The sequence below is a fragment of the Scomber scombrus genome, chromosome 6 (genome assembly GCF_963691925.1).
Source record: "Scomber scombrus chromosome 6, fScoSco1.1, whole genome shotgun sequence".
Classification (NCBI taxonomy): domain Eukaryota; kingdom Metazoa; phylum Chordata; class Actinopteri; order Scombriformes; family Scombridae; genus Scomber; species Scomber scombrus.
Window position 1 is genome coordinate 5,158,165 of NC_084975.1, and position 72,089 is coordinate 5,230,253.

The 72,089-nt window shown below is 39.2% G+C and overlaps 1 protein-coding gene across 1 annotated transcript; it reads left to right on the forward strand.

Moving 5' to 3' along the window:
* Positions 1-17,675: 17,675 nt before the first annotated feature.
* On the forward strand, positions 17,676-59,115 carry si:dkey-106n21.1 (solute carrier family 23 member 1). The gene is made up of 16 exons (XM_062420800.1): positions 17,676-17,759; positions 17,857-17,977; positions 18,771-18,813; positions 19,007-19,124; positions 32,104-32,121; positions 32,291-32,443; positions 38,163-38,320; positions 39,782-39,965; positions 42,211-42,392; positions 45,768-45,885; positions 48,063-48,219; positions 51,127-51,380; positions 52,216-52,380; positions 54,250-54,358; positions 58,762-58,857; positions 58,946-59,115. Exons 1-16 carry the CDS (start codon positions 17,676-17,678, stop codon positions 59,113-59,115), a joined length of 2,130 nt encoding a protein of 709 aa, XP_062276784.1.
* The last annotated feature ends 12,974 nt before the right edge of the window (positions 59,116-72,089 follow it).

Genomic DNA, 72,089 nt, shown 5'->3' on the forward strand with positions numbered 1-72,089 from the left:
CAAAATATATCTAGTTTGTTTTACAGTTTATAGAGGTTATGTGCCAGACTATTTCCTGGTCAGGCGCAGGGACTGTGAAGACAATGATGTGAACCACAATCTGTTCCTGTCACACTTGTTTTTGTATGGATAAAGGTATAAAGTGCTAATTAATGAGCTTTGGAGCTGCTGGTTGGAAAATGTTGTAACCTTTAGACAGAGCACTAGGTTTTCCCCTATTTCCAGTTTCCATGTTAAGCTAAGCTTACATCGTCAAAGCATGCAGCAAAGCATTAGCATGCAGTAAACTAAAGCATGCATTTACATTTGAGTGTCATAGATCTTCTCCTCTAATTCTCAGCAAAGAAGCACACAAGGATAAAATGTCAAAATATGTATTGAAGATACGTTACATGCAAGCTGATTGCAATTTTTTTCAATGCCCTTTAAAAAAACTATTTTTATAATGCCTTTCACAAAGACTCAGTGCAAGGTGCAGACCTCTTCCACCTACATTCATCTGACTCCAGCACCCTGTGCCAGTTTGGCTTTAGACTTGCCAGTGTTTACCTATGAGGTAACAAATGTGTTAGTGTGTCTGCAGGACTGTTTTTTGTGTAAGGCGAAGTGGGAGGCTTACAAAACATTGTTTTGTGGGCGCTCGCTGACAAGCAATAGGAAAGATTCTCAGACAGGGTTATGCAAGATGTTAATCATCATGGCATGATTCATCCCTTGGTTCATTCTCTCTGTCTATTCTCTCTCTCTCTCTCTCTCTCTCTTATTTTGTCTTTCTCCTCACACTTACAAACTCCTCTTCTGTTTCACTTCTCTTTTCGGGGGAGGGGGGCAAGAATGAGACATACAATGAGACACACACTCTTCTTTTTATTTCTTACTGTAGGAAGAAAAAATACATTTTGGGTCACGCAAGAAAGCAAAGGAAGCAAGTGTTCTCTGAAGCTGTAGTTGCAAGGTTGCTACTGCAAGTATATGGAGAGCCTAAGTCACAGGGCAAGGTAATATGACCACACATCTTGATAATGGTAAATCTAAAAAAGAAAAGAAATAAAACATTGATTATTTTTCCTCTTATGCAATATTCCATTCTCTCTATTACATCTCCCAGTCGCCTGGTTCCAGACCTCTGAATTACCGCCCACGCCTCCAATTTTTTTTCAGCGTTTCAAAAATGTCTTGTATTTCTCTCATGAAACGCTGCCCTGGTTGGAGAAACACCAGAACCAGTCAGAGCCTTTGTGGGTGAGAGTACTTTAAATCTGTGACATTATCAGGCATCATCGCCCACTCGCATCAATTGGGCCACCAATACAAAATTGCACTTTATCACAAGTGAGTCAATCATGCAGTGTTAGCAGACACAGGCTAATGATTAAGCTAAGAAGATGACTAACTTCACTCGCAAACATTAGCTAGATATTTGGCAAACATTAGCTCTTCCACTCCGTCTGCTAGCAGAAACACAAGCTACACTGAGTCTCCATTAATCTTCATGATTGAATGTCAAATGAATGCTATAATGTTACATATAACATAGGACACCTTGCTCTCATATGGACAGAAATGTCTATTGGTCTTGAAAAGTATCAGTGCACCTCGTGACAGTTCATTGCTTTTTATAACCAGGAAACTGAACTGTATCAAAATTTCCTCTGTCTATAAACTGCCCAAGCTGTCAAGAGTGGTTGAATCATGTGTCATATCCACTATTAGTATCATGTTGTTTGTATTGTTGCTTTTTTCTCAGCTCCAGTTCTTTGCATGATGCTTAAAAGGTTATTTAATACATCTAATAGTTTCCATACTTCTATCACAACCTTTTCCAGCTTCTGTCTCTCGCAGCACACCATCCTTATTAAGACTGCACATTGTGTCCTTGCTTGTTTGTCTGTACAGGTGCTCGCTCCTGTTACACATTAACTCTCCTCACACCTCCCACACATGCAATCATACTGTATGCAACCTGATGTGAATGCACATGCAGTTTCCTGTACCCCTGGCAGTATTTACCTACACCAAAATATGTAAATATATAAATATACACTGGGGCGTCATTCATTTTAGCTGCCAAAACAGTCATTGATGGGTGCTTTTTGTTCCAGGGAAAACCAGACAGTCAGACTAATGAAATAAATATAATAATATGAACAGAGTGTACCCTGTGACTCTTTGTTGCAGTCAAAATGGATGCAGTTGGGGTTTTATTTATTTATTTATTTATTTGATGAAATACAGTGCACCGCCGTTACTGCTGTATGCACCACTTCCCCCCCTGCAGCTCTGTAATAATTATGACATCACCAATGTACCATTATCATCATCAAACTACATAAATCAAATAAAATAGCGATGCTCAGGTGATCGGTTTAGCAGTAAAAGGAAAGGTTCGTTGCAGTCGACTTTGTTGCTCAGTTGCCTCCTTTTCTTTCTCTATAATTCCTTCACCTGACCTCACCTTCTGTTACCCCTCCCTCCCTTTTTTTCATCTCCTCTCTCCCTCACTTACGTAACAGGGTGATCACGGCTGTCCACTGGGCCGACAGGCGATCTGAATGAAAAGGAAATTATGAATGAATAAGCAGCCATTCTTAATCTTGTCTCTCCCTCCCTTGCTGCCTTTGCATCCTCTGTCTCTGGTTCTCTCTCTAGCTTTCTTTGTGTCTCCTTGCATCATTTTCGCCTTTGTGTCTAGCGTTTTCTCTCGTGGTATTTCTTCTCTTTCTTCTTGTGATCCTCCTTCCTTTTCCTATTGTTTTTTTTCTCTCTCTCTGTTTCATTCTTTCACCCATGAGCTCAGCATTACAGCAGCATGGGGGCTGTTGCCGTGCAGATTAAGGGCTGTAATCCTGAAGCGCAGGGACGCAGCACGCGTGCATGTGAGTGTTTGTGTGTGTGCACGTTTGTCTGCAGAGGACCGGATGTTTCTGGCTGCCTTATGTCATTGTTATAGCAGTGGTTTATGGTCGCTGCTCCATCCCACACCGCCTTTCCATCATCATCAGCAACGCCATCATCATAATCATCACTCCATCTTTCGAATTTTGGAGGGGGAGGGGGGGGGGGGGGCACAGCTGAGCTATTGGTGCGGTCATGGGACAGTTTCAGTGCTCATTCAGGAAAACAGAAGCTGTATGAAAGAGGGGGGAGGGAGAGAGAAGGCGATAGAGCCTGAGCGGGAGGGGTAAGCATGCCGTCATCAGAGGAAGTATCCTCGTGTGCTCATTCAGAAAAATTGACTTAGACAGAGAGAAAAAGGAAATAGCGAAAGAGTGGAGAAGGGAAGGCTATAAAAATGGCATGCTAGCAACAGCTGGCTTTACATCAGTGTAACTGCATAGTGGACTCACAGCTTCAAGAATGCAATGCATGGAAATGGAGGGAGGGTAAAAGAGATTGCGACAGAATGCGATATTAAGAGCATGGGAGGATTTTTTGCTGAAATGAGACAAGCTGGTGGGGAATAAAATGAGACGGTAAAAAGGGGAGACAATGGGTAATGCACAGAAATTTCACCACTGTGCAGAATTAATTAATTGCTAGAGATTTTCAATTGAATCTTGGAGCAGTAATATTTTTGTCATCATCATCCGGCATAGTTGTGCATCTTGTGACACCAATGAAAATGTTATAAGGCATAGTCAGCAACGAACTGAAGAGGAATGATTGAGAAAGCATGACAGATATAGTGATAGAGCTCTACATATGCTGTGATGAAAGTGACAGGGTGTGATGACAGGCTTTTGTTCTGAAAAAACTGATACAGTATGAGAAGCCGTAGGAAATATTGAAGATGATTTGGATGTTAACATTGCCTATTTTGAAATACAATAGAAATCAGAGAAAGCAACAAATACACAAATATAAGTAAAGTTGTCCAGACCAAAACTGTAGGCTGGAGCAAAGTAGATATTGCTCATATTTAAAAAAAAAAATCTTTTTTTAAGCCTCAGTGCTCTCAAAACCTGCACCACTCGTACGGTTTATTAATTGGGTGCCATGTGCTAAGATGAATAATATGATGTAAAGCACATAAAAGATGTTGTACAGTGGTAAAAATATTAAAACTACAAGGTTTCATTTTTTGTTTTAAGTTTTAAAGGTAGAAACAGTCATTCTGGAGAAAGGTTGTCGTAATTTGAACTAAACACCCAAACAAATACACCACTCTGTTCATGTTCCTTCAGAAGCTACGTCCCCCAAAAATTCATGGACTTGCATCACCAAGGTGTGACGTCCCTCTCTTCCTTTTGTTTCAGGGGTTGATTTGCCTTCCTAACCCAGGAGCCAGTAGGCAGGATTGGATAAGACGCCAGGAAATTGCCTGTACCTGGTTAATTTAAGCCTCATCTTATCTATGTGGCTTCTTTTTTAACCTTTGTGTCGTCCTCCCGGGTCAAATTGTCCCCGTCTGTTTTGACTGTTGCTTCTTTCCTCCCTTCCTTCCTTCCTTCCGCCTGTCCTTCCTCCCTCCTTTTGTCTTTCTTTCCTTCCTCTCTCTTTCCTCCCTTCCTGCTTTCCTTCCTCCATCCCCCTTCTTTCCTTCCCTCCTTCCTTCCTCCCTTCCACTTTTCCTTTCTCCCACCCTCCCTCCTTCCTTGTTTCCTTCCTTCCTTTCTCTTTTCCTTTCTCCCTCCCTCCTACCTTCCTTCCTCCCTCCTTTCCTTCCTACCTTCCTTCCCTCCTTCCTTCCTTCTTCCTTCCTCCCTCCCTCCTTTCCTTCCTTCTTCCTTCTTCCTTCCTTCCTGCCTCCCTTCCATCCTTCCCTCCTTCCTTCCTTCTTCCTTCCTCCCTCCCTCCTTTCCTTCCTTCTTCCTTCTTCCTTCCTGCCTCCCTTCCATCCTTCCTTCTTCCTCCCTTCTTCTATGATTCACATTTTCATCGCTGACTATGAGCCAGTGTGTGACAAAGTTAAACAACCAAAAGCGAAATATGGTGCAATCCAGAGTGATGTGTCAGCTGTAGAGTCATTTCTTCTCTTCTCACACATTATTACGAATGGAGAAAGTTGGAAAAATAAGTTGAAAAAACACATATACAGCAGGATATTTGCGTGATTTAAACAGCTGCCTGCTCAGATTACGCTTCACTGAACACAACAGAAACAGACTTGGAGTATTAAAAAAAAAAAAAAAAAAAAGTGCATATCTGTTCTGTGAGAAAATACTTTCCGTGTGAATTGGCCCCTGCCTCCCTCTCTCTCCAGTTTGCCAACCCTCCCCCATCATTGTTGGAGACAGGAGACTGTCATGTCATCACAGACAGCTGCTCTGATGACTTCGCCTGTACTCTGCATGAGCACAAACACCCTTTGCTGATTGGTTGGAATAGTGTTTTGTGGCTCGGTTCAAACCGCTTTGTTTCCTATTGACAGAGCCACGGCTGTTTATGAACACCTGAAACCATAAACAATGTGTGTTGACCTTATTTGCCTTATAGACCATATTTGCCTTATTGTCTTCTTTGTTTTCCTTTTAACACCCCACCTCAACCACATTTATGGCTTTACCCACTTTATTTTATAATGACTTTATTTCATTATTTGTTTATTATATTATATTAATCTTTTATTGTTTTTGGGTATTCTGAATTAAAACATGTTTAGCCTACCTCTGGTGTATCCTCATTGCAGAGAGTTATGATAGCATTTCCTCAGTTCCTGTTCTTTGTCTTGTTTTTGTTGTTTTTTTCATTATGTAAAGCACATTGTGTTACATTACTATGTATGAAAAGTGCTATACAAATAAAGTCTGATTGATTAAATTGATTAATCACAACAAAAGTAATCTGTAGACACTTTACACATAGAGGAGTTCTAGACCATACTCTATAGTCATATATACTCATTATCGGGCTCAATGGTATGTAAAGTCAAGTAAAAAATGTATTTGCATTGTTCAATACCACAAATCACAAAATTGCCTCAAGGGGCTTTGCAATTATATGCAAAATAACACCTCAAAGATGTTGTATGGTTCTGTAAAATGTTCCAAAATGACCCAAGTATCATTGTTTAATTACCGTTTATATTGTTATTTTAAAATGAAATGCAATGAATATTGTACAGCTGACAAGTACTCACAGATTAAACAAATCAATTTCCTTGTTTTTTTGTGTTTTATATTGTTTCTTTCTAACTCTGCGTGTTAAAATGAAAACGTGTTTGGGGAAGTGAAATTTCCTCTAAACTGCTGCATTCACTGAGTGCAGAGTAACCTAATGTTTGCTAAATGCCTGATAGTCAATCTGAAGTGGGTCAGTCAAACTCACTGACACCTGAGGCCATTTGTGTGGACCAATGCTCAGTCACACACACACGCACACACACACACACACACACACACACACACACACACACACACACACACACACACACACACACACACACACACACACACACACACACACACACAGTTATAGTGTGTGCACTGATGGGAGTCAGGAAGGGCATGTGTGTGTGTGTGTGCATGTCAGTGTTAGGGTTTAATTGATTGTTCCCCATGGTCCATGTGTTTGTTTGCGTCAGGATAGAGTTTGTATGTCAGAGCGAGATGGGGGGTGGAGGGGGGGGGACAATGTGTGGTCATGAGAAAAAAACAAACAAACAAAAACTGAGAGACAACAGGAAGCAGAGTGACCCGATTTACGTAGATGAGGTAACATGTCAAGCGCATTAACCGCTTTGCATGTGTTTCTAAGAGCTTGTATCTCTCTCTGCTGGTTTTCTGTCTTTCCATTAGCTGTGCGAATACCACGACAGATAATGGTGGGCTAGAGTGATTGTGTGTGTGTGTGTGTGTGTGTGTGTGTGTGTGTGTGTGTGTGTGTGTGTGTGTGTGTGTGTGTGTGTGTGTGTGTGTGTGTGTGTGTGAGATTTGCGGGCTAATGGAAAGTCAACGACATAACGGAACATACACATACGTGCCCATACTCAACGTTAAGTCACAAACAAACACACACATTGCAAACACTCGCACATATACACCACGCAGGGCTGCTATCACCTGATGTACTTCCTGTGACAGTGGCAAATAATAACACTGTTTCCTGTGAAACACACACACACACACACAGTCATTCTCAAACAAACGTGCCCTCATTTTCACACACATGTGACGCACAAACATTGACACAGCTACTCTGAGATATGGGCTCACACACACAACAGAACAAACTTAAACTTAGATTCACATGGCTAGCTGTTAGAGGCGAGGCGAGGCTCTTTTCTGTGAAGTTACAGAAATGCTGTGCCATTAGAGGGCAAGTCTTGCCTTGAAAAGTTCATTTGCAGCATGTCATCACAGCGTCCCTCCATTTGTTTGACTGAGAATGAAATTAAAGTTAATACACTGCCCTTTTTCTGTTCACATTTGATTAAAGGAACTGATCTGTTTTCTGCCCATTGGTTAGTCAGTGTCCATGGAAGACTGTTCACCGTTATGTTGTCAGTATTTGACCCTGAGAGAGATAACTGAGCCTTTAGAAATAAAGCAGTCACTGATAACAACCACATTCTCATTTGCTGTGTGATCATTTTTAGCTGTGCACAATCTCTAAATGCATAGGTGTTTTCGTCCTGATGTTATTCCGATCTATTGGTTGAATTTCATGGTTTGCCAGTAAGTTACAGCGACACTGGACGTAAAGAATGATGGAGTGGATAAAAATTGTGTAAGGTGAAGTTGGGTATGTGTCTGGAAAACATGCTTACATGATGTTAACAGCTTTAGCCCTACTATATATTTTGTGCTATAAAGTTATCGTGTGCTTTTGTGCTTTCCAGTTAGTACATTGCACCTGTCCTGTATAAATGAGCAAGAGTCAAAACCTGCAATTATTCACACATTATCAGACTGTCACTCAACGTAGGGCCAGTGCGTTAATTAAAATGAAAAAACAAATTTAAAAAAACAACAACAAAATCATGTTATTTGGAATTAGGGTTAATCCACGTCTGAACGTTTCACCCTAAAAAACAAACAAAACATCAGTGTAGTAAAAGGAGAGTGAACAGACAAAAATGATGCACTTTGTACAGAAAAGGATGCTGCTATTGTTGGCTTGCTGGTTAAAACGTCCTTCCTGTGAAATAAACAAGTTATTTTCTGCCCTCTCTATCGACCTCTGTAGCCATTTGGGTCATTATAACAGTTGCTAAAGTAGCCAAGTGATAGCCCACTTTTATGAATAGCTCAATTCTCCCATGATCTACATGGTGTAAATCCGAGGGTCTCAGTGTAGTATTACCTCAGATAATCTTGCACTGCAGTGAGATGTAATGACCTCAAAGGGTTATAGCTACTGATTAGGATTTACTGTGATCTTCCAGTGAATGTACCTTTGTATATCTTGACCTATGCATGAATGTGTTGTATACACTCAATGAAAGGGATTACGAGGGGGCTCTAGACAAACAGGGACTTTATTTACACACTGATACTCAATCTTTCTAAGAACTGTTAAAGAAGTAGGTAAATGATTTTGACGCTGACGTGAGTTTGAATTTCATCGGGAGAGTGTGTAGGTGATAAAGGCCTCATACACACACACAGGTGTTTTCCATTATTCTGGCTGATTAGACCTCTGCTCAGGTGGAAGATGGGGGGACATGGAATTATGTCACCAAATTTTATTCACCAAAATATAAAAATCACTGTTCTCTAAACAATCAGTGACTTCTGTTTCACAAAGGAACTCCACAGTTGAAATAGGGATTGGATTACTTATTGCAAAGTACAGTCATACTAATTTTGCATTCAGACCCTATCAGAGTTACCATAATTCTGCAACATGGTGGTTGCATTTAGTGTCCATTTTACACATGTTTACACCAAGCGGAAACTACCATGGCTTGAAGCTGAAGCCAATAGCAAGTGCAATGCCACCAAAAGCCACTGGATGCTGCCTCCAATCGATTGACCACCATTCAAAAAAAATATCTCTTGAAATACTTTTTTTCAACATGTCATTATGGTCTCAGTCTCTAAAAAAAAGGGGTGGTGGTCATTTGGTGGAGATTATTGCTCCGCTAATAAGATTTTAAGACTTCATGTTTCTTTGATGTTTACCATGTCGGTGTTCATTGACAGCTTTGATTGACACACTTCACTACATCCATCGTTATATGCAGTCGAAGGTTTACACACAGCTTTTAGAATATAGTTTAGAAACTCAAAATGATTATAAACATTTACTACTACAGCCAATCTCCAGAATGGCATCACTTTTCCATCACTCTCCATTCCTCAGCACCATAGAGGTTATTTACCTCATGGAGGTTGAAAGTTTATGACCATGGTCCGCATGATCAGATGTCTTTCCTTTATGCAATGAATGCTGGATGCCTGACATACTGTGTCTACAGACGGTATGAAAAAAAAAAAAAGGTTTCATGTTGGTGATAAATAGCATTAATTAATAGTTGAAAAGGATTTGTGAAGCTTTAGCGCCCCCACTCCTTAGTATTCAGCAGACGACTGCTACATCCTGGCTTAGGCCACACTGCCATCTAGTGGACACAAAGGAGTTTGCAGGCTTGATAAGATTATATGATTGATTTGTATGATTTAGTTTTTATTGCAAACACACAATATATGATGTACTGTTCTTAATTTGTCTTGTTTATATTGTCATATAGTGCCTTTATTGTAAATTATAACCTACTGATTAAGCTGCGTCTTGTTTGATGCACTCATGAAAAGTTTTGTGAGAAAGTGGCATCATTATGATTCCTGTGAGGAAAAAAATGTTTCACTACATGCTCTTTAAAAAAAAAAAGTTCTTTGAAGTGTCAGAAATTTACTAGGGGAAACAAATCATCATTTGTCATTTGTTTGTTCATGTGCAGTGTGTCTCTTTGTCTCACAGCATGTGTTTGGTCAGAACAAATGTCCTTTTCAGAACGACGTGTTCCTCACAGCACATGCTACTGTTTGTCCTTTTATTGCAGATTTAATTTTCTGCTCTGTCATGTTCTTTACAAGCGAGGAAGTCCCATTAGTCTGATGTGACACAGGGTCAGAAGGTGACAACAATGTTTGAAGAGGGTTATACTCATGTCTTGATTAATGATACATTAGATTAGTATTGATCCAGTTTACTTTTTTAATCTTAGCCTACATTTTATTTTCTTTGCACATTTTCTTTGGAATTGTTTTTGAAAATTAATTTATTAATTTAACCGTGTCCCCTACAGCTGAATGGTATTGGTTGGACATTTTTCCTTCAATGATTTCAAGTCTATTTCAGGTAGGTTATTATTACCTCCAACAAGGATCATATTAGAATATTTTTTGTTGCATATTTGGCTATGGATTAAAGTATATGACGGGCGACTGTTTTCATTTTTCTGAACAAATATCATGTGCAGAGCCAAATTAACAATGAACTCAACCTACTTATTTTTGTTTTGTGTGTGTATCATACTGACATTTAACAAGAAAACGTTTAGGGGCATTTCTCAATATGTTCAACTATTCCTTTAATCAAAGCATTTTTTTTAAGCCTAAACCTAACCGCACACAGGTCACAGGAAATGAATAAGCACTTTTTAGGAGACAGGCCTGGGTTGAGTTAATAGTCTTTGTCTCATGTACTCTTTTAGCATGTGACAAATGTTTTAGCCTGTGTGAGTTGAATTCGAAAGAAAAGAAATAATAGAGGCTAAGTTCTCTGTGTGCATGTGTGCGTGCGTGCATGTGTGTGTGTGTGTGTGTGTGTGTGTGTGTGTGTGTGCTGAGATGCAAAAGGAAGCCTGAAGACCCCCTCCAGACATGTTTTAAGTTGGAGTCTACTTTAGATAATAACTTGTGTCTGAGTCTGATATGGCTTTTCCACAAAAATAGTTCAATTATCTTGCTAAAATCCTTATCATTAAATGTATTCATGCATTAAAAATTCCAGAATATATAAAAATGCAAATATATTTAATTTGTGGGACATATTCATACTGTTGGAATTATTATATTCTGGTCTATTCAACACATTTTGGATGGGCTTTAATTGTCCTGGGTCTGTTTTACACTTCTTTTGAAAATCCAACCCTGAACTGCCTTCCTACAGTTTTTCATCAGAACATAGGTAATAATAATAATAATGATGATAATAATAATAATAATCTTTATAATGCACTAGAGCACTTTTCAAAATCCAAATGCTTCCCAAAGGCAGCAAAATAAAACAGACAAAGTCATAAAATCATCAGGTTTTAGACAGAGAACAGATAAAGGAAACAATTTGGTATATAAAAACTAATTCAGTTTGGAAAAAAGAAAAGACTAGAAAAAAAAAATTTAAAAGCGATCACTGAGTCAGCAGACCTGATTTCCTCAGGCAGATCATTCCAGAGCCTCGTGGCCCTGACAGCAAATGCTCGGTCCCCTTAGTTTTCAGCAGTGACTCTGGAACAGACAAAAGACCTTTGTCCAAAGATCTCAAAGTACAAACTGGCATGTAGCGTAGTAAGACTTCAGAGATGTAACGGGCATGGAGTCCATAAAGAGCCCTTGAAGTAAAAATATCAGTAAGATCTTAAAATCAATTCTAAAACATACCAGAAGTCAGTGTAAAGAGGATAAAACAGGAGTGATCTGATCACGCCTCCTGGTTCTGGTTTACCTGGCAGCTCAGTTCTGGACGGTCTGGAGTTAATCAACAAATTGTTGGTTCAAGCAAGTTAAAAAAGCTGTTGCAATAATCCAGGAGTGATGGGTTAAGAAGATGATAAGGACATGATTGCACATGCTTTATGGTGTGCTGCTCAAAGCTTAAATTACTATCAAACCAGACTCCAAGATTGATTGCGACAGGCTTGATATGTTTAACTGGGTAACCAGCAGATGGCAGAATTTGTTTTATTGTAAGTTAAGATGAAAACTATTCTGACACTGTCTGTACCAGATATCCTCATTCATTGCAGGATTTTGTGTTCAATCGGGTAAAAGATTGCAAAGGTCCAGGAGTAAAAGGACTGAGCACATGTCATCATCATCAGCCATTAAAAGGTTGTTGGTAACGTTGAGTAGTGCAGTCTCAGTGCTGGGATACTTCCGGAAACCAGACTGAAACTTTAAAAAAAATATTGTTACAGTATTTTCCAGTGCAGAGAGAAATTGCTTGGACAATATTTTTTCTAGGGCTAACCCATCAATCGTATTTTCATTCAGCGTTTTTGAACTGATTGCTGAAGTTTTTTCTTCACCTTTGAGTTTTAGTTGTTTAATGCTGCGGTTCGTGTTGGTCAGACAGTCTTGTTTATTAATGCTAGAGTTCACTCCTCCGCTACCGTTAATCTCTGAGCGATGGCGTCTATCTGTAATCTTGCAGACTTACACAATACCAAACACCCTTAAATACAAGGCACAATTCATGGCTATTTTCAGTCCACCATTGAGCTCCTTTAATACATCCATTATATAGGCCTACTTGGCCTTTTTTGAAGATGAACTCTAGTGTGTGTGCATTGTAGATTGACTGGATGCTGCATTGCCCTAACAGTTTGGCTCCGCCTTTATTGTCCCGTCAACATCAAATTATTAACCAATATTTAGAGAATGGATTTTTTGGACATTTTTGGAACGAAACCTGCCCAAAGAGGTAGGTGTTTTTGTCCCTTATTTTATCTAATTTTCTCTTGATTTAGAGGCCCTGCTCTATTTCAGTTTTCACCCCTCATACTGTAGACCTCTGCAGCTCGTTGGGCAGAGTGGTAATGATTGCAATGGGAATCATTGGACATTACAAAAAGTTATTTTCAATTGTCATATTTCATTTATATTTGTTTGATTATTTAAGTTGTTTTCCCCCCCAAAGTATTTTTATTTGGTTGAGTTAGCGGGAGCAGGGGACAGTGAAGTAATCAACATGGATATTAAAATTTCCACAAAGAACAACTCTGCTACAAAGCTGCCAGCTGGTTTGAGGGGCGGTAAATTATAAATATGATCAGATGGAGACAGCCAAGTTCAAAAGTGAGAACTTGATGGGATGGTTGAAACAATCATAATATAGAGGACACAGGTCAAGAAGCAGGCTATGACCATTAGTTTTTGAGTTAAGATTTAGTTAAAAACATGAAACCTAAGTTTGCAGATGAAATAAAATAATTTAAAATGTAATCTCACCTGAATGGTAAGCTAAAAGGGCGCACAGCTCTCCCTATGCTGCAGACAGTGGCCTATGAAACATGGTGTTGAGCAGGCCTGTGATCTTGGTTTAGTGCTTAGCTTTACCCATGGGTCTTTGGGAGTCACCAAAACTGAGTGGATAAGACCTTTTCTCCAGTGGTTTTTCACAGCCATGGTAAAGTCTTTTCCACGGCTTCTCCATTCTCTTTTTGATCAATATGAGAAACCTGGTTTAGAAGGTTCTTGATTTGCTGAGTTAGGGTTAGGGTTAGGGTTAGGGTTAGGGTTAGGGTTAGGGTTAGGGTTTGGGTTAGGGTTTGATGCAATTGAGACCATCCAGAAGACAAGTGAGTTGCCATGGTGTAGCTAGATGTAAAAGGAAGTCTATGAACCCGATGTAGCTAAAGGTACTTCCCACTACTAAGATGTCTACCATGATTTGTGGTGAGGACTGTAACAGTAGTGCTGATCACTTGCTTGAACATCATTCAGCAGTTACTGAGTGAATTATTTTTGTCTGAAGTATCACAAGGTGTCATGGTTAATCACAACCTGGAAATAATGCTCTAATCAATTCTTTACAATGGACACTTGCTCACATGTCCGATTAGTCACTTCCTGTGTGGTCTGTGTGATTGTTAAAAATGGTTGGTAAGGTATCACACTGTTACATTGCTTTTATTTTTGTTACCACCAGTTCAGTTTTGGAGTTTTTAACCCTTACATTAAAGATTAAAAAATTAAAGATTTCTTTATTGTCATTGTACAGAACATACAACGAAATTCAGGTGCGCTCAAGACCGGACTCGTATATCAAAAAATAAATAAATAAAAATAGTTAAGAATAAATAAAATGCATCCATCCATCACTCATATACTCTCATCTTCACAGCAAATAGACCAGACACTATTATTGCACATAGATATTATTGCACACTGTTTGCACTCTGATGTGTTCCGGGGGTTTACTTTCAGTTCAGAGTTCATTATGGTGATGGCTTTGTGATAAAAACTGTTCATAAAGCATGTGTTTCATGTTCTGATGGACCTGTAGGGCAGCAGTTCAAACAGCTTATGGGTTATGGTGGAATGAATCTTTTAAGTTGTTTTGTGACATCTTCAGGCAACGGGAGGTGAAGATGTAATCTAGGGCAGGAAGCTGTAGTCTTATGATGTTCTGTGCAGTTTTTATGATTCTCTGCAGGGACTTTTTGTCTGCTGCAGAGCTGCTACCGTACCACACCAGGATGCCGTGAGTGAGGACTCTCTCAATGGAGCAGCAGTAGAATGACTTCAGGAGCTGCTGTGACAGGTTTATCTTCCTGAGCGTTCTCAGGAAGTTCAGTCGCCTCTGTGCCTTTTTTGCAAGTGCTGTGGTGTTTAATGTCCATGAGAGGTCCTCTGAGATGTGTGTGCCCAAGAATTTAAAGCTGGACACCCTCTCCACCCTCTCCCCATTGATGTGCAGTGGTAAATGGACATCCTGTTTCTTCCTGAAATCAATTATGAGTTCTTTTGTTTTTTTGATGTTCAGAGTCATATTATTTTCTGTGCACCACACTGTCAGCCCCTGCACCTCCTCTCTGTACACAGACTCATCGCCTTTGGTGATCAGCCCCACCACGGTCGTGTCGTCTGCAAATTTAACTATGGTGGTGGAACACAGTCGTGTGTGTACAGAGAGTAGAGGAAAGGGCTCCGCATGCAGCCTTGAGGGCCTGTGCTGAGTGTCAGAGTGGAGGAGGAGTGGGGGCCCATCCTGACTGAATGTGGCCGGTTTGTTAGGCTGTCCTTAGGGTAACCATACTGTTTAGGGTGAAATTTGACCCATTTAAAAAATTGAAGTAGCTGTAAAAACACCTTAGACACATTTCTTTTAGCGAGACTTTCCCTAATGTGATCCCAAATATACAAAATGGAAAAAAAATACATCCTTTTAAATTTTTTTGCATTTTGACACACATTTTTTTTATATAGCTATGCAAATGTACACATTTGATCTGTGTTTATTAAAAATGTTTAAAAAAAATTAAAAAATCAGCATTCAAACATGTTGTCGTTTTCTTTATATTCTATAAAATGTTCTCCTGGACCGTAAAAAAAGTGATTGTCCCCCATAAGATAAATCAATCATTTATTAATGACTGACAGGGAATGTATGAATGTGAATTGGTGTAGAGACTAATTTGGAGTCAGAGTATGAACAGTAAGTAAGGGTTAAAGATTTCAATTGAGTTCAATGGAATGGATATAGTTTGAAGTTATTTCTTTGCCATGGTATGTTGTGGGGGGATCTATGCTAGATCCATAGTTAGAACTAAAGTGGACAATCTGGAGGTAGTTGCAGAGAGGAGGATGGGGAGGAAAGCTGGACGCTATCCCTGAAACCCCTCCCATTCCCATCTATGATAATGATAAGGTAGCAAATATTTAGGATTGCATTCATCCCGATACTCATCTTTCTTTGGTACACCACAAAGAGCCTTGGACAGTCCGTCATGCCAGTAACCATCAGGCTCCACCACCAAGGCTTGACTCCCTTTTACTGACTATTGACTTTTAACTAATGAATACTGAATAGACTTTGACAAATTTGCACATGGACTCACTCATTGACTCATTGATTTACATATATGTACATTTATAGTTACTGATAGAGTGAAATTGACAGAATGACTGTACAAATATACATTTATATTTATTAACTTCACATTCAGAGATCTCATTCAGGGATCCAGTGCAGATATCTTGGGCCAGCAGCTCAGTGCTTTATTTTATCTTCATTTTTAACCTTCTATTTTTCTTCCTACTAACTTGGTTTTGGTTATGGACTCTTACCTGTCGCCTACCTCTCATGTGTTTCAATCTCACTGCTGTTTCTGCTATCACACCTGATTTTCTTATCTTAGGTTGACTTTCTCAGGATGGAGGTATTCCCACAGCTTTAGTTTTATCACGTGAAAGGCTCACTACAACATTGTGACTGGCTGAAAGTACAAAGAATCTTTTCAGTGCAAGTAGCACCGTGTCGAATCCCTTCAGACACCTGCTGTAGACTACTAAATCTCAACAGCAACCTTGTGAAGAAAATCTGTAAGCTGCACTTAAAAGACAAGCGGTAACAAGTAACTAAGGAGTTACTTTTGCATATGGAGATTTTTAAAGCTCATCAAAGATTAAGCTATTTGAATCCCTACAGCATCTGACTGCTGACTTTTGTATGGTTTAGTGGCATTTACTTAACAGGATAATTCTTCAGCTTTGGAAAATGGGCATGAATAGCACATAGACTTTGCACGTGAAAAGAAGACATGGTGTAAAACATTATTTACAGTTTGAAAGAGCTTGGGAAATGCAGTCATTATCAACGCTCTTTGTGGTGATGATGTACTGTAGGTAGGTGAAGAGAGTGATAAATAAGGCGAAGAAAGGATGGCTGTTCAGCGCAGCCAACACCAAATGCTCTTGATGTCCACCGAGTTGGCTCAGAGATTAATTCTCACATCAGGAAACATTTCTAAAGCAAACAATACCAAACAGTTCTTCTTTGAGTCCATCTCTACATGGTGTACTGACCTTCACAGAATGCTTTAGTTTCTTCGTTCAGTTTATCCAAAACAACTGCACTGTTTCTTAAAGGGAGCCTTGGCGTTGTGTGAAATTGTTAGACACCATCTCAAGACCACTACTGTAGCATGTGAGCTTCTGTACAACAGAAACTACCAAGCTTTGAAAAGAACCAGCCCTCAGCTACTCCAAGCCCAGCAGAACCTTTTCTCAATGACCGCCACTCTCACGACAAGTCTCCCAAATATGGCATGACACAGGAGTGGATCGATTTCCACAGGAAAATGGGTTCACATTGGTATGCGGGACAGTGAAGTCCAACATATTTTTCGTGTTTGTTTTTCACACACTCAGAGTGTATCCAATTCCTGAGCATGCATGGTAATTATTACTAGGTGGATAAGTGCTTTTGGGTCAGATGAGGTTTCAACTGTGGAAAAAATGTCAAAGATAGTAAAGACTGAATGGTCAATATCCAGAACCTTTTTTCGTCCCCTTCAAGTCAAAATGATTACATGATCAAAGTGAGATCATGTAATCATATTTTTCAAATGACTATGAAATTGAAAATTAGATAAAGCAATATCTACTGAAAATATGCTCTTTTATTTTTCATATGTTACCACCTGGCTCAAGGTTGGCAACAAGAAAGGCGGCCACACACAAACATATCAGTCAAAACGTTTGTTTTTAGTTCAAACAATTAAATGTATTTACTACCTAGTGGGGTGTAAGTAGATGATACATCAGTCGTGTTAGCAGTGTGTGTATGAGTGAAAATATGTTGGAACAACCGAGTATCATGACAGTTTGTGAAATTGTCACAAAATGTATTCTATAGATTTGTGTACACGGAAATGAATTTTCCATTTTTTTCAATACACTGAGCATGACTTTCATACTAATGTATTTTAGTTGGAAGTATCTTTCGTGCCTGCACCATGTTTGAATAACAGATGCCATCTATGACATCTATATCAGGCCCAAATGTCCATGTCTGGAGGTGGCAGGTTGGGTGGACGGCTAAATAGAGATGCCTGGCAAAACGTGGACTTGCTGCAGGAGACTGCTGTTTGCCTCCTGGTTTCCAATCACAATTCAGAACAAAAAATATAACAATCATTGTTGTGGTGTTTATAACTGTGTTGGGTGTAAAGTGTGTTGGCAGGTGCAACAAACCAAACAAAGGAAGAAGTCTGAGGGCCCGGTAGTAGGCCCGGTTTTGGAAGACAGACACCCTGAAGGGCGGTCCTTTTATGTCTTCTTGGAAGCCCAGCCCAGATTGGCAGGTACAAGCAGATGACTCTCCCAGTGTCACCTGCCCGTAAATCACAGTGTTTGCAAAACAGGCAACAGAGCATGACAAACAACCCAGCCATGGGAAGGGCTGTTACACCTGGTGTGTAAATTGTTAATAATTCGTATCACTGCTTCATCAAGTCAATCATTTGAGTACATCTTGTTCCTGTTTTAGAAAGGTTCAATATGAGTACATTTTACTTCAGCAGTATTTAAGAGACAAAAATTCTTTGACAAACTAACTTTTTTTTGTACACAAACTGGGGGTGAAGTATGGTTGAAGAACTTACTTTACCTGATGTTCAGTGTTGCATTTGATGATCTTTATAATGATCGTGTGATAATGTGTACGTATGTGTTAAAGTCTGTTAAAGTTTTACATTACGTTTTAATAGAGGTGCACATTCTCATATGTACACACAGCTGTTCCAGAGTCTCGTGAATGAACTGAATGCAGTGTTACTGCTGCCTTTAGCCCCCTCGCAAAGAAACCATGATGTCATAGTCAGTTAAAAAAAATGATCTGGCATAAACTGATTAATGGCCGTGTCTCTAAATGTCAAGTATGATAATGTGACAACTGATAATGTGACAACTACTGTGTTTTAAAAATTGGTGAAACAGTCAAGATCAATCAAATTGACACCAGTGGCGGATTCCCTGAAACTCCACACAAAAGGCACCCCCATTATTCAACTTCAAATATTCGATTGGATAAGAAAGTCTTAATGAGTATGACAAATTAAAGATTCATGTGACAAACGTGCTTGTCTTCTCTCATAGGGTCCATCGTCACACAACAGCAGGCACATGACCGTAAGTCAGGGTAAATAAAGCCTACATTCGCTTGTGGCAGACCAGAGACATTTCAGCTGAAGGGGAGATTACAAAATAACTTGGCCACTCTCCTTTTCACTGTAATATTCAGTTTCCCTGGTGATGTGAAGCGGTAGTTGACGTTGCCCCCTTTAAGTCTGCAGTCAGAGTTTTACTCCCACAGTGTGTGTTTCTGTCTGAAGTCCACTTCGCCCCTCAGAAGCAACTACACTTGTCGTGTTCACAAGAATGCATCTAACTACGGAGGAGAAAATAGAGCTGGGACTCAAGGAGCAGGGGACCGACAATCCCGCATTTGGGGTAAGTGAAGTGTCATCTTAATTTTTTCTTAATTTTTCATTTTTTGTTTGTGTCACCAGCAAAATGAAATTGTCAAACTCTGGGTGCGATGAGGGAATAAACACAGCTACATGTGAATCTTCTAAATGTGAAAAGTTTTGATATAGTTGTTTTTATTATTATTTTTGAATGCATTAATTACCGCTGCCCACAGCAGAGCACGGTGCTATTTTCTTTCAGCATTACAGCAGTAAGAGCTAAAAGTAAGCCACTGAGGAATGTGAAATGACTAAAGTGTGGTCTACTGATATTCCAGTGGAATCAATTGCATGGTTTCAAAGTATGTGGTTAATATCAGTCTTGAATGTAGTTGAGACAGATCAAAGAGCTCCAGGCTAAAACAAGAAAATACTCTTTGATAAAACTTTAACCAAGAAACATGAACTGAATAGAAGATACTGAAGTGGCAACCTGTGGTTTATGTATGTGTGTGTGTGGTGAAAGGTCTTACTGCATGTGGAGTGCAAGTGTACACAGCTGATTCCAGGGTTGATGTTTCCCCTTTTTTTCTCCCCATCGCAATGAAGTGAAGAATTTAGAAAAACAGGAACACAAAACAAACAGCCTCAACAGCAGATGTGTGAACACGTCATTGCCAAAATGCAAAATATGTTCCATGTATTGTGTACTACTTGACACTATCCGGTACAAAGGCCCAACATTGAACTTCCATCATAGAATAAATTCAAAATATTTGTTTGTTTATTTGTTTAATGAATCAATTGAGCTTGTTGAGTTTGGCATCCAAATTAAGTTTTCATTTAGCCTTTTCCTACTCAATAGCAGCTGCCTATATCTGAAAGATGTTTATGAGTTTCAAAAACAAAACAAAAAAAGTAAGGTTATGGTTCCACTCAACAAATCCAAGATACATCATCACACTAGCAGATATTCTCATCCTATGGAAGATTGGATTTTAACAGCTGAATATGATATTTAGTGCCTTTTTAAGATTTTCAACAGTGTTTAGAGCAAGAAACATCAAATGCATTTAACATGTGACCAATCCCAGCAGTCCCTACTTTTGGCTAATAGATAACTGATTCAAGCCATAATAAAATGGAAGCAAATGAGGATACGTATCTTTGACAGTGAGACCAAACAATTTGTGCAAGTGAAGCAATCACGTTTTTTCTTAGATGCTTGTATTGAATAATTTGATAAATCAACAGCGTATTAAAGTGTACTTTTTCTATTCTGTCTGTTAGATGATGAGACCCATATCCTATACCTCACATGTATGTAGAAGCGTGTAAATGGAAGCAAGACTTTTATATCTAGCATACCTGATACAGATTGTGTTTTTGCTCCCATGGTCACATTTATAAATGGGTGAACACATGTAGTTTGGGGTTTTTTCTTGCTGTTTAAACAAGTAAGCTTTTGTTTGTCAGTGTAGCTTGCAGTCCAGGGGCAATCAGGAGGAGCCAGGCCATTTAGGGTTTCAGGTATCAACAGAGGATAGAGATGCAAAACTCCAAACAAAGGCTGGCTTCATGTGAAACAAAAACTACTTATCTGCTTGGCTTACATCTCTTTTTACCTTTCTCTAGATTTTGGCATCTTCAGGTCAGAGGAATCTTGTCACAGTACACTACATCTGAACCTTAACACATTGGTGGCTGTTTTGATATTGATAATAAGGTTTGAGGATCATTCTAGTATTTTAGTCATTGCAAATCTGTAAAACTGAGCAAGTGGTCATAGCAGTAATACTACTATACAGTAATTCTGCTTACAAAGGCAGGGAAGTAAACTCAACAGCAAAGGTACAGAAACACAATTAAACAATTCATTTAGAACAGTTATAATGCTTAATATACTTATATCTCACCTAAAAATAGAAAAGTAGAAAATAAGCAGCAGTATTAATAATGAGGATAGAAAATATGTCTTGCAGTAGAAAATAGCCAGCACTGTTAAATATGGCAAATGCAGTATGTATATTTGTGCATGCATGTTCATGTGAGAGTGTGGAAATCAGTGAGCACAAACTCAGTCAAGTGTCTGCTAGTATGCTGCACTAACAGTATGAACAGTTCAGTTAATTTATGACACTTTTCCACTACACAGTTCCAGCACGACTCGGGTCGCCTCGCCTCGGTACGGTTCCAGAACAGACCTTTTCCATTACAAAAAAGTATCTACTCAACGTGGGCGGGGTCGTCATAGCACGGCTCTGCGAAACTGCCGTGACTTCGTTTTATACGCGACAAAAAACACATAAACAATGGAGGACATTGAGTCAGTGGTGTACTTGCTGCTGTATGTGTCTCACACAAAGCAAGAAAATTGAGCCGTATAGCTGTAACTATGGTTGTAACGCTGCTGCCGGTATTTAAAAATGCCAGACGGCTCATGACTCTTCCAGCGACAACTCTTCTGACCAATCAGCGGCCAGCAGTGTGTCGACGTCACATTTTAATACCGGCTTGGCTCGCTTTGAACCTCATCCGGGGCAGGTACAAAAAAAGTACCAGGTACCAGGTACTTTCTTTAGTGGAAACGCAAAAAGAACCGAGGCAAGCTGGAACTGTGCAGTGGAAAAGCGCCATTAGTTCCCTTAGAGTTGAGGTTATCAATGAAATTCAATTCAAGATTGTCAGTAAAAACTGTGTAACATTTTTGAGGATAAAAATGATTATCATGCCTTATATTGTAGCTATGTACATCACAATTTAGAAGAGACGCAAAGCAGGAAAAGCAGGTTACTGGGAGTCCAGTAGACACAGAAGAAGCCATACTGTAAAAAAAACCCAACAAATGTAGAAAATGGTACACATTGGCAATTTTGAATGGTTCAATTCAATACTGATATATGTGCTGTTGGCTTTATTGGTGCCTTGGTAAGCTTGACCTCAGTGTCAGGTTAGCTGCTGGGCTGACAAGTTTTGTGAGTGTTTTTGTGTGAATCTGGTTGTTGGAGGGGAAACTCTGGACAAACAGTACATTTCTCAGAGCTGCTGCTGGCCATCTGCCCATCTGCCTAATGCATAATAAATTTGTAGTGGTGCCCGCCCACCGTATGTAAGAAAATGAGTGTTGAGATGGTTTAGACATTAAAATATCTCAGCATCAGACTGAACATTTACCTCAGAAAAAAAAGAACAGATCAGTCATCCGGGAGCACACAGTGAGCTTCGGTTACTGTCTCAAGGAGCCACTTGAAGAACATCCATGTAGCCAGCAGAGCAATCGGTCTTTCCACGCCCAACTCATCAATCCGTATCATCACAGCTGTGACGTGGAAGACACACATCTCAGCACATGATGCTGAGCACAAAATAATCACGCTGTCCAGCTTCAGTGATGATTAACCACACTTACTGGACCACACTCTATCGTATTAATATTTTACTGTGCTCGTTCTTCACTTCATGCCGCACTTTATCTTACAGGAAGGTACTTTTACTTGCTCCAGTTTCCAGTATGTACACAGTTACGGTTTAGATATTTTAATTCAGCCTCTGCCAGTATTTTTAGTACAGCTTTTGACACTGTCTCTTGTGAGTCAGAGCCCTTATTATCAGTGGATGATCACTTAACCATACCATCTACAATTCTGTTACTCAAAAAATTGTACCCATTTCTAAAGTCTGTGAAGATGATCAATTATCCAGGTCATTGTTATTCAAGGATGAAGTTGGCATCTCAGGTTAAACTGTAGGTGGTATTTATAGTCTGCCATTTCCCTGGCATTCCTTTCCCTCCTTGTATAGTAAGAAGAAGCAGTAGAAGGAGGAGGAGAAAAAGAAACTGCATACATGAAATGGAGCTCAAAATGGTTCACAACACATAAATTACAAGCACCAAGTGTTTTACATGAAAAAGTTATTTTAAAAAACAACAAAAAACATTAATGTAACATAAGATGTAGAATAATCCTCTCTTGATAATAATAATAATAATAATAATAGTGAAAATATAATACATAGAATGCATAACATAAGATGGAAGGTATAACCCACTGAATAATACCAATAATGAATAAAAATAGAGTTAAAAAATAGAATACATAGAATGCATAAAATCAAGTAATAAACAACATTTTGAAAGAAGCAGCAATGCATTGAAGGTTTATGGCTGTATGAGGAAAGTTATAGCTAGTTAAAGGCTGAAAGTGCTAAAAGTTAATAGATACGTTTTTAGCCTTCTATTAAAAATATTTAGTAAGCTGACTTCCATAGCTGTTCCATAGTTGTAAAGCATAGTTGACAAATGCTGTGTTCCTTATTTTCTTTCGGCTCTTGCTGAGAACCTCCAATACACCAGCTAAACATGATTGCAGTGTTCTTGAGGGCAAAGAGTTAACAAGGGAGTTAGCAATGTAGCTTGGTCCGAGCCCATTAGGGCTTTGTACATGAGGAGGCCGACCTAAAAGTCAATTCTAAATGTTACAGAATGCAAGTGCAGAGCAGCTAAAACTGGACTAATGTGCTCCGTCTTTGTTCTAGCTGCAGGGTTTTGAATGAACACATTAACCAGTTGTTTTTTTTTAGCATCTTTTATATTTATGGTTGCACTTTACCTTTGTTTCTTTGGAAAAATTAGTTTTCATCACCTTGTTAATGCGGGACCGGAAGCTTAGACCTGAATCTAGGATACCACCAAGACTTGTAACCTTAGATTTAATTTTCCCAGATTATGAAATAGCATTTCTCAGTCAGACAGACCAAGCTATTTTTCAAGATGATTGATTAGAATATCGTGGTCAACCGTATCAAACGCTGCACATAGTAGACCTATGACCTACAAGATAAGAATTGAGATTTTATTTTCATCAGAGTTTAATCTGAAGACACTGTTTATTTTAGTAAAAGCAGTTTCAGTCATGTGATATGTTCTTAAACTTCACTGAAATAAATTAGTTTATTTACACTTTCAAGTTTCTTACTAAGTTTGTTACGAAAGGAAAATTGGATTATCAGCTTATCAGTGTATTACAGTCTAAGTTGGGTTTCTTTAGAAAGGGTATTACAACACTTCTGTTGAAGGCATCTGGGAGGATGCCTGTTTGAAGAGATGCATTTATAGTTTTTAGGACATGATTTGAAACACTGTTGAAAGCCTGCTTAAAATGCTATAAGCACAGAGACAACGATGCAATGGTCACATTTGGTGACAGTCTGGTAAAGCTCAGTTAATGTAATACAAGTTAATTTTCTGATGAGTGCTTTCATTTAAATGTTGGGTGAGTTCAAATCTATTCAGTAACTTATTTTTTTATTAATATGAATGTTTATATCTCCATTCGGGATTAATCTATCTTAATGATCGTTTTGAGGACAAGCCTCTATCAGTGTGCCAGATGTTCTGTGATTTCTATGCTGTGTTTGACTATGCCAATGAAGTGCCATGGGGTCCGTCTCATCTCCGGTGGATACCTGAGTGGTGATGAATATGGTTCTTGCTGTTTTAATAGTTCATCAATTTGACAGAACTTCAGCCTGACAGTGTTAACTAATTCCTTGATTGGTGAGCATGGTGAGGAAGCACTTATCCACACATTCTTGTTTAGGTTTAGCATCCAAAGACCATGATGTAGATTGCTGCTAAGGAGTCTGGATCTAATTAATGATGTTTGGATGAACTCCATCAGGTTTAAATTGGTCCTTAACCCTAACCCTAATCCTAACCCTAACCCTAACCCATATCCAGAAGATACTTCAATTGTAGATAAACTTCAGGCCAAGGCGTCTGCTAAAAGATTCAATACCTTTCCCAAAAGTTTGTATTGGTCCAGAAATGTGTACCTGTTGAGAACATAGACTGTATATAAGAAATGGACGTAACATCCGTGACGCCACCTATTGGTTTGTGGACTGCTGCTTGGAAGCCAACAGTTTCGGATCTGGGCAGCGCCATCTTGAAAATTTCCGGTGCCTGCCAGGAAAAATAAAAACACGGATTCTACTTATATGGGCATCAGGAGGGGCAAGAGGCGCCCTCCTGAACCTTTGAACCAATCAACCTGTCAATCACGACATAGCCACGCCCTAATGCATACCCTGCTTTATCGTCAAATATAAAATCAGGGAGGCCAAAATGTCCCAAATGAACATCATACTGCATTGAAGAAGGCTTTAAACCAGCGATTGAGACCATAAACACATTTTGAAAATGTTTACTGAAGTTAGAAATCAAGTGAGAAGTTGGTGAATTCTCCATTGACTTGTATAGAGACGGAAGTCCTTTTGACATCAAAACGGTCGCCCCCTGGTGGCCTTTTGATAGAATGCAGTTTTAAGTTACTTCCGCGTTGGCATCATTTCAGAGGACCAGTCGTTCAGTTTTTCCAGTAGCAAGAAAAAACCTTTTTTCAGAGTCTCAGAGCAAGTTTACTGTTGTTGAACCGAAGATGTGTTCAGTGTGGATAATGTGTTCATACCACTTGGGTGTGTGAGAGGATAGTTGGCAACATCTCTTTTAGTGTGTTATCCACAGATTTTTGGTCTTTGCCATTCTTACATGCTTGGTTATAGAGTCCCCCCAGAAGAAGTTGTGCTGGCCTCAGGTGCAAAGTTAGCAGTGTTTCTTTTGGCCCTCAGCCTACCAGTAGTTTCTGGACTATTTATTGGGTTTTGATTAGCCTTAACAGTAATTAGTATTAGTCAGACAAGAGGCTTTTGGTCTAACACTGGTGCTGTGCCAGTAAAAAGCATCAGGGAAGGCTGGTTTGGGGGCGTTTATAGCTAATCTAGGGCAGCGGAGGACATCAGACCAAGCTGATGCTTTCGGTCTAATGCTTGTGTGCTAGTAGGGCTGGGTACCGAACCTTGAAACTTTTATGGCATCAACTGAATTGCTTCGAGGCTAGTAAGCATCAATAAATAAATAAAGTACCAAATTTCGATACCTAGCAGGAGTCATCCGTCTATAGCTTCTCAACATAAACAGCAACGTCAGAGGCAGCAACAGGGTCTACAATGATTTCATCAGCAACAAGAAGTTGGACCAAAACATGTTACCTGCAGGTAAGACAAGATGAAGCTGTATTAAAATATTAAAGACTGGTGGTTCAGGGGCTGGCAAACAGCTGACAACAGTGTCTTCTGAGGCTCAGGTAATGCTGGCTAATGTTAGCTGTGTTGTTATGTGTGGTGATATGGCCACACTAAGTCTCCTTTGATATGTTATACCCATTCACCAGCCACCGAACCACCACTGTTTTGATGTCAAACGATAGGCACTACCATTGTCTTTGATATTTTAATACAGTTTTGCCTTATCTTAGCTGTGAAGGATACCAGAAAACAAGAGCACATCACACTGATTCATCTTTGCACTGGCTGAGTTGATTGGAAAACATAACTTATCACTTGTAAAGCCCAGTATGGTTTGGCGCCAAGCTATTTTTCTGACCTTTACTCCCCCTGTGGCATCACCGTCCCTGAGGTCCTTAAATGCTGCTCTTCTGGTGGTTCCTAAACCATGGCTACAAAAACAAAGGTGAGTGTTTCCCATCAGGTCCCCCAGAGTTTGGAACAATCTTCCAGAAAATATTATGAGGGTGAAGTCTATAGCTTAAGTCTTTTAAAACAAACTTTTTTACTCTAGCCTTCCTTTGAACCCCCTGATTCCTTTTGCTTGTTTTTACCCTTGTTAACCTTGTTTTAAAATGTTATATTATTATTATTTTGTTTATTTGACAGCTGTAGTGATTACTGTATTTCCTTTGCAGTAGATAAACAATTACCTTATTAAATAAGATCTATTGTACTTCTGGAGTGTGTGTATTTATCGGTGGATGTATGTATTGTAGTCAAGCAACTTCATTAATAAATATCATGTGGGGACAACTGAGAAGACCAGTTGAAAGTGTGTATGCAGAACTTTCACACAATATGTCTTTTATCCCTGCAGACCATGGGATGTGTTATGAAAGAACATTTTAAAATCAATAATTTCAGTGAACACCCTCTAGTCTTTAGGGACTATGTTTGTTAGAATGTTGCTCCACTGAAAACAGTGAACCTTGAAATCTGGGCAAATAAAACCAAAACAACATGGCTAGATTTTGTATCTGGATGAGCAAACCCATGAAACAGTACTTCCACTACTTCCACTGCCTCCTGTCCTCTGGTTACAGGAGTACTGGAGTGCAGGTAGATAACCACTAGATGGAAGCAAGCGGCTGTGTAATCACTGAAGCGAGCACTACCTGCTGAGAGCTTTGCAATGTGAGAATAAATCAAAGACACAGAGGAAATGTGGTGCAGATGGGACCGTATTTGCACGGTCACCCTTTGTCACGTGACTCTTGTGTAGGACAGATGCTATAATGAGATGTGCACAACAAGGTATTTTCTTTTGTTTGAAGTCCTGACTGAATGCCAGACTCACCCTCTGAGTCACAGCAGGTTTCACATTGATTACTGCAACATGTGGCACGTCCTTAGATGTAGCTCTTTGGTGTGAAATATCCCAAAATTAGAGTCTGACTCAAGCTGGAGTCTTGATGTTATCTTGCGTATTGGCTTTAGTATGTATGTTTGACATCCATAGAGTAAGGTGGTGCAATAGTCATAATACACTATGTGAAGAGCCAGATAAAGAGAGGCATCAACCACCAATGTCAGTTTTGAAGGAGGCTTGGAAGGCTTATTCTGTTTCTTATGCTCTTTAACCATAATGTTCTGCAAATTTGCTCAGCAAATCCAGCTGCATTGTAACCCTAAGGTCAGGGGCTACAAAAAGCTGAGAAATAAAAAAAGTACAGTGCACACAGTGAAGTGAAACATAACCATCCAGGTTCTTTACGCAGTTATAAAACCAGGGTTCAGATTGAGGGTGTAACGGGGGTGTTGTCAGGGGTCCCTGACCGGCAAAAAGGGAAGAAGTTCAAATTTTAGGAATCTCATGCTATTTTACAGTATTACATTACAGGTTTTCTGTAAAAAAAATCAAAGCCCTGACATGACATGTCTTTGTCCTTTTCATCCAGTTCCAAAATATATACATCCCATATTTGTTTAACCTTACTGCAGGCTTTGTAACACAGAGGCTTCTTGTTTAATATGGGCTTTTTTATGAGCACTGTTATCCATGTAAAGACACCTTTTTAAAAAAAATATTTTTTTAATTCTTTCACTTTGTAAAGCCCCTTAGTTTTTTTCTCATTGTGATTTTGAAGAAAACAATATGAACTACTGCATGTTTTATAGTTTCTAGAACAATTTCTTTGTTAATCTATTCTTCTCTTTCTTTTTACAATTTTCCAGCTGTATTTGCCACACCCTTTCCTTCTAATGTCAGCTCACATGTCACTACTAAACCCTCCATCTCTTCCACCCTCAAAACACCTCCCTGAATACCTCTTTTACAATTAAAACGTGGGTGTCCTATACTTACTCGCTTACACTTCAAACACACGGATACTTCCTCAAGAGAGTTGTTCAAACCCTTTTGAAAATGATCTATCCCATGTGGACTGTGTTAAGAGGGAACTGACCTCTTTGCATCTGAAGATAACTCATGGGTCACATGAGACATCCCATATTACAGAGCATCCACATATATAATAAAGAAAATATAATCCTGTATAATCCTTTAAACAGATTTTAAAAAGTTTGCGCTACAAAATATTTTGTTGCATGTGTTACACTTTGATTTTACAGTGTATAAACACATGTAACTACCACATCAGTCACACTTCAAACAGACATATCCTCAGAAGTGTTTGGACAAACCCACAGGAAAGTGATCTGTCCCATGTGGCCTGTTTTAAGAAAGATTTGACCTCTTTGCATTTGAAGACAGCCCCTGGTCTAACATATCAAGTGGCCCTTAAGGAACACTCTGTCTTAATAGTCTTTAGTACAGTCATACTTACAGTATATCCGTCATCATGAGCGATCGCTTTTTCCCAAAGGATGCCAAAAAAAATCGTCTGAAACCCTGGATAGGACAGCTACCTGTTCATCACAGGGATACAACTTTCACCTACAACCAAATATGGTCTTTAGTCTATGGGGAGAATTAACTTTCAATATTAGTGACACAGTGGTCTTTGTTTATACATAAACAAAATGTTTTATAATTTGTATTTTGGAGGTTTAGATTTGTGGACTTGGTTACATTTTTTCGTGTGGAGTTTTGAGAGTCTATGTTGTGTTTAGGTGCTATTGGAAAACTTGGACATCTTTCTTTTTGGCAGTTAAATTTTAGCATCTTCACTGACTGCATATTTTTCTTGTCACATCAAAGAGTGACTGTATCCTCATCCTGACCACTTCATGATAGATGGACATGCTTATCAACCACATTTTATTTATAAATCTGCATGAGTTTTTAAATGTTGCTTTTATGTTTGTATCATGAAAAACTAATTTGACACTAGCATCAAGATTTATTACTGTCCATACTAAACCACCTGACTGGCCCTTTCTATTTTTGGAAGCTTGGAGAAAAAAAAAAGCCAGTGTAACTTAACAACTCATACATTCCAACAAACCTCTTCACAACAGAAAACCACACTTAATGTCCATTTCTCTTCTATGATGTGCCTTGTGCTTGATCTCATCAAAAATATTTACATAGCAAAGACAAATGCATCTTTCCAGGAATTAAACCCATTTAAGGATGTAGAAGAAATACAAATAAGATCTCCAGTCTCACCATTCTTTTGGCATTTTTGTAAGTTTAAATTGAGGTGAGTCTAGCAAAGGTTAATGACTTTGCCTTTGACAACATGAATGTTGAGGGAGCAAACATAAAGTATGTTATTCTATCCACACTTTGATGTAAAATATCTTGTTACTACCATATTCGTTTATGTCATCCCAAAAGGAACATAACCTCTGGCGCTGTCAGCATCATATTCCAGACATTTGAACAGCGGTCAAAGACACAAATAATGGCAAACAGGTCCGGACGGCTACACAAAAGGGAATGGGTTGAAGGGAATGCAATGTTGAAGGTTTACTTTTCATATAACTGTGAGCCGCTTTATGAGATTTAAGAAATTGTAATTTGATTATGGAGTTTTTTAATCTGTTTCATTTTAAATTTATTAAAATCCATCCACCCCAAAAAAAAAGAAGAAGAAAAAATAGTCTGTGAGAGCGATGTTGCAATGAGCAGATAGTGATAGTGTATTATCGTACCAATCAGTGAAATGGCACATGCTAGAATTATTTTTTCATTCCAAACACAATTCATATGTTTCTGTTGACTGTCATATGCTTGGTCAAAGCTTAACAAAGATGAATTTTTGCATTCATCCATCATTCAATACCAGGGAAGTGAGTAAGATATGGTGTAAACAGTTAAATCCATTAAAAGTGCAGCAGGATTGTCAGTTTGCAGTGAGTTTGCAGATTGCAATGAACTGAATACCCTCCCCCTTCCTTTCAAAACATGTAGAAGAAACATTGGTGGCCGCGAAACTTGGGGGAAAAACTGCAAAAGGCCCTCTCTTGGAACCAGTGTTTTTTTCTGGTGTGTTGAAAAAACATGGCGGGCTCCATGGAAGAAGACCCACTCTGCTTATGTAGATATAAAGGGCTCATTCAAATATTAAGAAAACACAACAATTATTTTCAGGTTTCAGATTAGTGTCGGTGCAGTGTGCACACACAAAATTGAGGCTGTTTTGTTGAACGAACAAGTCAGCAAAGTGTATCCATCACAGGAAATTGGACTGATAAGATAAAAGCTTGTGCAACAAAAATAAAGCCAGCTCTACAACCTCTTACATTTCACACGTTTCCCCAGGTGCAGGACCTATTACTGGATATCAGCCAATTATTTCAGGGTACTCTGTGGAGTTTTTGACTGCTATGTATGTACATGTGGGTGGTGTAATATATATACCTGGCAGTGGTTTCCCATTATTGAAACACTTGACAGGTGACTGTAATGCACTAAGAAACCCAACAACGCACCAGCAAAGGCAAGGAAGAAAAAAAAAACCAAAATGTATGCTAGTAAATCCCATTCCCCGGATTAATTTGTTGAAAGCAACATATAGACTGTGCCAGTTTTCACTGGTAATGTTAAATTTTTATAAATAGTTTCTGTGATCACCTACAAAAAAGTGTTGGCAGCTGTTTCTCATGAGTCTGTTTGCATGTTGTGTTACATGTGACATGGAACACTGCCAGCAAACTAAATATCCCCATGCTATACTGTATACTGAATTAATTCAAATGAATGGAAATGTCTACATTTTCATGCATATTTAATATGCCCTGAACTCTGAACTGAAGTCTCCTCAATTATTGCCTTTCCCCCCGGAGAACAATATGACACACACACACATACCTGCACGGATGCATTGCATTCATTAACATGTAATGTAACAAATGCAAAGCAGAAATGCCGGATTTCATCTGCATGTAACCACTTTTAGCAGGTGCTAGGCACTATGGCTCTCATATTTCAACTCAACAACAAAGAGTTAGCTGTGTAGCTGCAAGTACAACCACACTAAACATGTTTTACCCCAACCTAGAAAACTCACTGCCTCGCTGTCAAAGTATCCAATCTTAATTTAACACATGATTTCTAAAAGTGACAGAATTTAGTCTTAAACTGTATGTTATGCCATATGGCACAACACAATTTTTCTAATGTAAAAAATAAATTAGATTTTCTCAAAAAACATGAAATAATCTGTAAAAGGTAAATTAAAATGTTGTGAGGGCGGACCATTAGGGCAGTTCATCTCTGTGCACCTACATCAGCAGCATCTTGATAGAATTTGGTAAGGTATGCTATTCACCCCACGTACCTTCCACTATCGCCCACATAGATGTTCCAAAAGCCATTACTCACATTAATTGCATTGCGTACACTCATTATTTATGTCTTACATTTGATTTAACTAAACCAACAGCTATAGATTACAGTGAAGATTAGGCTTCTATCCCAAAGACAAAGCAAAAACAAAACCATTAAAGAACCTTTGGCTCTGCACGTGTCTCTGTTATGTTAACAGAACAGTGACTGGTGTGAGGTATGTTTGTGCTGTCAGAAAAGTTTGATCAGGGAGCTGGTTTTCCAAGTATCCAGGGTGGAATTAAACGAGAAAACATAAGAAAATATTGTTTTTTATCTGATGTTTCTTAGATGAATGCCGTTGATGGATTGTTGATTTGTTTGCCTTTGCTCTGTGTATTTTCAAGGGAAAAGACAGTGATGAACAGCCACAGCTGACAGTTGACATTGGGGAACCACACACAGAGGCCCTGGAGGAGACTGTGGACAAAGGTGTTGATTTGGTTTACTCCCTCAATGACAGGCCACCATGGTACCTCTGCATTCTGCTTGGCTTCCAGGTGAATTTCTTTTTTTTCTTCTTTTTCTTGCACAAACCTTCTTTAAAACTGCATTATGTGATTGCCTCTAAGGGGGCAGAATAAGGCTAAAAACAAGCTGAAAGACACACAACCTGGACAAATGATCACTTTGTTAAATTTTTATGGTTAATACGTTAGCAAAACATTTCACATTGTACACCTTCAGCAGATACAGGACAAAATCAGTATTCATTAGGTCAAAAAAAGATGACACGGCTCTGTCCAAACACTGTCATGGCTTCTCTGTGAAGTGTGGGGTTTTTTTGTTCGCTTTTTTTTCTTTACCAACCATATTTTTGACATGAATTACAATTATGATCGCAACACACTTCTGAACATTGGTTTTGACTGTACTCATCAGCTTTCAAGCTTTTTGTTTTGTTAATCTGATGTGGACAGCAGAGACCTTGCAAGATGCTCACCATGGCAACAACAATAACAATGAGATTGATTCAACAAAGGCAAAAGAAGAAGAAAAAAAGAAAACTTTACATTGGTTACATAGGACATCTAGGGTGAGGGCGGATGTTCTGCACAGATTAATCAGTAATTAAGAGGATATTTCTGATACAGATGTTAAAATGCCGGAAAAAGGACACGATTAAAAAAGTCTTGCCCACTGGTGCTTCTGTGATTACGTAAGAAAATCAGAAGACCAGAAGGTCATGAGTTTGATTTCAGAGCAAAGCAGCCATGACATTTGAATCATGCAGTACAATTAGTTACGAGGAAGCCCTGCAAAATGGATACATTCTGAAGTGTTGGTCATGAACCGGCATTTAGATATTTTTAGACTCTAATATTATCAATTTTCAACTGTGTTCAAGCCCCTCAACGAGTAGACAGACGACTGATTACTGTTTTACTGGTCAGTAATGGGTTAAAAATACATATTATTTTGTTAGCCTGCATTTTAAAATTCATCATGGGGACTGCCCATTGGTTTAAAGGCACATTACACACAAAACATCACACAGCGTAACATTCTTGCTATTACTAAGATGGAAGTTATGTGTAAATATACCTGCACACTGATTTCCTGTCTTCTCCATAGACTTTAAAACTCCCTCTCTTGTATAGTAACTGTGGATATCGCCAAGCTATCAATCTGTTGCACTCTGGTCAATAGAGACTAGAGTCTTACACCTTTCAGTGTAAGTCCCACCCACAAGATTCAGTTTGCCAGCATGCAAAACTTTTGAATATGCAAACAAAGGTTTTTGACATTTTCTGATTGCAGTTCTGATTTTCTGTCGGTAGTTTCGCTCCCAAATCAAATTTTTGATGGCAAACCTATTCTGTTTAATTGCATAATAAAGACATCAAAGTACCATCCTATAGTTTCAGGCAATATGCGTTTTGCTGCTTGCTGTGTGATATGACTTGGTTATTTGTGAGAAATAAAAGGCCTCCAGTTCTTTAGATTGTGGTTTCATACATATGGATCACTGGATAGACCCTCAGTAATTGCTGTGAAACACACTCAACTTCAGTTTCAGGGAAGAAAAGAAGAGGACATGTTTATTGTGGGATCCTATTACATTTTCCGCTGCAACTTTTTCCACAGGGATTTTTTATTTTTTACCTTTCTCCATCTTTTCAAGTTTTAGAGCCCCTTGTACCTGTTTTTTTGTCATCTCTTTTGTTTTTTTGGGCACAAACTGCATATGCTTCCCAGAAATTAATATCATGACTTCAACCCAGTTATCATAGCTTTGGCTGATATGTTTTTAATTAACTTGTAACATGATGACTCATTTTCCAGAACTTTATAATTTGGTTTGACCAGCAACATTTCTGTTTGAGTTTACTGGAATAGAGCTGTTGATTGCAAACATTGTATTTTTGATCTTAGTTATATTTGTTTCAACATGCGACTGAAACCCAGATAGGTAACAGAAATAACCATTAAGTGTCTGTTAATAAAGGTTAGCTCTAGTTAAGACTGGGGGAGGCATGATTTACTGGGCACTTTAATGACTAACTCTGACTGAAGCTGACAAGCTGTACATTCCCAGGTGGCTGTCTGAAAAATAGTCAAAACACCACATGTGTCCGCATCACATCACATCACTCAGAGTCATAACAAAACCCCAATCATTTTACTTGACACAAATCTTTTAATCACGAGTGATGTGCATAAGATCACATTGTTAACTTAATAAATCTGCAGGACAGGAAGCACCACTCACCAGTCACCTCATCTGAATGTTAGAGAGCATGAAGATATGCCACAGGGATTATCAAGTACTCTCCTCCCTGCATTAAATTTAATTAGGACTATCATTTTTTGAGAAGACTCTGTAGTTATTTCCAACCTCTGACCAACCTTTAACCCTCAGCCACACTCTTTTAATATATATGTTGCAGCAGAAGTAGCAATCAGGCCTAAAATCTCTAAAACATACATAACAGCAACAGGTGCATTAAAGTTTAGCTGCATTTACATTTTATAATAATAAAGTAATAATAAAGAAATTCGGTTTGAAACAGGCAGTTAGGGTTAGGGTTAGGGTTAGGGTTATCAACTTCAATCATATTGCAATCAATTTAAAGGGGAATAAATGTCTCCTTTATTTTAAAGATATAGTTAATCACAATTTCAGTGCCCTTATTGTCATTGCTGGTCTTTTTTAATAGTGAAAAATCTTATTTAAAAAAAGGCTCAAGCCATTATTTTCCATATGGCAGTGAATCTCAAACCCATTATTTCAAACGGGTCTCAAATGCATAGTTTAATTTAAAAAAGAAGAATCAGTTCCTAAAACAGTTGCAGTGTAGTCTTAAGCAAACAATACTCAAACAAGGAGTAAATGGTGGATTGGTTGGGAACTATTTTAAGTCAAGAATTAATACAAAATATACATTTCAGTCGGCATTTATGGCAGCAATTAACTCAAAATAAACAGTACAGAGGTCTGGAGAAATAATACAATAAATATAAGAAACACTCAATATGTGTTAATATGACCAATTTGATCACTTAAAACACATATAAATACTTCAGTGGTTATTGTAAGTCAGATCTATAAACCTTTGAGGGATCTCTGTCTGTCTGTACCACACAGACAGAGAGGAAGGCTCTACAGAGAGTCATAAAGTCTGCAGAGAGGATCACCAGAACCGAACTCCCCTCCATGGACACAATTGCTCAAAAAAGAGCAGAGAAAATCACCAGAGACACACTACATCCAGCTCACTCCCTGCTCAAACACAAACAATGCACATACAACCTCAGACACAGACGACCGGACAGCATCATCACAAACACAACACGTTTCTTTAACAGCTTCTTCCCTGCCACAGTAAGACTCTCTGCCAAAACAAGATGAACTACCTCACATTATATCATACCATATTTAATTTATTATATTTATTTATATTGTCTTCCTAACTTTTCCCTTACACAGGGTTTTTATGCACTTTTTTAGTATGTGTATGTGTTTTATGAACGTGTCCTTCTTGTGTGTCTTTTTACATTTTTGTCTTGACTCTGAACAAACCGCACAAAAATATGTGTGCAAGCACAAATGGCTAAATAAAGTTCTTGAATCTTGAATCTTCAATCTTGAATAAGAAAAGGTCCATGCAGATGATTTGTTTTGATTTTGGAAAACAGTGCCTGTCATGCCGGTCAAGGTGGCTAACATAGTATGCAACAGGGGAACACTGTTGGTTATGTATGTTTTCATTACTTTTTATGCAAATGTAAATGACCCTCTGGTTACGTGAGGGTCACTATGTCAATGTACACATAGACATTTACACAGCTGTAAAGGAACTTTTGTCAATCTGACATGAATGTACATTCACTGGGCATGAAATGAGGCCTCATAAGTGTCTTTTTTTCTCAAGGAAACATCCAGCCAGTTTCTTCTGTCATGAAACTGACCTTAGCCATTTCCCCTTTGACTTAGGGGAGTTGTAGGTTCAACAATACCCCCATAAATCTAGTGAGGCCTATCATCATCTGTCTTTGATTTGTTTTTGTTTTTTTTGTCTTTTTCCCCCTTCATCCAAATTCTTTTGGATCAGTGGCAATCCTCACAGCAACCACCCCTCACAAAAGACACGTGCATGCACTTGGGTGCGCTCTTGAGTGTACAGGACAGTTGAGCCTCACAGTTCAGTGGTAAAAATACAAGATTTACAAGGATATATTGTTTTAGCTCATAAACCCCCATGCTGCTTGTTGGCAGATTTATAATGAAATAAATAGAAACGTAAAAAAGCTCAATACTGCAATCCACATATTTGTGCCAAGATCGTTAAATGAAGACAGACGAGGATGGTAGATGTATCTACCTATAAAAAGTTACTCATGCGCAGTGATGGGGGAATACTACATATACTACACAAAAGTTTCATGAGTGTCATATAGCTGTTCACATGGCTAGCAGTGGGTATTTATGCACTGAAAATCTGTGGAATTGTATAGTGACCTGTAAGGCAACCACACAAATCACGTGAATGTGTCCCTGAGATAGTCGTCCAAAAAAAATACGAAAAAAAAAAACCTAACCACATCGCTACAACACTACAAAAACACAAAAAATGGACACAACCCAAAGGTCCATTGTACACAGCTTATCAGGAAAGTAACAAATACCTTCTTAAAAGCTCACAACAATCCGACACCAGGTCAGAGAAACCAATGTTTCCAGAGACAGACAAAAGAAAAAACTAAACACTGTACATCCCAAAAACCAGAAACCAGTTCAAAACCAGAGCTAACCCAGGGACCACAGCATGTGGGCAAAACCAACGTTCAGATGGACCAAATCACATAATCAGTACCAATTTTCTAACAATAGACGATCCCCCATTTTTTTATGAAACAGCTTTTTGGCCACAACAAATAGGAGACACACCATGTAGTTTTAACAAGTTTACTTTACAAAGTAGACCAAATTAAAGGAATAACTATTCATAATATGGTGTGATGTATGTGATGCATGAGTGGAGAGTGTGTTTGACTCCCACCCCCATGAGGGACACTCTGACTGCACTGGAGAGCTCCTTCAGCGACAAGCTCCTTCACCCAAAGTGTGTGAAGGAGCGATATTACAGGTCCTTCCTCTCTGCAACTGTCAGACTGTACTACCAGCACTGCTCCCAGTAGACCTCACACTTGTACATTTCCCCATTGTGTGACTGATAAAGGAATATCTTATCTTATCTTGTGTGCGTTGTAGGGTGCATGAAAACCCAAAACAAGGAACTAAAGCAACATAACCAAAACAAACAGGTGTCTGAAGGGAGAGGGGAAATGTGCAGCAGTAAGGCAACCAGGCTTAAATAACCTGGAAAAAACGTGGGTCCTCACATTTCCCCTGCAGAGCCAGAGCAGACAGACATATGAATCTCATGGCAAACCAAGATCTTCACAGGAGCTGTCATTTTTTATTAGCTAATATTTTAGATTTTGTTGAATAACTCAAGTCAATTTTGATTTATACTTAATACCATGCAGTGAGGGGACACAATATTAGCAGCACATGTACAATATAATGCTATCTGATACAATAATAAATTAATACCATCTGTAGGAAGCTTATAGTGTTCAGCTTTCTTGAGCCTGGTCTCGTCCTTTTTTTAGGAAAGTTCCAACATGGCAGTATTTGTTTAATTTTATTTGTGTCATTGCATTCAATTTCATATTTCATATTTTCTTATGAACTTTCGTCTGCCTCCACAGCATTACATCCTTGCATTCGGTGGCATCATTGCAGTCCCTCTGATCCTGGCTGAGCCCCTCTGCATACAGGACAACAACGCAGCCAAAAGCCAGCTCATATCCACCATCTTTTTTGTGTCAGGGTTATGCACGCTTCTGCAAACAGCAGTTGGTACCAGGTAACACTATCACTATCTTTCCACATCGCTAGAGCAGAGAGTACCAGGCCATTGCAGATTAACTGATTGAGTAGTTGAGAAATGTCTATGCTCCCTGTTTGTGCATGTGTGCGCGTGTCTGTGTACTTTAACATTTTAAGTAGTGTTGTCTTTCAGGTTTAAGATTTACGTCAGTTACAAAGTGATGTAACGCTCCAGTTAATAATGTCCTTAAGATGGAAGAAACTCCTTCATAAACCTTTTACCCGATTATTTTACACCTCTAATGATAAAGAGGAAGTAGTTTGACCTTTATAGAGGGTTATATGACAGTATAACTCATTCCCGCAACACTTTCTCTACATACACTGCCTCCTTCCAGTGGTCCTATGATGGGTTCACAAACGTCATGCAGAGACAAAGCAGCATTAAGCTGTATTTGCAACAGCCTGAGGTTACAGCTCAGCTCAGCTCATGCAGAAACCCCTGTGGTGTTTCATGTGCTGTAAAACAGTGAGTCAGTCAGCCACCAAGATATACATGACACTAGCAGTGGAAATGAGATTTAGCCCTCAGGATAAGTTCTGAACTATTTTCTTACACTCTCCGATATGTACACAGCTTAATTTTGAGCTTTTCTTTAATAGAGATGTGAAATCCTGGGAGCTCTTTGGCATTTGGATAAGAAAATCCTTTTGAATCTGATGGATCAATCTCTATACTTTGTGAAAGCTTCCATCAGTGTCACAGAGCAGCTGCCTCCCACACATAGAGTACAATACAATGCAGGATTGTACTATATGTACGCACACATTTCTCTGCACAGCTGTAACTGTAAGCCTGAGCAAATAGCTAAAGTACCTGTAAGGCTTTTGTTTGAGTGCTCCACCTACACAGTTTGGCAAAAGCTAAAAGGGACAAAAATGGGATCCCAGCAAACACGTTGACATTGAATAATATGTAAGTTAATCTCTATTTTCATTTTACCTGTGCAATGAACCCTAGAAACTGTAGTATGACGTCCTTTGTAATATGAAAGAAAGCGTAAGAGGTAAACATCCAGGGCAACACAACAAAAGCAATAAAGCAATACCTACTGCACTTTGCAAATTTGGAGAGTGTTCCTCATGGAAAGCTGTGTCAAAATACATTTTTGACAAGGAATTAAAACTGAAAAATTGAAATCAGAGGGAATAAAATATAAGCACAGAGGGAAATTACCAATCCAATACCATGATTTGTGAAATTATAAGATAAAACATACATTTCAGAGTCATTAAGAATTGTCATGGGATCCATTTTAGTCCACACAAAAAGCTCTTGCATCATTTTGTTTCCTGACTGAACCCCAGTCTATGACAAAGCAACCAACTCATTAAAATCAACAGCTCTCCCTTCAGACTTGCTCTGAGAAGATTCAGTTCACTCTAGTATGCAGAGACATAATTTAGTCCAGTAACCTCTGACTTTATTGACTTGCAGGTTACCAATCCTCCAGGGAGGGACCTTCAGTTTCATCACTCCAACCCTGGCCATTCTTGCTCTGCCTAAGTGGCAGTGCCCAGCCCCAAATGCACCAATTATGGTATCCACAGAGCTGCAGAATGAAACCAGCCCACTACAAATGGAAAATTCTGATGAGATCTGGATGTCACGAATGCGTGAGGTATGTAAAATATGATCTTGGGCCACCTTCTGAATGTTGTCAGTAAATATGACTCCCAGTGCCTTGTGTGCCCCCAAGGTGAATCAAATCCATTACTCTAGCAGCGCTAATGAATTTAGGGGGAACCATGAAGATCCTGTATCATATTATCACACCTCAATCTTTGTATGCTGAAGGAAACAGTCATATGGTTCATAAGATTCGGTTTATCTCTACATGTGTTCATCCAGAAAGATTAAACAAAAATGTACCACTTTGCATGAGAAGAAAGAAAACTACCAAAAGCAATTTGCATGCCAAACTTCTTGGCAAGTATTGAATTTGATACTTGATATGTATTAATTATTTAGGTTCTATATTGCTCTCCTATGAAAACCTGGTTTCAGTTAAGACTCAATTATTTGACTGAAATTGAAGAATTTGAAAACAGGAATGTCAACATAAGCCTCAAATTGAGTGGGACCCAAAAATGTTCAAATGTTTAAAAAAGTTAATAGATTCAAGTGAAGAACACTGTAAAAAAAAGTTTAAAAAAAAATAAGGGAACACTTAAATCACACTTTGGATTTTTATGAATGAATTATTCAAGTTGAAAATCTTTATTGAGAACAAAATGACGTAACAGTAGTCAATGGAAACCAAAGTCAGCAACCCATTGAGGGCTCACACCAAAAATCAAAGTGATCACAGCTGACCCAATTTCATCACAGCAACTCATTCAAATAATGTGACTCAGTAGTGTGTATGCGCCTGTATGCATTCCCGATAATGTCTGGGCATGCTCCTGATGAGTCGGCGGATGGTATCCTGGGGGATATCCTCCCAAACCTGGATCAGGGCATCAATGCAGTGAGCTCCTGGACAGTCTTTGGCTGCACTTGGCGGCATCAGATGCACCAATACACAACGTCCCATAGGTGCTCCATTGGATTTAGGTCAGGGGAATGTGAGGGCCAGTCAATGGCATCAATGCCTTCATCATCCAGGAAATGCTGACACACTCTCTAGTCCTGCACCAGGAGGAACCCAGGACCCACTGCACCAGCATAAGGTTCCAATTGCGCTGAGGTTTTTTTTATCCCGGTACCAAACAGCAGTCAGGGTACCATTGGCTATGACATGGAAGTCTATGTTACCATCCAAGGGTGTGCCTCCCCAGACCATCAAAGACCCACCTCTAAACTGGTCATGCTGGATGATGTTACAGGCAGCATAACATTCACTACGGTGTCTCCAGACTCTTTCACGCCTGTCACATGTACTCAGTGTGAACCTGCTCTCATCTGTGAAGTGTGTGTGTAACATCAGTAGCCTTCTGGAGGCCATTTTGTAGGGCTCTGGAAGTGCTTCTCCTGTATCCTCCTCACACAAAGGAGCATATACCGGTCCTGCTGCCGGGTTGATGCCCTTCTACAGCCTTGTCCAGCTCTCCTTGTGTAATGGCTGGTCTCCTGGTATCTCCTTCATGCTCTTGAGGCTGTGTTGGGTTACACAGCAAACCTTCTTGCGACCGCATGTATACATGTGCCATCCTGGAGGAGCAGGACTACCTGTGCAACCTGATTGGGCTGCAGGTACCGCCTCATGCCACCAGTAGTGATGAGGATACTAGCAGAACACCAAATCAGAGAAGAATCAGTGAGGAAGGATGAAGAGAGAACAATTGTCTTTGGTCACCACATGTAAAACCACTTCCTTATTTGGGGTTGCCTTGTTTTGCATCACAGCAGGTGAAATTGATTCAAATTCACTTCCTAAATGAACAGATTGATATCCCTGAAGTGTAACTGACTTGGTATTACACTGTTGATGTAACACCAAGTTGATGATTAAGTGTTCCCTTATTTTTCTTTTAGCAGTGTAGTTCTCTAAAACCTGTAAGCTTGAGTAAAATTTGATTAGATCTTTTGGGGTAAAAACCTCCACATTTGGCTGAAACATTATCCCAATATGTTGTTCAAATGCAAAAATAGTGTGTATACAGTACACAAACAAATCTTTATAGGTCAAACAAGAGTGTCAGAGGAAGTATTATAATGAGCATATAGCAAAGTACATATGTTTAACTGTTGCCTGTGTTTTGAACCTCTTTTTTCACATATTCAAAGTGTTGCGGAGTATTAAAGTGACTTTGTAGTTAAGAAAGACACATGTGGACACCGCTGATGTGATGCACACATGACTAAGAAAACAATGGTATATTTACTGTATCTATTCTGTTTTCCCCTTGTCTCGCTATCCACAGATCCAGGGAGCCATCCTGGTGTCGTCTCTGCTCCAGATTTTCCTAGGGTTTTCTGGGCTGGTGGGCTTTGTACTCAAATATATCGGTCCGCTGGCTATCGCTCCCACCATCAACCTTATTGGCCTGTCGCTGTTCATCGAGGCTGGCAAGAAGTCTGGAGGTCACTGGGGAATAGCGGCTCTGTGAGTGGAAAGGGTTTTAATTCATTGGGTTATTACCAGGCGGGGAGTTCTGGTCCTCTGAAATGATGCCAGCGCGGAAGTAACTTAAAACTGCATTCTATCAAAAGGCCACCAGGGGGCGACCGTCTTGGTGTAAAAAGGACTTCCGTCTCTATACAAGTCAATGGAGAATTCACCAACTTCTCACTTGATTTCTAACCTCAGTAAACGTTTTCAAAATGTGTTTATGGTCTCAATCGCTAGTTTAAAGCCTTCTTCAATGCAGTATGATGTTCATTTGTGAAATTTTGGCCTCCCTGATTTTATATTTGACGATAAAGCAGGGTATGCATTAGGGCGTGGCTATGTCGTGATTGACAGGTTGATTGGTTCACAGGTTCAGGAGGGCGCCTCTTGCGCCTCCTGATGCCTTTATAAGTAGAATCCGTGGGGTTTTTTTACCCAGCATGCACCGGAAGTTTTCAAGATGGCGCTGCCCAGATCCGAAACTATCCACAGCAGTCTACAAACCAATGGGTGACGTCACGGATGTTAGGTCCATTTTATATACAGTCTATGGTTATTACACACAAAAAGGGAGGAATACATTCTTAGAGAGAAGTTGTATATATGTTGATATAATGATAATATGTGTCCATCCTTGTAGGGCCTTTAAATGCTTGTTTCACTTTCACAAAAACGTTCCTGCAAAAACCAATGACACAATTAACAAACTGTGAGTCTAGTCTTGTACGTTTTCTTGATAAATATAACAGGTTTGTATGTGATCATAGTAACTAACAGAGAAAAATAAGTTTCATTATTCCATCCCTCCATGGACTCACTCAAACAAAATCTAATTGCCAAGTTTCTTTGCAGCCAAATGTCTATATTCATTCGGCATGTATTGGCCTGGTTGAAACATTTTTTTACTTTTTTTTTTTTTACTTTTTTTTTTACTAAAGCAGTTAATTTCACTATCTAAATCCACCTAATCTCCATGACTACTGTCACTACCTACTGTTACTCCCTGTTTCACATTAACTCTCCTTTCATTTACCTTTGCCTCTGCTCTTTCCAACCCCATGAAACCTGTCTTCATTTACCGCTGCCATCTCCAGATAATGCAGGCTAAAGTCATTACATAGAGTGATCCTTGTGGGTTTTAAAAGGTTCAGCACATCCACCTCCTGGTGCCATGTATGTATGGTAATCAGTCATATCCTTCTTAGCCTCAGTGCCCTGCTCCATCTCAGCAGTTTCCGTACAGGATATTCAGCAGCTTACAGTAGCAGAGAGACACAGACTGCGTGTGGTTGTAATTCAACACTCCTTGCACACAAAACATAATGAAAAGTGCCTTTTAAAAGCACGATCTGTATGAACAGTAAAATATTTGTTGAAATTCATCATAATGACAATCCAGGATCAAAATTCAAGGGCAATCATTTATTAAATATTGAGACATCAAACATGTTAAGATTGTTTTGTTATCAGGCAGAATTAGGAGGCTTTTCCTAAAAAAACAAAAGGAGAATGTATAGATTTCTACAACATTAATCGCGCATGACCCACTAAAAGTGTGTGGCAGTGTATTTATCTACAGAAACCCTGCCCTGTGCTTGTATATATTCACAATTGCTGTGTGGAGGAACATTTCTGGGCATCAACCTTTGGGGCGGTGGGTGAAAAACCCTATAGGCATTATGGTGTAAGGACAGGACTCTATAAAAACATAGCATCATAGCAGCGCAGTGCTTCTGGTTAACCACAACTGACAAATCCTACTCATTCTGCCTTTAAATGCTATTGTGTGACAGCGAAGTAAGACTTGCAAAGCAGATGTTTAATTTCTGAAGTAAATCACTCTCCTCCTTTATTGGTGTCAGCACTAGAAGAGAGGAAGCTGCCATGGTAGGGGAAATGATTCACATTTTCGAGATTGGTGTTGTCAACATGTATTACTAGTCTGGTTTTGGCTCACAGAGAACTTCTGTCTTCCTTATGGTCAGGGCCAGCCCTTGCAGACTGTATACTTGAGCAAATGCACTGCCCCTTCTGTCACCTTCTGATTGGGTAAAGATAGCATTATCTTCAGCATGAAGTTCCAGGACAGACGTAGTGAAGACCTTTGACGTAAACGTTAAACCTTAAGTAAACTTAAGTAGGAGAGCTTAGCATCTGATCTGTAGAATTTGTACACCAGATGGCAGGTTTTTGCATATGCAGATGCAGATGAGATGAATAATGGCTGCAATGAAGATGACAGAGAGCAAATATACACCCCTGCTTGGCCTTGGTTTTCATGTTAAAATGCTCAGGCTGAGAACTGTCACTGACGTGGTCATGGAGTCATTTCAATACTCTGATATATTTCTTTTGGATAACCTAGTTTGGATGACCCGAGGGCTGATGTTCCCCAAAATCAAACTCTTCAGTGAGAACAACTAAGAGTGGTTGCCTTTGCTCTTACAGCTCTTTTACACTGTGAAAATCATGCTTCCCATTTTATATAATTTTTAGATCCATAGAGGCACAAATTACTGGACCTGGTTATAGCCCTGATTAGGTTTCCTTCAGGATACCTGCAAAGATGTGGTCCAGACATGCAGAGAAGGATCCCTTTACATCCTCTTGGGAATGCAGTGTGGAAGCACATATTTGGTTGTTGTCCAGCTTTAAACAGACTAATAAAGCATTGGCAGTTTCATCATGTATTAATAGTATATCCTTTTTGTTGTTATTGTTGTTTTTGTTGTTGTTGTAAACATTGCAACAACAAAACACAATGTTAGTTTGCAAGGTTGTATTACAATTTGGCATTTTTTAGTCAAAGCACATATTTTTTCATTGCATAAATCCACTTATATGTTTAGACTGATTCTGCAGCAGAATTATATATGGGTTATTGTTGCTAAAATATAAAATTTTAAATCAGATTTGAGTGACTTGGAACACGCTTTTTAGATGTAGATGTTGATCTAGATCTAGACCTTTCTAAATGTTCACCAGGCTGTAAACATTTCCACTGAAATGATATGCACCATGACATTTGTATCTTCCAGTTTTATGCACAGTTTGCAGTGTTTTCATGCACAGCATGAAGCATTTTCCTCACAGCATGGAATGCCATTCAGTGGCAGGGAACTGAATAAAGTATTATTTTAGTGGTCCCTTTTGCCACACTTGCACTCACTGATATTATTCTCCACAAAAAGCATCATGTAGACGTGCCTACTGTGTAAAATGCATGTTTTAGCTTGCTCTTAACTCATAACTATGCTATATGGAAGCATGCCATTCTTAACAATTACAATAACAGTTGTGAGTGAGGACAAGGCCTTGGGGGAAACGACTCTGAGTGATACATTTTGTCCTGTCTCTGTTTTCCCACAGCACGGTCTGTCTTATCCTCCTGTTCTCTCAGTATCTCAGCAAAGTGGATGTTCCAATGATTGCTTACAAGGATAAGAAGTGGAAGGTTTTCCAGTATCCGCTCTTCAAGCTATTCTCTGTGAGTTGTCAACGTTACACACACATTAAGCGTATCTATTATAGAAACAAAACAAAAAAATGAACCCCCTTGAAAACGAGATGGTTCATCTCAAGGGGCTGCCTTTATTCAAAACCTTTCATTTTAATGACTAATGAACAGCCAAACACTCTACTAAAAAAGGGTTAAATATTCTGTATTCGGAAATCTGCCAGTATGAAAGAAACATCTGTCAATCCTGTAAGAAACATGAACGTAAACATATATTTTTTTGTAATAGGTTGAAAAATTGACAAACCAAAAATGACATTTAAAAACAAGAGAAGGCAAGTTACATTTATTTTAATGTTTTTTGTTAAATATTCACAACATGTCAAACTACACGTTTTTTATATAATACAATTATTCTATGGATTTTTGAACTCTTTTGCCAGACAATGTTGCTTTCATCTTGTGCTATTGTCAACAGTAAGAGGAAAAACCCTAACCCTACAAAACAACATAGACTGAACAACTTGTTATACTATATAATAATGTGTGAATATTACAAAAATGCTCACCCTTTTTTTGTTTACACCCATATAGCAGTAAATTTGACAGGAAAAAATGAAAACAACTGTTTAAAATTAATGACAGGGTTGAGGGTCTTTCTTCTTTCTCTTCATGATTGCTGGTCTTTTGTCATTTGTTTTGAGCAGTCCCACCGCCATTTAAACCCTTCAACTGTGACTCTCTTATAATTACAGATACCACCTGTCAAAAAATCGCCTTTGGTGATATGAATGGGTTTTTAAAAATCTTTATTTATCCAAAGATGGTTTTAGCTAAGCAAACATGCTCCTTTTAACTTCCACCCTGCTTCACTTTCATGGTTACTACACATTACGTGAGAGCTGGCAAGCACAACCGAAACCTTAAACTACTCACTGTTGAGCAGATCACGCTCATTTTGGCAGAGGTGTTGAGTTTGGTCAGCGATGCTTTGAAGCTCCTGTGTGTGAATTTACATGACTGCTGGAATAACAGGGGTGAAAATGAAAATGTATGCTTAAAGTTTAAAAGACGATAACTTCAAACTGAATGTAGAAGTTTATGTACAGAGCTGAAGACCTATGAGTCAGTTTGGCTTCAGGGTTTAATCTATGGAATGCTTGATGTATGACATTTCGACACATTTTGGCAGAATGAGTCACATCTTTTGAAAGCCAACAAAACCAAAAGAAAAAAAAAAAAACCCTGAGGTTTGTTGACCTTTAAGTAAATAAGTTTTTATAACTATCCATCAGTATTTTGTTGTCCATCATCAAATACACAAAACATAAAAAAGCACGTTTCAATGTAAAGGAATGAAGCCAGGCATTATATTTCAGCATAGTAAAAGCCCATCTACAGTATGAGGTTAGCCCCACCCAATAGTACACACAGTCCCTTGCCAAGTCCTATACATCATCAATTGAGCGTATAATGCATTACATACTTTTGTAGTTTATGTTTCTTTCATGGATATTGCTCAATGTCTTCATCTCATCTTCCAGAATCCTATAGGTAAACGTGTAAAGATAAGACCCAAGAAAAAAATCAAGGAAATATAATGAATGCACTTGGCTGGCATGTGTTCTGCACTGAAGCTGCTGTTTGTTTGCTACTTGGAGAGGATATGATAAAAGCATTCTTGTGGGCAACTCTTCTATGTGATTATGCACCAGTGTGCACAATTACATTTGTAGAGGCTTGTTGCAAGATCAAGTTTAGTTCAAGTACATTAATTAAATTCATTACTACAACATATTAAACTCGTAATGCATTGTGTTCTCAAACAGGGTTGTAGTAACATTATCATCCTCATTCTTGAACATTCAAATCATTCAATAAAGGTCACATTTAGGGGTGGATCGATATATTGGGTTAGGGTTAGGGTTAGGGTTAGGGTTAGGGTTAGGGTTAGGGTGATTTGACTGCCTTTGGCTCTTAATCCAAAAATGACAACTTCCGGGTAATGTTGGCTATGAGAGGGTAAGTATTTGAGTGAGGATCTTTTACTCTATACTGTAGGATTTCAGTCTTCAACACATGGATTGAATGCTACCTCACTAGGACTTAAGGAGCTCCTTAAAGGAATTTCAGTAGTGTGTATTTTGTGTTGGTTGAATCCCAGTTCAAATACACTGAGACCTTCTATATCTGGTAACAAATTCTAGGCTTTGTTCGGGATGTGTGGCGGGTGGCTGGTCTGCTTCTTACTGACCATCTTTGATGTCCTGCCTTCAAAGTCTGATGAGTACGGCTACTCAGCCAGGACTGACATCAGCCTGGAGGCTGTGACAAATTCCCCATGGTTCCATGTACCTTACCCAGGTTAGTGCACAAATATCATACTTTTAACACAATACTTTTGGTCCTGGATACCTAATTAGTCAAACCTGGTAAAATGTAAACCGTATAGCTATAAGAAGTCATCAACCATGATGCCTCATCAGTTGTACCACTAAAGAACATAACTGTCAAATTGTCTGAATTGTTGTGTCCTAATAACTTGTTTGTAATTCTCTCTGTAATTCATTTCGTTATTGGGCAATATGCAAATCAAGTGCAGAGAACATTCTGTTGTTTATCTATGAGCTGCACATAGCAATAATAGCATAACTGCACCAGCAAAAAGAACTTTCTGAGAACAGTCATTCGCTGTAATGTAAACAGGCAATAACGTTGACAACACAATTCCACAACCATTGGATGATTTTCAAGACAAAATGATAATACTAATAATAATTTTAGCAATTAAATGTTTCCATCTTGTAACAGATATATAGATACAGTATATAGATATATATCCACATGTATTCTTTTGAATGCATATGTCTGTCAAAAGCTTCTTTGCAGTGTCAGTGCGATGCTGATTTTCTTATTCATAACTGTGAATGACAAAGTCTATTTTATGACTTTTTGATTATCTAAAATAATAACAGAGACAACTGTGACAATGAACCAAAAACAGTATTTTTATACAATGGCAGGCAAAACACATTCCCTATAAACAAGTTGGGAAAATGCCTGTATGTTATAGCATTGGCAGGACATTGAGTGTATAAATCATTGAGTGTAAATGGTTATGAATTAAGGATATTCACCACAAAAGCAACAGCAAGGAAAATCTGCTGGTTTGACTCTATTATCCTGATATGAACCCAAAACCCTGGTTTGACAGTGATCATGCAGATACATGCAGATACATAAAATGACTCATCAGTTGTCACCTATCATCATAAGGCAGAACTGATGCATCTCCATTATAGTAATATACTAATTATAATCATAGTAATAATACAACATACAATGGAATTTAATTACTGAGCCATAAATTTTGCATTGTTTGGTTCGTGTGTGTCTTGGTGCATTTTTGTTTGAGTGCATGATACTTTTAATTTGGATTGTATCTCCTTAGAAACCTTTGATACCGTCAACTGATTGATGCCTGCCTTAAAGCAAACGTTGATTCATTGCTTTATAACTGTCAAATGTACCTTGTAATGTTATATTAGAGTACCTATACATTCCCAAAGGGGAAATTGTTCCTGCAGTGACATACATAAGAAGAGCATAATGCTGAATGAAAACATCATCATGCCAGTATTACACAATACTCACCCTGCAACACATCAGTACAATAATTACTATGTATAACAAAGGGTCACAGCAGGTAACACAGTATTCAGAGATGTGTTGAGAGATAAAAATAACACGTCAGGTGGGTTTTTTAAGTACTTTAATCCACGATGTAGGTGTTTGTATGCTTGCATTTCAGTGCATACGCATATATATACAGATAAGTGGAACAAGGTTTATATTTTAGCATATTGCTTTTATAATCATTGATATTGAAATAGATGGGTTTGAAGGGAGCCTGTTTGATTTTTTTTTATAGTCTGACCAAGCTGGAGAACATGCATTGTGTTAAAAATGTAACATATCAAAAAACAGTTGTTACAGAATGCTTTCAAAGAAGTTTTTTTACTTGGTTGAATTGGAAGCATTTACACACCATAGGAGAGGCGATGTACTGTAGTAGAGACCGATTTTTTTATGCTCTTTGTATTGAACCAATTAAGTTCCTGCTTCTTCTCTTTTCACTGTTCACAAATCATTCATGTCATGTTGCCACTCACAGTTACAGGCTTCCACTCCACCAGTAAGATCACACACTAAGTAGATTGGAAGTCGGTGGGGTGGGGGGGGGGTGGGGGGGGGGGGTGGGGGGGGGGGTGGGGGGGGGGGGGGAGTTCAGCGTGTGTGTGTAACCACAACAACCATGGTTCAAGTCCAGATGGAGCACATTGTTGCAACTCGTAGCAAAAATGCACATAAGTGGTGCTTTGGATCTTGAAAATATTTGCATTAAAATAGTTGATAGAAACATGCGCTGTCTCATGTTTCATTTGCAGATATGTTCTCAAAATCAAAAATCAAAACAAATATATATTTATATTAATTTAAATGAAAATGAGCTGAGAATATTGAACTTTGTTCCAAAACACGCGTACCAACTGACAGGAATAGCTTGATATAGCTTGATAGGATATGAGCCCTCACTGGCTTCCCACCCATGTACATTGGGTTTATTTGAGCATCCGGAGTCATGACAAGTATTTTTATTGAATATATCCTCAATTCAATTACATAACTTTTTTTTATTTTTTATTTGCCAGTGATCACCCCAAAATATTTGTATTGGACTGTCACCACATGTTAACCACGTATACCCTGTGGATATAAAAACTTTGGGAGTGCATGAAAAATAAAAATGCAAGATCATATATACATTATATACTGATGTTATCAAGCACAAGGCTATATTATCTCAAGCTGCAGGGTTGTAAGAACAATAGCAGAAGGAAAGGAGCACGCCCTTGCACAATATCAGACAACCAACATCTGATATTCACCTGTTGAGTTATTTGTGCCAGAAATTCATTATCCAGAAAACCAGGCTTCTGCTGGGACTAACTAGGTGCTTGAAACAGATGATTTCACTGTATTACAACCTTGCAAAATGTTAGGAAATAAAATCTTAGCATGACATTTGGATGTCCAAATGTTTGCTTAAAAGATTGAGTAAAGTCAGCATTGCGTCATGCACACCTTTGTTCTGACAGATGTTGTGTGCTGTCTATAAATCCCTCGACAGATCAAGAGGAAAATAAATCTCGGCTTTTTAACCTATGAACCTTGGGAGCTAATCTATGCTTATTCTGTACCATACTGAAGGACAATGGGGTGCGCCTACAGTGAGTGTGTCTTCAGTGTTGGGTATGATGGCCGGCGTCTTGGCATCCACCATGGAATCCATCGGTGACTACTATGCTTGTGCTCGTCTGTCCGGTGCCCCTCCTCCTCCAACTCACGCCATCAACAGAGGTATTGCTGTGGAGGGCATTGGCTGCATCCTGGCTGCTTTGTGGGGAACTGGAAATGGCACTACGTCTTACAGCCAGAACATTGCTGCACTTGGCATTACCAAGGTACACATCATAATTGTCTCCTCTTGTGTTTTATCACTCTTTAAAATTGCATTCAAGGATTTTTTTATTTACAGATATAAAAGCAGATATGAAGTACTAAATTGCCGTCTGCTGACCTGATGAATAAAGGTTCAATATTTAAAAAAAAAAAAAATCGAGAATCACACCTTCAAAATGATAACTATAAAAATGCACAGTTTTAATGGGGAATGGGCTGCTTTCTAATCACACAATGATCTTTATTTACATATATCCAAACATAAGCTGCCACTGTTAAATTCAATCTATTTGCTTTTAGAGTGAGCAGACTGACAGGGTCAGATATTATTTTGCTTGACCTTTCGGTTAAGGTCTTGTGATACAATCATTTGGATCATCCGAATAAATAAGAACATGCATCGCTGTATTCTATTGGCACTTACTGAAGGCGTTGAAGTGAGAGAATTTCTTTCTATTCATGTGCATCTTCATGTAGTATTTCACTATATAGCACTGAGTCAAAATGTGTCAGTTAAATGTACTCAAGTCTGTGGAAAATAACTGCCTGTCTCTGAGCAGCACAGCTCCCACAGCAGATAAAAGCCTATGTTACAGCTGAATGTTTTATGGGTTTTGCGGTGTTGACCTGAGCATTCTTTTGCTGATGCCGTCATCTGCGTTGTCTCAAATCTACATCCAACTCAAAATCATGGCAGATAAGATTGATAATGTCCTCACTAAAAATTATGTATCCTTTTCAGTCTTGGTCAAATTAATTCTGGCATGATAAGAATGATCCATGTTAATCCATACTGTATGCTCTGGATAACAAATAGATTTGCTCATTTTATACCAGGTCGGCAGCAGATTGGTCATCCAGACGACTGGCATTCTGATGATCGTCCTGGGAATCTTTGGGAAGTTTGGAGCAGTTTTTATCACTATTCCAGACCCAGTTATTGGAGGCATGTTCCTGGTTATGTTTGGAATGATTGCAGCAGTGGGGATATCTAACCTCCAGGTAAACATATTTCAATATTGAGACATATTATATTTTACAAGTTGAACACTTTTAACCAAAGCACCTGCTGTATAGACTGTTAAGTCGCCCACCTCCTCGGAAGATTGAGGTTCAAGACCCTGAAACACAAAACATCCACCCTACTAAGAAGTCATTGAGTTATAATCTGTGCTGGCTCAAGAGGTGCTGCTCTGGCACTGACCATGTGACCTGAAATACAAGCAAAAACAAAGGACTCCTTAGGGGATCAATTATTAATAATAAACTTTATTTATATAGCACCTCTCATACTTAAAATGAAGTTCAAAGTGCTTAAAAGGTAACCAAATACGTAGATTTAAAGCCTGCAAACAACTTAAAAAATGTAATAAAACAGAAAAGTAAAATACCAAATACACAAATCGAGATCAAAAGGGTGAGTCTTCTTCTGTTTTCACAAGTTGCATGTCAGATATTAAATACCAAACATTACTCTTCCCGCATGCATATTTAATGTATTTAGCATGGCAGTTACTGGCCCTCTGTGAGTTGATTGAGTCCATGATGCATCCATAAATGCGGTGATACACTTTTGTGGGCAGTGTAATTGGGAAACAGCCCAAGCAACAGGCAACCATCAGAGCTTGAGTCAACTGTAGTGCTAAGGCAGATCTGTAGCACTGCTTGCCCATTGACCACCACCCACAAATATATGCAGTATTTTACATTGTCACCATTAAAATATAATGATATTGGGTTGTTGTTGTTGTTGGGAATGTGCCTATATTTGTTATAGGGTTAATATTGTCCCTGACACATATGATGAGAGAATATTAACAGAGTCTGCACAGTTTTATCACTTAAAATACATTATTTATTGACCTTGGATGCGAGCAGTACTTCTCTCGTAAACGATAAACCTCACCTCTTTTTTTCTCTCTCTCTTTAGTTTCACAATGTAACTGTTAAGCCATAGTTGAAACATCTGTTCTGCCCTGCTGAAATTCTAAGCAGCAGGGAGTTGGAGGGAGTGTCTGCCAAAAAATAATCTCAAAGTACCGAAACCTTTCCGGTATATTTACAACGTTGTAATCACTATACAGTAGAGAGCCAAAGTCCCACCCATATGTTGTTTTCCCAGAAATGGTTTCTTTAATGAGTCTTCTGACTGTAAATAATGAAACATGATACTGGGATGTTGCTGGATGCAAACTATTTTGTTTTCATCCAACAACACCAGCTCCCATGAGTCTCAGTCATAGATGCCAAAACCAACCACATGGGAGCCACAGTATAGTAGTGTATATACAACCTATTTGTCATTTTATCTTGGTTGGAACAACATGGTGCTCAGATTTAGCTCAAAATCTGGATAGGAAACTCCAGTATCACATTTCAGTTTTTCAGAAAGACTAAGGACAGGAACTTTCAATGGAAAAATACACTAGAGATAAAAGCTAATGGAACAGAAGCTAAGTCAGAAGTAGGGCAGGACCTCTGCTCTTTATTAACCACTGTGTCAACCCCCCCCCCAGTTACAGTAACATTGTCCTTTTGTGTAATGGGGCAAGGAAATGTTGCTTCTTTGCAATTTAATTATGCAGTTCAAGCACATTTATACACAGGGTTACCCCTGCTCTGGCCTGTGATAACTTGTCATGGCCAAATAATTGTGAATCCTAAACCAAAAAGGAATCTGGAACTTTTTTTAGATTCCAGATTTTGTCTAATCACATTTTAGTGTGGTTCAAAAACAGAGATGGCAGCCAGCTGAGGCAGAACAACAAAATAATAGTTTGCATCTGAGAGTCAATAAACCAATTTAAACAATTTTGTGTCACACAATCTCTCTCTCTGTCTGTCTTTTTCTACCTTTCTTTCTCTCTCCAGTATGTGGACCTAAACTCGTCCCGTAACCTCCTCATCCTTGGTTTCTCTACATTCAGCGGCCTTGTCTTACCTACCTGGTTTCATTCCAATCCTGGCATCATTGACACAGGTAATTTAGACATGGATACACTAACTCACTCCCTGAAACAGGAAACGAATGTCAAGATAATTGAAACCTATAAGACTAGACAACTCACACATAATGACTCGACTAACATACACAGTTTTATTTAGTATTTACAGTCAGAGGACAGCACACTAGCAAAGCTGCACTTAAACAGAAGCAGAGATCCATAAAAAGTGCTGCTTCTGTTAATTTATGGTGCAATTTGAATGAAAAAGACAGAGAAACACAGAAAACACACAAAATTTTGAAGTGATAGCTGATAGAGAGACAACAAAGACTGTACACTCTACAGAGAGAGTTGGACTATGCAAGAGTGAGATGCTGAGCTGTGGTTCTGCAGCAAAGCCTAATTATATGCATCATTAAATCTAACTCACCACACACTATGCTGTTTTACCTGTTTTCCACCGGTTATTTTTTAAGGATTTCTCTCACTACCTGATGTTGACAGTCTAACCACCCACAAAACACCCACACCTGTTGTTTTCTATGTAAGTCAGAACACAGTGCTCTGATGCACATTAATTCATCAGAATACATCACTGTCCTATTATCCAGCGTTTACAAAATGTCAATGCCCCATAACAGCAGTTGTTTCACATCATATTGGTATCCTGGACAGGAATATCCTGGCTAAACAATAAACAACTCCAGAAAATTACTCATCAAGGCTCTAAATCCTTATCGGGAGAGCAACATCTTCCCTCTGACGGTAAATGGGAGACTGTGCTCCTATTGCTCCACTTACAGATAACCCATGAAAAGATGGAAGTGGTTCTGCCAGCCTAAGCTCCTAAGGCCAAGGTGTTTCCAAATCCCACATGCCCAGATGGCATCCAGGTTACCTTTAGTCTTAAAGCCTAGATTTTAAAATGGCTAGAAGAGGCTTTCTAATAGTCTTACTTGATTATTAACACTGAGTGTACTTTAATGTTGTTGTTTTTAGTGAACTAGGGAGTTTAAGGATAGATAGATCAGTTGGTTTGTAGCTCACTTGGTCAGGCAATTGGGTCAAACCACATTGGTCCAGTTGGGTGTACTGCGATTCAGCCTGTAGGGGGCACTGGTGGGACTTTTTGCATGTTATCACTGGTTATAAAGCTTCGGGTGTCACATGTATTAATAGTGTAGGTGTTACTTTGAGAGTGTAATTGAGAGGGTGATTCAAACAGGCTTTTCCTGATTATGCATTATATTAGCTGCCTGGGGAAACTACGGTTGCAGCACCAGAGGTGAGCAGTTTGTTAGTGATTATCAAAGAGGGAGGTTGATTCTTGGGAAACAACAACGTGGACAAAATCAAATTACTCAAGCAGAATCACTTGTCATATGCTTTTAATAATGAGTATTGCTTGCTCATTTTTAGACTGGGTTTCGTTTTAATGTTGATTTTATAATATCTAAATAAAAAACAACGATTAAATAATGCTTTTGTCATGTGTACGTCACTCTGGACAAAAGCTTTATTCATGATGAGAGCAGGAAAGATTGGATAATGAATAGTTTTTTTCTGATTGACAATTTTGCTGCTGTCTGAATTTGCTGTGTTGTGGTAAACCCCTATGCTACACCACATGGGTTATAATAACATCTTATGACTATTTTAACCCTAACTCACTTTTGGAAAAGGGTTATAACACAGTGAAATACAGTGCTGCACAGGTGACAAGAGACAAAGTTCTTGCACATCACCACCCAGGGTTTAATCCAAGTTTAATCTGGATTTAGTGCAACCTCTGGGTTGGTTGTGTGTTCCAGTTAACACAAATGGCAGTGGTTACGGGTGAAAAGATGGTGGATTATGTCTTTGTCACTTTATTAGCGTCACTACTGATGGGTCATCTAAGAAGAGGAGAATCAGTAGAAAACAAAATAAATTACAGACAAAGGGGGAACCATTTTTTTTATTTTCTTTGCAACAGAGATAATTCTACACTTTAGATCTACAGTATATTGATTAAACATAACAGACACACACACACACACACACACACACACACACACACACACACACACGCACACACACATACAACCAAACACGCAACAGGTAGAACCCAATTACATTAATCCAGCCATGAAACATTAATCCACCAGATAAAATTAGAACATTTCTAATCAATCACAGATCTTAGAACCAATCAGAGATCAATCACAAGCTATTAGCTGATGATTCACTGTTTTTGATGACCAATTTATTGGCATAGGAAGTGTTTGTAGCCACTTCCTATGAAGTGCCATCAAAAGACCAATCCTCAAGATTAAACAGCTCTTCCCTCTGCAGACATAAGACCTTGATCCCATGTGTCATGTGATTCGACTGTCTCCCAGGAAAGTACTAATCCAGAGTTCAACACTGGGCATGAGGGCTTGTCTGGTTTTCTCAGGTCTAGGCTGCTTACCTCCCAATCCTCTTGGCTAGCCTCCATGTCACTGGCTGTAATCTGCCTGGTTCAGATAAAGCACTCTTGCCCCAGAGTCTTTCTCCAGCCTCAACACTCAACTGATAGCTCCACACAAGAAGAGGCTTGACAATACTCTTTGTAAACAAACTGCTACCTGTCGAGACATCTTTAGATGTAAAGGCTGTGAGACTTAAAATCAATTCAGCGGGTGCCTTGAACTTTTGACTGCTTTCTCTTTGGGCAGAAACTGTGTGTGTGTGTGTGTGTGTGTGTGTGTGTGTGTGTGTGTGTGTGTGTGTGTGTGTGTGTGTGTGTGTGTGTGTGTGTGTGTGTGTGTGTGTGTGCTTGTGTATGTTCTTTGAACAAGAGTGTGTTCAGAGACAAACTACGTCAGCGCTGTTTGCAATTCTTGATTCAATTCGGTACAACTTCATTAGTCAGTTTATTGCCAGAGGGGCATTATGAGAACAGGGCATTGGACATGCAGGCATTCACATATTCAATGGCGCTCTGTATTACATTCATATGCTGGTGGTAACACATGCCACATGAAAGGCCAACTCTGATTCAGGAAATTGGAGTGTTAGTGGTCAAGTGATTACAGAGACTACTCCTCAGCCACCAAGCAACCTTTCTGAGTCTGAATATCTGGACATCTATGGACCTGTAGACCTCAGACAACTCTGCTGGCTTAATGCTTTCCATTATTGTGGCTCCTTAACTTTGCCAGGCCGGCTTTTTAGGAGAGCTCAATGTAAACAACAAGCAAAGCTTGTTCTGTGTATATTACTTTAATCTATTTCTGATCTTCATAGGTGTTGTAAATACTTAAGCTAAGCTAAACAAAGGAATATGAAGTTCTCCCTTAGTCCTGGTTATATCCAACCATATAGATAGTTTTTAATTTTACTTGGTCGGATTTGACCTACTGCCTACACCAATACAATGTAGGTGAATGGAATTTAGTTTGTATTGCTTAAAGAAATGTACGATTATATTTTAAACGTTCTGTTCCTATGAAGACTGTTCACAGTGTGGTTTATGGATTATCAAGAATAAATGAGATGCTGTTTCTGAAAATATACAACATTAAATCCCATCCGAGCTTCAGTGCCAACGCAGGAAGCAGTGTAATCTTTAGGTCAAAAGGTGTTTAGGGTGTGATGGTCCAGCTCATGGATGAGTATTATGTGGAGTATTCCTTACGGTGGTGCTGAAGGCCAGGGTAATGCCATCCAGAGTAGCAATGTTTTTCTAAAGTGTTTAGGGTCAAGCACAATAACTTAAGTTTTGTCTGAGGTGTTGGCATGGTTTTGGTCTCCTGATAAACACCATATCTCTAGATATGAGAGCAACTCCACCCAAAGTTGGATGTCTGCTGTGTCTCTCCTAATCAGACCAGGTCTTCCACAGAAAGCCTGCAAATTATCTACAACGCTCATTTACTGGACACCAGCTCGATAATAGTTGATTGATGACGTGCAGCTTAACATTTCATCACACCACCAAACGTTTTTACAACTTCCATTGTAAGAAATATATGTATTTGTTGTCATTTCTGTAAAAGTTGTATAACCTCATTTAAGACTAGTCAAAAGTATTTTCACTTAATCATTTTTTCCCCCATTGAAGTTATACAAAAGGTCCTGTACCTGCAGTAATGACAGTAGTTTTGGGACATTTGGATAGAGTTACAGTTAAAATATATGGCTCAAAGGGTTCATCACACATAGATGTGGTTCAGCTGGGCACGAATGCAAGTATCCATCCCACAGATGGATTGCCTATTATCCTGTCCTACAGGAATTACTGTCAGTCTCCAGTTGCCCCCAAATTTTCTTTTGAGGGAGCTGACCTGACCTCTAACTTTTCGTGTGGAGGAACCAAGAGCAAAGAGAATCTCTCTTCACAATTTATAATTCACACATTGTTATTTCACAAGGTGACAAAATGACATTTGTTTATTCTCTCTTGTGTTTGAAGGAATAAAAGAGCTGGACCAAGTGATTGTAGTGCTCTTCACCACACACATGTTCATCGGAGGGTTCTTTGGGTTTATCTTGGACAACACCATTCCAGGTTTGATAAAACACTTACTGTTAATAATAATTACTAGCGAAACAAGTCCTAACATCACTGTCAACTAATCTTGTATTTTCTTCTTAAGGCACTGACAAAGAGAGAGGCATCAAAAACTGGCAGGACAAGGTGCAAGAAGAATGCAAAAACATGTGTGATCAATCATGCTACGATATCCCTTTCTGCAATGGTATTTTGAAACGGTTTAGATGTTTTAAGTACCTGCCTTTCCTCCCTTCTTATAAGACCACCCACTAGGGATCATAAAAATAATCAAGTGTTGATGCTGGCCAATTAGCCCTGTGAAGTCAAACAGTAATGTAAAACATGAAAATATGAAACAGAAATTCCTTTATCCACACTAGTTGCTTAATTGCTTCTGCATTCTTTTTGTGATATAAAAACCCTCACAACAATGCAATAGGTTTTCTCCCACAGTCCATAAACATGCATTTTTGTTTATTGGCTGAGATATTTATAGGAAATATAATTAGCGACTGTTTGCCTTTATATGGTAGTCTACATCACACCTTTATGCAGCCTGGGATCAGCAGCACTGGCTTTAACCTTCTGAAACCATCATTCAGATCGCACTGCCACTGCAGACAGAAGGGTACTGATGTGGGACCAGCCTGGCCCTCATTATTTTGAATAACATTCGACTCTGAGGGAAAAGAAATATATAAGAATCCACAGTGAATGACATTCTGTTACATAAATACTTTATAATCTTAACCTTATTTTCTTTAACAGTCCAAGTTAAATTCTTTTGCCCTTATATAGGTTAATAAAACATTCATAGTGCCTGAACAAGCAAAGAGCAGCATAATGCAATTAGGAGGAATCATCAATCCTCATAAAGAACTTGAAAACACATGAATTAGACACTAATTTATTGAAGGTAATAGAGATTTAGACAGTGAAACATTTTGTGTTTTTTTTTGTTTTTTTTCTTAAGTATCCCTTTGATGTGCACAAATCTTTGTGAGATTTTCAGTATGTACAGTACCCGAGCTCACCCTTTTTGGACATCACATTGGAGTAAAGACTCAATATTTGTTGCTCTGAAGCCACTGTTTAGGTGTTATGAACATGCTGTAACTCAAACATTTTCAGTAGGATCATTACTACCTCATCAATAACTTACAGAGACACATAATTAATGGAATTATGTGATGTCTTTAAAATATTTTTTTTTATTATTAACGTTTTTACAGTTACTTCTTTAAACATTTCATTTTTTCTTTCATCTCTGTATAGAGGTACATTTGTTAAATATGATGCTTTTACATTTAAGAATATATATATATGTAATTTTACTAATTTTTATACTATAATTTTGAATCTGTTCTAAACTGTGACAATAAAGGGTTGTTAATAAATCATACACTCAATAAAGACACCTGAAGTAATGTTTTTAAGCCACTTGAGGGCAGTGGGAAAAGCTATTAACAAGTTTAAGTTGTTAGAACCGACGTGTTAGCATTCGTTTGCCTCACACAATGAGCTGAAAGATGCTGCAAAGCTTCATAGCTGAGCTGAACTTAAGTGTTGGGTATTAATTAACTGGGTTTTGTGACTATGAACAACCCATTTCACATTATACATACTCATTTGATCCTTTTCGGGGGAAAAAGGGTACTTCTGTGGTTTCTTATTTACTTTTCCGCGGGTTTGTAATTACATCTACATGTTTTCTATGAATGTGTCCGAACTACTCATCAAGTGATATTGTATACAGTAAGCAGTTAAATTACCTAAAGGACAAGGGGTGTTAATCCTATGTTGTTGTTGTTCACCCTTTTAATCCTTTAATCTCAAACATTTTAAGGCATCCTCTTTCTAGAATGAAAGCGAGTTTCATTCCCTTGTGACTGAGACTTGACCTCTGAGACTTGACAGGATTTTGATTTGCTATTCCAAAAATTCACATAAAATCTGAATAAAAAGGAAATCCTGACCGACAAAGTGCAAATGTGACTTTGAAATTTCAACTAGATAGAGATTGTATATACAACAAAACTCATATTGAGGGAAAAGTGCTAATTTCAGTGTAGAATAAGACGTATCCTGGGGGTGTGCTAGCCCAGAACATCACTTTTAAAATGCAATCATCTTATATTCGGGGTTGGGTGACATAACCTGCAGATCATAATATACAATAAGATCTTTTTTTTATTTTTTATGACTGTGCCTATGTGAAATGTAAGATATACCTGTAAAGCCCCTGGCATCTAAGTAGCATGACAGGTGGGTTTGATTTATTTCAAAAGCATACCATATGTTCAAAATTATAGTAATTATCATTCTAATTGCATAATTACATTTTATTACATCTGGTGATGGATGTACTGTTGAGTTGAATATAATTGGTGCAGAATAAAAGTGAATTGAGGGAATGTATGGGTAATTTCTCATTTTCATTTCAAATGGATGCAAAAGTATTGTTTTCACTTCTAAATTGATTGTAAGGGTCTATAGAACAATTTTGGCCTCTAGGGGGCATTGACGGCTCCCGACCCACCACCAGCCTTAACAGAATATGGTAACTGTTATAACTTTTGATCAGATTATCCGATTTGAACATAATAAGTATGTATTGATTCAGGAGTAGCAACTGATATTTCTAGCATATGGCCGATATAAGCCATATTTTGTTCAGTATCAGAGCATAACTTCAAAAATAGACAGAAAATCATAGGCCCGGTGATGTAAAATTAAAATACCTGATACGCTGTGAAACAGATGATTCTTCGCAGCCTTTGGGAAATGAATGGAGTGTCATGATTCAAAACGGCTGCCATAAGGAATGTATGTGCTTCCTCATCTGGTATTTGAGATGCATCTGATATGATCTTCCTAGCATTGTTTGAACAAACAATGAAAACTCAGTCACGGGTACCTTTCTCTTCTGTCAAATCTGGAAAGTGTTCAAGAACTGTTTCCTTTAGGCGTGTTCGGTTCACGGTCTTCTGGATTCCATGCCGTTCCAGTCTCTCTCTCATCATATCTTTCAGTTTAAAGATTCTGCAACCTCCAGCAATTTCTTTCTGAAGCAATCCTTCAGAATAACGTTTTTTTTTGTAAAGCTTAAGACATGTTTTGTGCCAGGATGCACGGTTCTGCTGCATAGATTCTTCATCTGGAAGTTCAACATCTGGGTGGGGAGCAGCTAGCCTAGGTATACCCATGCTCTCATTCGAGCTAGATTCTACTTCGCTCAGAAAGTTAGCATGGCCACCAAGACAACATTTTCGCATGAGATAGGGAACCAATCAAAGAACGGGGAGGGGGGGTCAAGGCGATGACGACCATAGAGCGACTCTGTTTACATCTAGCATAGCAGCCACGGAGGTGCAGCAACCGTTTGAAGCAGCAGTAGCTGGTGTGCTAAATAAATTGGAAGGCAAGTTCACTTTGAAAATAGAACAAAACCCTACCTCAATCTCACATAAGATTGAGACGCGATCTGGTGTGGGCACCAATTGCTCTGAACTGACGTGCAAGGCTGATCATTTCTGTGTATGCTTCCTCTCTACGACTGGCGACTGGATTCGCAAGAGGGCAAACAAGTTTTTCATCCGTTTGTTTTTGGCACAGAATGCACAACTGCCATTCCGTTGACCTTGCCATCTCATAAAATACCTGTTTTTTATTTTTATTTTTTCTCTGTTAGGGTTGGGTTAGTCAGCACTAGGGTTGGTCAGCAGTAACCAAAAAAAAGTACTGTATCCTTCAGGCACTTATTCACTTTTCCTGCATGGATTTAATGGATTTTGCAAATGAGGCACACAGATGAATGAACTTAAAAATCACATCTAAGCAGTAAAATAAGAAAATAAGGAAATAAGAGATAAAAAAATAAATAACTAAAGAGCATGGAGTTTTTGTAAGATTATGGAATCTTCTGGACACACATTATACCAAAATACTGTATATGAAATAGAATAAATAATAAGCACCTTCCCTTATTCACAATACTCAGGATATTGTACAAAGTTAGGAATTAAAATGAAAACAATGTCTTCCTCAGCATAGCAGCCTTACTGTAGCTATTAATATATATAATTTGAAAAAGGTATGAAAATTGGCACCATACCATAATATTCAAAACCTCAATATTTGAACAATAGTTGATTCCCCACACAGTATTGACCTAAAAAAGCAATAAAAATAATATTACATAGCAAATTTAAGAAAATGAAGACCTTTTTTAAAAATTCATAAGTTCGATTGTGGCTATTTTGGAAAATGGGCCAAAAAACAATTTTCTTTTTCCAGTACTGCTATCTTCTCGAGAAGTTTGTAATGTATTTAATGTAAAAGAAAAATACTTTTATCTGATCTCCATTCATGTTCAAATATTGAAAGAAAAATGAATACACACCAATGTTCTAGTTTGGTGCTGGTAGAGGTAAAATAATAATGAGAAAATACTGCACACTTAAAAAACAGCGTCACAGAGAAAGATGTAATGTTCATTCCAAACTCAAGGTGGTATAAGCATAACATCTTTCTCTATTGTGCTATTTTTTATCCTATTCTGTAGTTATTTAGCTACTACCAACACCAAACTATGACATTGCTATGTGTTTATTTATCTGTAAATTGATGACGTAGCTGACCAATAGGGCGTGCCTACCTGACCCGCCCTCTCCAGCGGGTATATAAGCAGGTGCATCGCCATCTGCCCTCATTCCTCCAACTTTGAAGCCGGCCCGAGGAGACGAGGACGAAGATGAGGAACTCTCTCTATCTGACACCTCGGCTGTCTTTGGCGCCGCTTCAATCAAGCTTGACTTCCCGAAGGTCATGACGAGAGCGGCGGAGTGTGTCGGGTTCCCCCTGCCCCCACCGCTGTCTCCGAAGCCAGTGAGCCGTTTCCGCCAAGGGTTTTACGGCCTGGCTCAACCACCCCGACCCGTGTTCGTCTCCCCTGCGCTTCCTGACATCTGGAAGCAGGTGTTTTGGGGGTGGAAGCATTTGCACACACGCCATGGCCAAGAGGGCTGCTTTACGCCTTTCCCCCCCTCCGCCTCATCCCCCAGCTACTGGAGAGAGTGAGAGTGGAGCGGTTGAAGGTCATTCTGCTGGCACCCGACTGGCGGTCGGGCCCGTGGTATGCAGAGTTAACCCAAATGATGGTGGCTCCACCATGGCCCATTCCTCAATTCCGAGGGGCGCTGACGCAGGAAGCAGGCACAATACAGGCGCTGCCGATCTTGGGCCATTGGTGCTCGAGGCCCTCACGAGGGACCCCTATGAGCCTTTGGAGAGCTCCTCCTTAAGAGCGTTGTCATTCAGGACAGCATTCCTGCTTGCTCTGACGTCGGCCAAGAGAGTGAGCGAATTGTGTGCCCTGTCGGTTCACCAAAGTTGTTTACTTATTCGCGGGGACTGCAGTGGTGCCATTAACAGAGTGGTGCCGTTCCTTAGAACATAAGGAGTTCATTTCGGTCTTGGGTTATCCAATTGGAGGCTTTTTACACCCCCCCCCCCCCCCCCCCCCCCCATAGGGATTCGAGGGAGGCGAAACTGCATCTCCTATGCCATGTGCGTGCGTTGACTTGTTACGTCGTCCGCACGGCCACCGTCAGTAACAACAACCAGTTGTTGGTGTGTTATGGTGACGGTACGGCTGGCAGAGCCCTGTCCAAGAAACGATTGGCGAGGTGGCTGTGTGAGTGTATCTTCTCAGCCTACAGTGAAGCGGGCCAGGAGCCCCGCACTGTGGTCCGGGCGCACTCTACGCGAGGTGTGGCGGCGTCTACGGCCCTGTTCAGTGGTGCGAGTATCGAGGACATATGTACGGGGGCATTGTGGTCTACACCCTGCCCGTTCATAAGGTTTTATCTCTTGGATGTGTCGGGTTCCTTTCTAGGTCTGTGCTCACTGTAGGGACACAGGACGAGTGAGAGGAGGGTTGCGTCAGGTGTTTAATACTTAACCCCTACAGGGCGTCATGCACCTGCATTGGGCCATGCTCTGCTAGGACTCGGTCAATGAGGTGTGCAGGAGGTCTAATGATGGAGACCCCTGCGAGGTTAGACCACAACCTCACCCAGTCTAGCCAGGTGTTGCTAACTGGGATGGAGTTGGATCCTTTATCACTCTGCAGGGCGGCTAAGATCAATAAAGTGGTGACTGGGTTTTGGTACCTAACTGGTAGCTGGCTTGGTCAGTGGGCGGAGCCTCTCCCGCGGCAGGGAGTACATAGATCGGGCTTCGCCTACTGTACCCATAGAGTCCAGTAGAGGGTGAAGCCTGTGTGAGATATAACGAAGGTTACGATATTGTAACCCTAGTTATATTAGCACAGGCGGAGCCCTCTACATAGGGCCCTGCCGCTCTTTCGCCTTACACTGAAGTTTGGTGGAATGAGGGCAGTGGCGATGCACCTGCTTATATACCCGCTGGAGAGGGCGGGTCAGGTAGGCACGCCCTATTGGTCAGCTACGTACATACTAATTTTCAGTGGGCCATCGCGTGTACGCGATTGAAGGAGGGTTATACCCATAGAGTCCAGTAGAGGGCTCCACCTGTGCTAATATAACTAGGGTTACAATATCGTTACCTTCGTTAATACTTTTCAACTCTCTAGAGGTGCAGTGCAGAGGGCCTAGAGCAGTGGTCTCCAACCCTGCTCCTGGAGAGCTACTGCCCTGCATGTTTTAGGTATCTCCTCACTCTAACTCGTTATCAAGCAGCTGAGGGTCGTCAAAGGGCTTGATAACGAGTTGATAATTAGAATCAGGAGTGTTAGAGTGAGGAGATACCTAAAACATGCAGGGCAGTAGCTCTCCAGGAGCAGGGTTTGAGACCACTGGCCTAGAGGCTTGCATTGGTACCTTCTTCAGGAAGAGAGAGAGTGAATTAGTGAGCAGAAATGAACAGCAGGTTTTGATCGAGTTTTCACGTAGTTACCCGATCCATCTCTCAGTGACAACCTGCCTGCCTGAAGTTCATTGGCAACATGAGGCAGCATTATATATTTAAAATAGAAGCCTTTAGCCTTGGCACAATTTAACACAGAAATGTGCATCATACTGTATGCAACACTGATCAAGACTTACTGACTTAGGGTCCGGATGAGCAGCTTCGATGCAGTCAGCCTTGCCCAGCTGCACCTGCATGTAATATCGACATGGCCCATGTGGTTTGAGTTAAAATGCACCATAACCATCTTCACATCTGAGATATTGCAGCCACAGGGGTCTTCCAGAGGCTCAAAAGATTTTTGCAGGAGTGGACATTTGATCTCTAACAGTTCATCAGCCCCCATGGCTTTCCTGTGCTGATCACAGTGCCTCTGCAACTGAGAAAGTAGCCGCAGCCTTTGAACCACTGGTAAGCTACCAGCTCACTCCCCTTCCTATACCATTTACTGTAACTGCATTCTCACAGGACTTTGGGTAGCTCTCAGAGGAACTTCTCAAGACTTGCTCTTGGCAGAGCACATTTTATGAGCATCATGCCAGATGTGTGAGGCTCTCTGCTCTTTGGTGATGGGCTCAAGTGTTGTAGACTTAGTCAGGTCAAGTGCAATAAAGGTGTTGTAAAACATCAGACACTTCTGGCAGGAAGTGTGAACATCATGATCCCCATGTTGAAGGCAATCTCAGTTGGATAGCTCTTCTCTTGGATTAGCATTACAATAGTTGTAAAGCTGGCATTCTACAGGGAGCTTCAGGTGGCTCAGACTCCCCCTCAACTTCTCATAAGAATGAAATGCAGGTGGTGGACAATAAACAGTTATTTATGTAGGGCTGGGGAATTGCCCCCCTAAACCTGTGCAACTGATAAGGCTACTACCATGTGGAGCTCTCCAAGGCTATGTGCTGAACCCACTGTACATATTTACATAAGCATCTCAGCACTCACTTGTAAGGACAGGAATGACAGTTAACTTGAACTTGAACAGATACGAAAGAAGCACCTCCATTCTTCTCAGTATGGCGCTGATTGATGGCCAGAGAGGTGTTTTTGCAGAATATTGTGTCACAGTGAACTTCACCGTAATGTTATCCTATTAGACATTTGTGTGAAACTCTGTTATAATTAGCCTATGAATTCTTGCATTATGGCCAAAAATGTGTTTTTTAACCACCAAATTCGAATTAGTTCATTCTTGAGTTGATATAAGAAATTAATGATTTACCCTTAATAAAGGAGACTGGATTCGAAATATCAAAGTTTAAGTTGAATTTATTTAGCTTGTACAAGCGGAGCGTTTACCAATGCAACAGACAGAGTTACAAAAGAAAAGGCTCCCACGTCTAGTGTTGTCAGAGAGGTTTTATGCTGTTCTCTACCTGGGCTGCCTCAGTCGCCTCCCATAACTGACAGATATTTTCATAGACAGCATCACAACAGTTGGCACACATATACACATACACTTAATCAGTAGGCAAACAGAAGTTCAAAAAGTGACTCCCCCATCTCACATAGAGTTGAACTCTCTTTCTGCCAGTCTCAGCAAACCGTTGAGACAGAAAGTATTCAAACAGTTATGTAAAACAGGAACACACACACACATTGTATGAATTGAAACATGAAGTACAGTATCCAATCCTAATTTTTATAACATGAGTCCAAGTGGATGTTTGTGACAGATGTAATGAAATTCCCTCCAGGTGTTTCTGAGATATTGCATTCACAAGAACGGGACTCAAAAACATATAAAACAATAACACACAACAACAAGTAGTCTGTAGTGAGAAGTATAGTAACAAAAAAGTACCAGAAAGAGGGACTTGGTCACTAAAAAGATGGTTAGGTTGAAAGATATGTAGTTGATTTGACTCCTTTGCATGGATGAAACTTCATCTTAAATTCACATAAACTTAAATACATTTTTGCCAGTAGAAGGCTTTAGGATTTTGCCCCACATCACTTACATTGGAAGTGGATTATGTCAGGATCCTCTGATGATCAGTATTAACAGGAGACATTATTACGGTAAGAAAAACTTGTTTCATTGTTTAATGGGGCACCTAACTATTTTTTAAAGACAGACTTGAAATATTATGAATGTGTCCTTTAATATGTGTGCAGGTTTACACATGGATATACATGTGTCCACATGTTTTGACATTTCTAAATACTTTACTTAAAATGAAAGCTTTGAAGTTTAAGTTTGACTGATGTGGCTTTATCTTCATCCTTCACTAAAAATCCCATACTTTTGGGGATTATGATCGTACAGTATAGATGTCTCCAGTGCTTTTTCTCAGACAGTTTAAGCAACTATGGGTGATCAAGAGGGCTGTGTCTTTTTATCAAGCACGTCATCTCACAACAAAGGTCACAGATATTATCCCCTGTGCTATTTACTGTCTATTTGTCAGTGTCATGCTTTCATAGTATAAAGAAAAACTATGGAAGGAAGAAATAAGCAAACATTGATATCAACAGGGCATTTATGCACTTATGCATTTGCGGCATTTGTTGTTCCTGTTAATTAAATAGGATCATAATCACATTTAATAACTGTGATGTCCCTCACCTGCAAAAAGTTTGAACCAGTTTTATCCTATTGCCTGTCTGAATTGTTCTCTCATTCTGTCTGAAAAGGGTTTCTGTCTGAACTAGAAACAATACTATATGTAAGAATGTATGCAAAACCTCTTGATGTAATACCAACACAGCTTTTAGTAAAAAATTAATGGAATCTGTCAGTCCCTGTTTGCTTTCTGGTTTAAACAGTTCCTTGTCTAATGGTTGTGTCCCTGATTTTTTTTTTCAGTTTTAAAACTGCTTGTGTGAACCCAAATCTGGATCCCTTCCTCAAAACGATAGACCAATTTTGCCAAAAGTTGCCTTTTATATTATACATTTTAGGAATCAATTTCTCTCTACACTGGATAATATTTTTTAGAAAGTTTCAATGTGATTTTCAAGAATAACAAAGCACTGAGACAGCATATGGCAAACCAAATTCTGCCATCAGCTGGTTCCCCAGTGGAACATATCAAACCTGTTGTAAGGGATATTGGTGTCTGATTTGATAGTTATTTAAGTTTTGAGCAGCACCCAACAAAGCCTCTAAATAAAAAAACCCTCACATTCTGGTGGCACAGCAGCTGCAGTGCAATGTCCACACATTTGCTGAACACCAGGGAGTAGCAAAACAGTAGCCTGTTCATAAGCCATCCCCTGAAAGGCAACAAACAGGAACATCCTATGTTTTGTTGTCGCCTTTATGTAAATATAACTTTATCTTTTCATTATGAACCAATCTGTGTGCTGAAATGTGGAGAAAAGCCAAGTGCAAGTCTAAGTCTGAAGTCCGAATTTTCTGTGACTCAATCAGTACTGAACATGTTCGGCAACCAGTAACACACTGTCAGCTCTTGGTACGTTATGCACATACAGTGGAAACATGTCAGTGGAAAGCTGTTATGTGCACTAGCTGTCATTCACTCAAGCTTTCATATACTCAAGCACTCTTTTAACTTATTTATAAGAGTCTTAGGGAATGTCACAGTCCGTAACGACCATCCCTGCCTACTTTGAAGTTCAGAGTCTTTATTACTGCTCTAGTGAGTGCGAGTGAGAATGATCGAGACAGGTCCTGGATCCCCACAGAGAGAGAATCTATCAACTTTTAGGAGGATAGACTTATCTCTTTTATGCCAGAGGACAGACGAGGAACATGGCAGAACTGGAGTGGGTAAACCATTCTCAGTGTATTACCAATCCACTCCAATAAAATGTAGCCGTGATGCCATTGCTTGTAAAACTGCGTCAGAGGATGTGCAGCCAGAAGCCTAAGAGATGCCCACTGGCAGCAATGAGACCGGGGCACAAAGGGCAGGAACAAGCCTGCGACTCCAATCTGTGGAGAAGTAAAATCAGTTAGCTGATGTCCCCATCACTGAAGTGAAAAGGATGAGAGCTGCAGCAGGATGCTGCCTTTTATTCTGTGTGAAACACATAATTAGTAGGCTTGTCCTTGCATGCATGTGATTGGAGAAGAGTATTTATCTTAGTCTATATTTAGTCCAAAAAAGGGCAGTGCCTGTTTGATATTGAACTAAATATACCTATCCCGTGTTTTACAAATACTCATCCCCATAGGACTGAATATTTCATATATTACACTTTCAATTCTTTGAAAATGAAAATTATCATAAACACTTAGTCAAGGAGTTCAGTTAAATTATTATATTCGTGTTGAAGGGACTACTTGTTAGATGGGCTTCAAATGTTTGGATTTGGGTCAAGATCTTACACTGGACTCATACGATATACATCTTCACACAAATAATTAAATCTCCTCAATTTCATTCACAGCTTGGAACTAGACAAGGCTGGCCTCTTTCACCATTATTGTTTGTCAATGCACATGGATGGGGAGCCAAGGGAGTTATTTGAATATAAAAGTAACAATAGAAGGTGGTATGGCGCTCAAATTACGCTATATGTGGATGATTTACTCATTTATATACAATACATTATATCTGCAATTTTTTAGTTTTTGTTTATTTTTCCAAAAAAATTGCAAGTACTGGTCAATTTTGTAAACCTGCAGACAGGTGAGCAGAAGTCAGCCCACACTATGGTAATGTCTCCTACATTAATACCCTTCCATCTGTAAAATATGGAGAACTGTAGACTATATACATCTATTTAGGCAAAATTTACTTTGATCTTATAGAAGGTCTGACAACATAAGCTGCAGGGATCTTCATTGCTTTGTCTAATTTCCAATATTTTATTTCAGCCAACGTCAAGCACTAAAAGTAAGTAGGTGTTTTGCATAAAAGTCAATGGTAAAATATCACAACAGTTTAAACAGGCACTGTGTTCAGAAGTGTCAGTTGTAGCTTTATTGTTTTCTAAATTATATTGTTGCCATTGAATACAAATCTCCACATCTATCAATAAAATATAGTTGGATGCTTGTTAGAATGACCATTTAGCAACTGGATGATGCAGTCAAAAGAGATGCCAGTGCGGTTGTAAGGTGTACCCTTTTATACTATATGACTTGTTGACTAGATCGGATGCTTCAAACTCCAGAATGAACACATAAACATAATTACAATAAATATATATGCACACCAAACTACCAAAATTCCCACTCTCCTATCTTATTAGTTGATTCCTTTGTTGGTGTTCATAACCTCAACAACTATATCATGATTTAAAATGTTAAATAAAAATACCATGAATATTAAAGAAATAGGGCCAATAATATTGAATACAATATTTATTTAATACAAAATTGCTTTGGACCTTGCCAATGAAATGCAAAAATCGCTACCAAAGTTCAAAGTGCCATTATTAAAGTGCATAGTTGTTTGTTTAAAAGTGCAATTAATACAGAGACCCAGTTGTGCAATATTTACAAGGCCGATGTTGATAGACAGTAGTAACCATAACCAAGGGCCCTTTGTTACCCTTCCAACAACGTGCACCAGCTGGTTATGTTTGCTGAAATTAGATATGTACACTGAAGTATTTAGTATACGGTAAGCAACACTTCTGTGATACAGCAGGTGAAATGGGGCCACACACAATGAGTACCATATGTGAAAGCCATATGGCTGGGATATGTGCCAAGCTTCACACCTAGACCATCACCCGGTCAAGGAACAGGCCAGTTACACAGACATAAATTTAAGATGGTTGTCTAGCCTTGAAACTTGGTTGGCACAAATCTAACGGGATTACCAAATCCTAATCTGGATTGAGTGGTATCGACAGATGCAAGCATTCATTAAGTGAAGAGGCACCTTCAGCCACCGTGTTCCGAACATATTAAAGAAAGTCTGTCGGGGAATTACCTGCCCTGGTTTTTATCATCTATTGGAAACGTGACTCATCTTGGATGTGTGCCACCACTAAAATGAAAGGTTTTGGATTTCTGGATGGAGAAGTAAAGGGCAGCAAATACTTAACTCAGCCCGTCAACCTGATCAATACTAATTAATCATTTTTATATAACAAATAACATCACAAAAACTGCTTTTCGAAAACAGGCCCTTGATTTATGAGGGTAAAAGGTTTCACAAGTTTATTTGTGCAAAGATTGAGTTATAGATAGATGACATGAAAAATCTTACCACGCTTTTAAAACAGACAATATGAGCCTGGAAGAAAGCTTAGGATATTGGAGCACCATTTGGGAATTTAAGAAAATCAGGGAGAGTAAAAGAAATTCATCTACAAATGCAACCAAGACCAACAGATCAGGGATTAAAGCAAAAGATGTGCCGCGTTTCTCT

What these genes read in the sequence shown, in the direction of transcription:
- si:dkey-106n21.1 (XM_062420800.1), top strand. Translation starts at nt 17,676, where the DNA reads ATGTCCATGTCTGGAGGTGGCAGGTTGGGTGGACGGCTAAATAGAGAT. An exon ending in ACTTGCTGCAGGAGACTGCT is followed by an intron (nt 17,760 to 17,856) that starts GTTTGCCTCCTG and finishes GTGTGTTGGCAG; the next exon opens with GTGCAACAAACCAAACAAAG. An exon ending in CACTGGGGAATAGCGGCTCT is followed by an intron (nt 42,393 to 45,767) that starts GTGAGTGGAAAG and finishes GTTTTCCCACAG; the next exon opens with CACGGTCTGTCTTATCCTCC.